General features: G+C 46.7%; 3 protein-coding genes and 1 long non-coding RNA gene across 8 annotated transcripts in view; 2 read left to right on the forward strand and 2 right to left on the reverse strand.

Annotated features, from left to right (window-relative positions):
• The first annotated feature begins 16,602 nt into the window (after window positions 1–16,602).
• LOC117900481 lies at window positions 16,603–17,742 on the forward strand. The gene has a single exon (XM_034810866.1). The coding sequence runs from the start codon at window positions 16,656–16,658 to the stop codon at window positions 17,238–17,240; it is 585 nt and encodes a 194-aa protein (XP_034666757.1). The 5' UTR covers window positions 16,603–16,655; the 3' UTR covers window positions 17,241–17,742.
• Window positions 17,743–38,879: 21,137 nt separating this feature from the next.
• On the reverse strand, window positions 38,880–41,123 carry LOC117901769 (protein escargot). The gene has a single exon (XM_034812666.1). The coding sequence runs from the start codon at window positions 40,565–40,567 to the stop codon at window positions 39,083–39,085; it is 1,485 nt and encodes a 494-aa protein (XP_034668557.1). The 5' UTR covers window positions 40,568–41,123; the 3' UTR covers window positions 38,880–39,082.
• An 8,745-nt stretch (window positions 41,124–49,868) lies between these two features.
• LOC117900749 lies at window positions 49,869–51,607 on the reverse strand. The gene is made up of 3 exons (XR_004649294.1): window positions 51,045–51,607; window positions 50,872–50,983; window positions 49,869–50,800 (listed from the first exon to the last, which is right to left on the reverse strand). It is a non-coding gene; the product is annotated as an uncharacterized LOC117900749 (long non-coding RNA).
• Window positions 51,608–51,848: 241 nt separating this feature from the next.
• The window catches only part of LOC117900467, a 1,857-nt gene continuing 842 nt past the window's right edge, over window positions 51,849–52,863 (forward strand). For 2 of the 5 annotated variants that reach the window (XM_034810844.1, XM_034810847.1), the window contains exons 1-2: window positions 51,858–52,053; window positions 52,830–52,863. The exon at window positions 52,830–52,863 is cut by the window's right edge and continues 2 nt beyond it. Coding sequence is in view for 1 of the 5 variants with exons in the window: in XM_034810843.1 (XP_034666734.1) it covers window positions 51,997–52,022; window positions 52,830–52,863 (60 nt within the window). In the remaining 4 variants the exon portion in view is untranslated. Of the gene's footprint in view, window positions 52,054–52,814 lie in introns of all 5 variants that reach the window. The other 3 variants (XM_034810843.1, XM_034810845.1, XM_034810846.1) reach the window with 3 other exon arrangements.

Below are 52,863 nucleotides of genomic sequence, written 5' to 3' on the forward strand. Positions count from 1 at the left end.
TTTTTTGCATACTGGAAAGACAATAGATCTGCGCTGGGGCCAACACCCGCGCACATTTACATGCAAATGAGCTGGGAGATGGGGAGTCTGGAGTACCACTGGGTCCAGGCCCAGGCCCTGGCCAGAGCCACAGCAGGACCAGGCCTCTGAGAGTGGGTGACGCTAAGCACCATTTGACGCCATTCGCTTCTCTTTGCCGTTGCCGTTGCCGTTGCCGTTGCACATGCCGCCCCGGGGCAAGGCGCTGGCGACTCGTCGACTAGGCGACACTTTTCAGGCCGGCTCGCCAACTGCTCGTAGTTGGAGTCTGAGTCTGAGTTGGAGTCTGAGTCGTCGCTGGCTGCGACAAGATGTCCATCAACGCCTGCGTGTCTAACGAAGGCCCCGAGCCGCGTCACATCAAAGCCTTTGGCGCCACCTCGGTCCAGGCCTGGCAGGATTCGGATAGACGCAAGGCGAACTTTATGGCTGACACCAATCAACTTTGGCTCGCCAGAGCCCCAACGATGTCTAATGCCTTTGTTTATGCCCTGGGCCGCTCTCCGGTCTGGTACATAACTCTAAGCAGAAAATGGACTTGGCACTTCAGAGGGCCACCTTCCACTCCACGCACCTACATGCGATCTATGTTCATCCATGAGCGTAGAGACTGCGTTCTGAGGAGGGGTTCACAGACTGCAGTTTGACACCCACAAACCCGTAATGCTCATTAATTCGGCTCATCATCAGCTGCCTTCTGACAGGCCCGGTGCCCTGCTGCACATTCTGTTGCCAGTAAGTGGCCCATTTAATTGGCCTTTTATCTGTCTGCACCCTGCGTGTATTTTGTGCTTTTTGTGTCTCTGCCACGCTGATCGAAATCCTTGACAAATCTGCACTTTTATTGGTTGGAAATTATTCGATGCGGCAGGCGAACGTGCACCGGGGACTGGGGCGATGACGACGACGACACGTGTCTCGAAGACGTTACGGAAATGAGCACCATTTGTTTTTGGCAACGATTGGCAATGGGACAGAGGACTTGTGAGGGCGGTAAAGGATTTGCCAAGGAAATGCACCAAGAGAAATGGATGGGCAAATAAGTCAAGCAATTTTATTTCTGTTTTTTCTTTGACTTTTAAGTTGCTTTTTTTATTTTGCATTGCTTTGCTGTTCTTTTCCGCTAACATTTTGCTTAAGAATGTATCCCCCAGATCGTCTTTCACTGCTCTCAGTGTAGCAGGCAGAAGCAAGAAGCAAACCCGCGTCCAACTTTTGGCAATCTCATCAGCAAATCCCAAATCTGGTAAACAGACAAACCTCAGATAAAGTCCGAGCTGCGAAATAAGGGTGGCAAATCAGTGGAACCAGCGAAGAGAATTATTAATTTATTTTATTTGCAATGCTGCAGCATGCCGCAAAGTGTGATTGTGACAGGTACAGGCGAGCCGGGAGACTGGCGACAAAGAGCGCCGTGGATGCGGCACGTGGCACGACGCACTGCAAATATGCATAAAAACTGGAGAGATGCCAGTGGCCGCTCAAGTTGATAGTGTGCGCACACGGCCATTAAAAGCAAAACGAACCCCGGAGAGGGTACAAGTTGGGAAAGCATATGCTGGGCTTCACAGGAGTAGGCAATGGAAATGGTTCCCACACCACCCCGGGCGCTGGAGCTTGGACCAAGACCAGCCACCAGCTATTGACAACGCACAGAACTCGATTGTAAACTCAAGTGGCCTGCGGCCAAGGATGCGAATGATAAGTACCAGGAAGGACTGGCCCAGACCTTCGGGCACTGAGAAATGAAAGCCTTGCACGCACCCATCGCACCCTCCCCGATACTCCCCTCCATCCATCCGCATTACGCCAAAATTGATGGCCAGCAGACGCTCGCTGTCTGCCGCAGATACAAATGTATCTCTTCTCGCACGTCAAACCGCCGAGTGCGTACCGCGTTCGGGGTTGCCCCTTCGAGGAGTTTCCCACGACCCACGGCCAAGTGTTGCTTATGTCCTGGCTGCTGTAACAACAGCAACTGTTTTGGGTGGGTTCTACACCCGGAGTTCTCTCCCCGTTTTAATTGCCGTCCCCCTTCAGGCAGACATCAGACAGGCTTAGCAGCCGGATCATCCCCTGGATTCTGGCTATTTTCTGTTTACCAGAGACGAAGCTGGTGCCGCTGTCAGCTTCATTATTTGCTATTTTAGCAATTTGATGGTAAACTTTGACCACGGCTCAACGAGTGCCTGTCAGTCCACAAACCGACTGCCGTGTCATGGCTGGGCTCTGCCCTGCCCAGCCCTGCTGCCGCTTTTCCACGGGTGCGCCAAGAACTCACTCAGGGCCCACACAATGGTTGCCACTTTTATGCCGATTGTTGGGCCATGCCGTGGGTACATTATTAATTGCTTATGGACCTTTGCGCTTCTATCAATTATAAACATGAGAACCTTGACCTCCCACTCAGCAAGGGGCCAGGGCCAGGGCCAGATGACGTCGATTTGAGGGGGTAAATATTACACATATTCATCCTGCATCCTGCATCCTTCATCCTTGCGGAGGATGATTTTATGTTCTGGGGAAACTATTTCCATTTGGGGGTAAAATTACTTCTAATCATTTTGTGTTTTCTTGCTGTGGCTCTCATCTGTCGATGTTCGATTTATCTGTTATCTTTATCGGTTTGATATGCAAAAGAAAAGGAATCTGCAGCTTGGAAACAATTTTGGCAACTTGAAGTTTGACGCAGTGGAACACCTGAGGCTAATTTGGTGTGTCGGCATTGTCGCATGTCGTTAAGGACTGCGAGTAGATGGCCAACAACTGAGTCTACGGCTAATGGGCAGCCCCTTTCCACTTGTCAGCCCACACACCCTCTCGATGGGGCCTTGGCCCGCACTTCTCTGTCCAGTTTGTCTCTAATTTAATTTGCATTTTAACAACTTTTTGCGTGTGGTTTCGGGGCCTGGATATTCTCTGGATATGCGAGTGGACCGGACCGGACCGGACCGCTGTCTGGCTGTCGGGCTGCCGGGCTGGGCAGTCGGCAACAAAAGGCGTGACTGCAACATGCGCCAAGTGCGTGAAACGCCGAAATAACACAGCAACCTGCCAAGACAGCATCTTACCTGCGGGCGCGCACCCAAGCCGCGCACAAATTAAATTAGTTTGAATAAACAGCGAGCCGCAAAAACGAAACTAAAATAAAATAAAACCAAAATGCATAATAAATGAACCGAGCGAAACGAGCCGAACTGGGCGCAGCCTGAAAATGGCCGGCAACGAGAAAGAGAGAGGAAGCGGGAGCGGGGGCGGGAGGGGAGACACACTCGTAATAAGAGGAAACCGGGCAAAAATCAAGGCAAAGTCGGACGACCATGAAGACCCAGACCCAGACCCATCCCCAGTTAACCCGAAGCTGTGGCTGCGACTGCGACTGCGACTGTGGCTGCGTGGGCGCAAAAGCCTGCGCAGGTGATTTTAATCGCATGCCAGGAATCTGGCATAAACAGGTGAACCTCCGAAGACTCCAACTCCGCCGACTCCGACTCCGACTGCGGCTGCGACTCCGACTGCGACTCAAACTACAACTCCGAAATGGACCGCAAGGCAAAAGGCAAAAAATTAAATCAGACACAGAAGGAAGAACTCCAGCAAGGGATGAACGCGTGACACGAGGGAAAGAGGTGCAAAATGCATCATTAGAGAATGAAACCAATCAAGACTTCATTCGATTCTAAATAATTAAAGACTATGAGACTAGAGATTTCCTTAAGTTGATATTTGATTATATTTCATGCTAAAATGTAGCTCTATAGTCATTCCCCGCGGCCATCGTGACGCGTCGTGTTGCGGCGTGTCACGCGGCCAACGCTGATTCTCAGCATTGGAGCACCGCAAATGAGCCCAAAAGGATGAGGCTTTGTGGGACTGGAGTGCAGGAAAACGAAACGAAAATTGTAAATCACGAATTTTGCTGGAAGATATGCAAAAGCGGCGCACATTTTGTAGCAAATTGAATTTTCAGCAGAAAATCCCCAAGAAAGGAGAGGGAGAGAAGTTTTGTAGGCCTTGTTAAAGGCGAAAAAATAAGAATCAGCCGCGCGCGCTTGCGCATAAATTTCCAGAGAGGGCACGGGCACGGGCCGGCCCGGGCCGGGCATGGGTTTTGGGCTTTGGGTTTGCAAAGAGTCAGCAACAAAAAAAATATAAATAAAAACAAGAGCTGCAACAGGTTGCAACAGCAACGGCAGCCAGGTTCGTATGCCCCAATCTGCATATACAAGCCATAAAGCAATTTCCATTTGGAAGCAGGCTGTGACTGCGGCTGCGGCTGCTCGACTACCCAAAAAGGCGACAAAGGCGAGGCAGTAATGGCAAGAGGCAACCTTGATCCTTGTCAACTGCAGCACCCAGCACCCAGCAGAGGGCAGGAGGAGGAAGGCACCCGCAAGGCAAAGGCAAAGCAGAGGAGTCTTCAGCCGATGCCGATGCCGATCCCGATCCCGATCCCTGTGCAGCCGCCAACAACTTTAATAAGTTCGCAGCTCGGAGAATTTCTCGTTCTGGGTTCTGGCTTTGCTCTGTTCGATGCGTTCTGATTTCTAGTCACTCGCCTCTCTCTCCCTCTCTCTCTCTCTACGCATTTGGTGTTTTATTTACTCGATTTTTATGCAAATTTGTATTTTTATTTTTATTTGCCCAAGGAGGAGGAAATCAAGCAACGGCAATGCGCAGGAGAGTTGCCTTTTGCCTGAGATGACGACGACAACGACGACGACGACGACGACTACGACGACGAATTCATTTCGTTTTGTTTATCGTATGCAAAAATTGTTATGGCCGGGTCGGGACTAGACTCTCTGCTGTCTCGTCGCTGCTGTTACCATTTATAGCCGCTGGTGGTTTTCCGTTGCCAAATTAGTGAATTTACATGTTGAACAATGATCAATGTTTTGTTAGCACATGTTTGCCCCGTTGCCTGTGATGTTGCTGATGTTGCTACATGCGATCCGGCAGATATACTCGTACAAAGCAGCGGCAGAAGGAATCCCCAATCCGCTGAATATGCAAAAACAATGAGAAAATTTTCCAGAGAGCCAACAGAAAGGTTTCTCGCCAGATGACTGAGGTAATGGCAAGTGCAAGAGTGAGTGAAAATAGGAATTTATAGGAACTGGAACTCAATTAAACTAGCAAGTCAATTCCTTAATTAAATTGTGTTATCCTTATCCTCTAAATCCTCTTGAATAAAGGCAAGAGATGAACCAGTAACAGAGGCTTTGAATATTGTTACAAAATGTGTCCGCAAATATTTTCCTCTTGCCGTTTTGGTACCTAATATGTGACCCCATCGCATCCACTTCCATTCACATTTCTCCCCCAGGTTTGCTGTTCCATTTTGAAACTATTAACGGTGTTTAGTGGATGATGCAACACCTCGGAACCGTAATGGCATCCTCTTGTCCCCAGCAGAACTAGGAGAAACAAAGTAGAAACGCCGCTCCAAGCGACTCTTGCACAATGCCAGGCCGTGCCAGCAAAAGTATAAACAAAGATGCAACCCAAAAATGGAAAGAAAAAAGAGTCTGTTAACTGTGCTTTGCTGCTTGCTGCTTGCTGTTTTGTGTTTTTTCTCACCTCGAAGGAGTGGAGGCAATCAGTGCACCCACCACCGGCAAACGTTAACACTTGTTTGGCCAGCTAATCGCCTCGGCTTCAATTTGAAAGGCAGCCACCAGCCAGCAGCAGGCTCTACAAGCGGAGAAGGAAGAGCCGCGGCAGACACAGTTTTAAGTAGAATTAAGCATCCACATTCATGAGTCAACTTGCCGCACGAGAAGGCTTCCTTCCTTTGGCAGAATACCTTTGCTTTGCTTTGTTTTTTTGCTTTTAGCTTTGGTTTTTGGTTTTTTGATTTGTGTGGCTTAATAAAATACCAAGAAGTCGTCGCCATCGCTGGGGATTGGGCTTGGAGGATTGGAAGATTGGGAAACAATGAATGCTTCCGCCGCGCTGTCAATGATTCTACCCCGAAAGAGCCGAACAAAAAATAAATAAAGATTCGTGTGTGCCGGTGATTTATGTGGCTCGTTTTTGGCCAATTTTCGTTTTTAGTCCAGAGTTAAATAATGCTCTTCCGAGAATATAGCCCAACAACAACACACACTCTTATACAACAAATCGAAAAAGCAAACGGAAACAAACAAAAAGCTCCTCCTCGCTGCACATTCTCCAGCCATTGGAGGGGGCCTTGAATATGCATAAACTATTTATAAAGCATTTATTATTATTTCTACATATCCTATTCATAATTCGTTAATTGTCATTGTGGTTGAAACTCTTGATTTCTGATTCGGTGGGAGCTAACATGTTGATTTTCTGGCAATTAACTTGATTAACTGCCAAAATTGTTGCGGGCTGCGGTTAGTTTGATCCGATCGGAGCATGGAGGTTCTTTTGATCTCTAGCCTGATCAAATGAGCGGGGAATGAGCTATAAATCTGTCGAGCATACATCACGACGATGAAGTGTTATTAATTCCAATTTCTTAACTAATAATTGTGCCAGAGCTGTGATACTTATAAGCGAGTCAAGGCAACGGAAATGCCTGGCAGATGGTAGGCAACTTTCGTTCTGTTCTCCACCCAAGAAACTGCAATTAAATTTCTCTATAATATTTACCTCCATTTGAGTTACAAAATGTTTGCCTACTGTGATCTCTGTCGATATTCGAATGTGTAACGGACACGGGAAGTGTCGTCTCGTCAGCACTCTCTGTCTACTAAAGGTTGGCCGGCTAGGCTCAGGGAAAATGGGGTGGGTGTTGTGCTGCGAAAACGAACTCCGTCACCTAACAAAATCGTAGACAGATTTACGGGAACTGGGATCGGAATTACAAACCCGGACGGAACTTAAGGTCCACTACCTACTGTGAAGAGCAAGGTGGTTGTGCTCTTCCCTCTTGACCCACCCTCCATGTAGAATAACATAAGAATATGCCATTATGGTTCTACCCAAAACCTTCTGCTGCTGCGCTATGTGCCTTAGGAACCCCTCCCAAAAATCAGATTAGAAATTCATGTTAATCGTTATAATTTTACTTTGACTTGTATAACTTCATGTTGTTTGTAACCCCCATTATTTCTACCCTAACCCTTAAAACTATTTTTACTGCATGTGTATATATATGTGGGGCTAATTTTAAGACATAGGAATTCAAGAGAATGATCAAATATGAATAAAAATAATATAATCAAAATATAAAGTAAGAATGAATTAATTAAAGGAATTAAGTGGCATAATTGTAGTGATTGTAGTTAATAATAATTCATTTTATATATGGTTAAGCATGCATGTCTCACTGTGTAGACGCTATTCTCCTGACCCGGAGTGTATGTGTATATATGTGTGTCTACTTACAGACTTTTAAACAGCTGCTGGTGTCGTTGGGCCCAATTTCACGTTTGCACTAAAAACTGTTAAAGAAATGTAGAAATATGCAAAATAACAAGAAGCGTTATGAAGAGGTATTTTACCAATACCCTTCCATGGACACAATGAGACCGATGATGCACCTTTTAAAATCTATTCTTAACTAGGCATAAATTTCATTTTTTTTCTTCTTCTATTTCTAAGTTAACGTCTAGGAATATTTAATATTATTAAACAATTTTCTTTTCTATTTTTTTCTTCGATCCATAATTTTTCATTAAATTTTCTTTTCTAGATTTTGTGATTTATTTTTCTTCCCTTAAGTGGCTTTTAGAATGTCGGCATCGAACAATTTTAATAACCTGAGAGAAGGAGAGAATAGGTGACATACGGTCAGGTGGGTCTAGTTAAATGCGCATAGGTGTATGGTCAGCCGCAAGGGCAATGACCGCTGAGCTAATTTTTCCACACCCTACATGTGCAAGCACCAACATTTTCTTTACACAAGGCGCGGTGATATAATATTTTAGATGGTTTTATATTGTCGTTGTTGTTGAGCGGCTTAATTGCGCGTGAGATATATGTATATAAACGGCTCGGTCCCGATCGCCAAGTCCATCCGTTTCTATGCCTGCAGGCAAGGTCCGGTGGCACCAAGAAGAAGGACTGATGATCGTCATGAAGCGGACCCCCCCTCCTTGAGGGGTGGTCAGGCCAGGTCAGCAATTTTCTGCCACACGTGGATCATAACCTATGTATGTACAGTACATACGTGAAATTATGTAATAAGGTCACTTTTTTTTCTTTGCGTACCTTATCCAGGGTTTGGTTTTTTGTTTTTGTTCTTTGCAGCCACAACACTTTTCAAATGGTTTTTATTGGGTTTATGTTCCCTTTTATGGTTTTGCAGAATTTTCACCACGTTTTTCTTTTTATATGTTCTGTACGCACATTAATTAAGTCTTCCAACTTTGAATGCACTTTTTGTTCTGTGCAGCATGCACTTAGCCTAACTATTTTACCCCTCCAAAAGCTGGGTATGAGAGAGCTAAGAAGGTTCTCGAAGGGCTAACATGGTATGGTCTGAAATGTGGAGGGATTGGTATGTCTGAGGATGATTTGGATATGTCTGGTTTAAGTTCACGTCCGGTAATAAGATGTATATGTTGAGCATCCGAGACTAACGTCGGATGTCGCGTCTTGTTAACCGACGGACATCCTGGGATACGTTTTCCGTAGTCGATTTACACTTTGCACAGTTGAGCTTGTACGTATCAGGTACACCACAACCATAACAGAAAATACGACGAGGTTTTAGGCATTCCTGGTATTTGTGGCCCTGTTCTTCGCAATTCCAGCATTTACTAAAATCGGAAGATCGGAGTGCATAAACTTCGTCAAGGGAGTCCCCTTCTTTTTCGGAATTATCTTCAGCTTCTTCGTCATGACTTATGGAGTTCACAAACCTCTTGCTATTCACTACTTCGTGTCGCGAAAAAGGCTTTGACTTCAGATTTCGAAAGAATTCCTCGTGCTTGTGACACTCTTTGCGTAAGGTTGCCAAATCTGGAGTTTCGATATGAAGCAAGTCGAGCTTCAGTTCCGACTTTAAATTCTCGCGAACCTCTATGGTGACGTCACCATCCTGCATAGGCTCTCGTAAAGAGTCTGCGATAGATAGCATCGCATCTAGAAAATCGTCAAAGCTTTCATTACTACCCTGTTTACGCCTACGCATGGCTGCTTTGATCTCTCGATCCGAACGTTGGTCCTGGTATCTCTCTTGCAACCGGCTGCATAACTCATACCAGTCAAGGTTATTCGTGGTCCTATGAACACGCCAGTAAAATGACAAGGCTGAATCAGTAAATAAGAGACTGAAAACTGCGCCAGTAAGGTAAAGTTTCCATTTAAACAATTATTGGTAAGACAATTCACTCTATAAATAAAATCTTCGATGGGAATATCTTTGGAAGATCCACTGAATTTTATACGCCACTTGGAAATGATATTTGAGATCTTATCAGGATGTTCACTAGGAATGTCTGTGACATTCGCACGAGCACTAGATGGGCGTGGCCTGTAACTATTGTTACGAAGATTACTAGCGCTGCTCATTCGAGGGAAGGATGGAGCAATATCACTCTCCCATTCCAGCTGGGGCTCATCCCTGAAGTTCCTAGAAACATTTGTCAGGTTCAGATTCCTCAACTCCGTTGTTATTTTCTCTGAAATAACTGCGGTCATATTTTCCTGAAATTTAGTCATGGACTCTGAAATAAGTCGTTGGATATTTCCTTCGGAAAGAACATTTGATTCCGGCACACGTCTAGTCTGGCCAGGTCCTGGTCGAGGGTTAGGTCGTGCACTTGAGGCTTTTGGGGGGTATTTCGTACCTGTGACCTTGTTTTAGGACGATTTTTCGGAATTGCTCCGGTGTACGACAAATTCGCCGCGGCATTTTCCCCACTCTGTAAATTCGATTGAGATTGTGAACGCAACGGTAGCGAACACAGCTGCCTACAAATCGGGCATGTCTCATTGGATGTCAACCAATCCGATAAACACGACCTGTGGTATTTGTGTTTGCAATGGGTTTCTACAATGTCGGTGTCCTGGCTGGTATCATTGCATATAGTGCAGTGTACGACTACCTCGCCGAGATTAACATTTATATTGTCAATACTTCGCCTTACCGCCATTGTAACAAATTATGATTAAGGAAAAACGATATAGTCTTTAAGACTATGAAATTTTTTTTTTTTTTTTTTGATTCTAAATTCGAAAATATGGGCAATGATTGTGCGGGTCTCCTATCAGGCACCAGCACAGCAGAAGGAATGTCTTCGGTTGTTATAACCTTAAGTCCGTAAGCAGAAAAGGAAAACAAAATTTTGTTGTTGATCCTTTCGAGAAAAAAGAGGAACAGGACCGAATTTTCCAGTCTGAACAAGTCTCAATTAATCCCGAGAGAATAAAGGTCATTCATCTTCGCTACTAGGTATAGAACCAATTTACTCAGAACTATCGTTCCTAGTATCCTGATGAAATGATATAATGAAGTCTACTGTGATCTTCTTCTATGCAATATATCCACTGGTCTGGGTCCGACAATGATCAGATTCCCAGCTGTTCCGAGCTGGATATATAACACAAAAACTGAACTACTTTAAAATTTGGATCAATATTGGGTTGCGGAAGGGATTGGGAAGGTTATTGGGGAAAACGTGAGGGAACCTATAACCATAGAATATATAGTTGGTAGGTACGGCCATTCGGGCCCCACGTTGGGCGCCATTTATTATGTAACGGACACGGGAAGTGTCGTCTCGTCAGCACTCTCTGTCTACTAAAGGTTGGCCGGCTAGGCTCAGGGAAAATGGGGTGGGTGTTGTGCTGCGAAAACGAACTCCGTCACCTAACAAAATCGTAGACAGATTTACGGGAACTGGGATCGGAATTACAAACCCGGACGGAACTTAAGGTCCACTACCTACTGTGAAGAGCAAGGTGGTTGTGCTCTTCCCTCTTGACCCACCCTCCATGTAGAATAACATAAGAATATGCCATTATGGTTCTACCCAAAACCTTCTGCTGCTGCGCTATGTGCCTTAGGAACCCCTCCCAAAAATCAGATTAGAAATTCATGTTAATCGTTATAATTTTACTTTGACTTGTATAACTTCATGTTGTTTGTAACCCCATTATTTCTACCCTAACCCTTAAAACTATTTTTACTGCATGTGTATATATATGTGGGGCTAATTTAAGACATAGGAATTCAAGAGAATGATCAAATATGAATAAAAATAATATAATCAAAATATAAAGTAAGAATGAATTAATTAAAGGAATTAAATGGCATAATTGTAGTGATGGTAGTTAATAATAATTCATTTTATATATGGTTAAGCATGCATGTCTCACTGTGTAGACGCTATTCTCCTGACCCGGAGTGTATGTGTATATATGTGTGTCTACTTACAGACTTTTAAACAGCTGCTGGTGTCGTTGGGCCCAATTTCACGTTTGCAATAAAACTGTTAAAGAAATGTAGAAATATGCAAAATAACAAGAAGCGTTATGAAGAGGTATTTTACCAATACCCTTCCATGGACACAATGAGACCGATGATGCACCTTTTAAAATCTATTCTTAACTAGGCATAAATTTCATTTTTTTTTTCTTCTTCTATTTCTAAGTTAACGTCTAGGAATATTTAATATTATTAAACAATTTTCTTTTCTTTTTTTCTTCGATCCATAATTTTTCATTAAATTTTCTTTTCTAGATTTTGTGATTTATTTTTCTTCCCTTAAGTGGCTTTTAGAATGTCGGCATCGAACAATTTTAATAACCTGAGAGAAGGAGAGAATAGGTGACATACGGTCAGGTGGGTCTAGTTAAATGCGCATAGGTGTATGGTCAGCCGCAAGGGCAATGACCGCTGAGCTAATTTTTCCACACCCTACATGTGCAAGCACCAACATTTTCTTTACACAAGGCGCGGTGATATAATATTTTAGATGGTTTTATATTGTCGTTGTTGTTGAGCGGCTTAATTGCGCGTGAGATATATGTATATAAACGGCTCGGTCCCGATCGCCAAGTCCATCCGTTTCTATGCCTGCAGGCAAGGTCCGGTGGCACCAAGAAGAAGGACTAATGATCGTCATGAAGCGGACCCCCCCTCCTTGAGGGTGGTCAGGCCAGGTCAGCAATTTTCTGCCACACGTGGATCATAACCTATGTATGTACAGTACATACGTGAAATTATGTAATAAGGTCACTTTTTCATTTTTTCTTTGCGTACCTTATCCAGGGTTTGGTTTTTGTTTTGTTCTTTGCAGCCACAACACTTTTCAAATGGTTTTTATTGGGTTTATGTTCCCTTTTATGGTTTTGCAGAATTTTCACCACGTTTTTCTTTTCATATGTTCTGTACGCACATTAATTAAGTCTTCCAACCTTGAATGCACTTTTTGTTCTGTGCAGCATGCACTTAGCCTAACTATTTTACCCCTCCAAAAGCTGGGTATGAGAGAGCTAAGAAGGTTCTCGAAGGGCTAGCCGTAAGCTATGCTTGCGGAGAGAAAAGCTCACATGTGAACGGCGCTCGCACGTGCAATTTCGAAAGAGAGAGCTTTTCAAGATAAAAGCTTCTGATCTTGCATTTGGGCTCTCTATGGAATGCATGTACAGTGGGGAAGGTTCAATATTTTTGCGATAAAATAAGAAGACTGTTCCCAAAAAAAATTCTTAATACAATTTTTGTCCAGACATTCTAAATTTTGTATTTTTGGTCTGCAACCTTCACAAATGCCTTTCAAAAATCCAAAGCCAGCGCCAATCCACCAAGTTCGCTGTTGAAGTCTTTTGATTGCAATTGTGAGAGACAAAAAGGTTGCTCCGATTCGGAGCTCGATTTTCGTGGATTGTGTAGTCAGTTTTTTGGACAATAAACACATTGCAACGATGTTATCAACTAGCCAACAACATGGCCACCTGCCAGCCACACCCCTTTCGGGCCGAAGCTGGGGCTGTAGCTGGAGCCCAAGTTGTTGGGATTATTATGGGGCGTATGCCCCACTGATTAGCTGTTGCCAATTTTTGCCGGCAATAAAAATTAGTCGCAAGGCACGAATGTGGATGTGGATTTGCTCTCCGTTGTTTTGTTCGCTTTTGGTTCTCCTTTTCAAATTTGAATTCGAGCAATTCGAATGCAAAATTGTGTCTTTTCGCCGATTTTTAGTTGCTGGCTGCCAATCGAATGTTAATTAATTACGATTTATTGACTAAATTTTGTTGATTAGACAATTGACGTCTGTCCAAGTTGGCTATTGCCTCTATTACCTGTTGCTGCTGGAGCCTTGATCGTTGCCACACATTTTGCTCGCTTGCCACAATTGTCGTCAATTAATTTTGTTTTGATTTTGCTGATTCGATATGCCGACGCGACGCCGCCTCGCAGGTGGCATTGGGCTGCAGATTTCAATGTTTTCTATTCACTTGGAAATTGCTTCCAAATCGAAGCAAAATCAATCATTAATTACATGAATAAATCGCTCAAATGTCTTGCCCAATGGACGACTGTTATTTTGGGGGAAAGAAAGAAAAAGTTCAAGCAATTTTGAGATAATTTTTGTGCAAGGGAATTGTTGCTATAGGAACTGCATTATGTACCCACACAGTCCTGGCAGTTAGAGATCTAGAGATCATTGCTTAAAGTTCAATGCAGGAAGCGGAGTCTTCTTTCTCGGTAACCAATTTGAATTTGAAATTTGGGTAACCATTCGAAATTCCAATTCGCTGCGGCAGTGCCAAGATATGAAATTTCCTTGGGTCTTCGGTGGAGGGCCGCTGCTGGTGTGAAATTCTCGGCTGGCCGCACTTGTGGCCACATCTTTGCCGCATCAATCAACGGCGGCAGCTTAAATGCTGCATCATGACAAAACCATTACACTTGACCAGGCTCAAAGTGCACGGTGAGGAGGGAGGAAGGGGAGACAGAGACAGAGACCCTGAAGAGAGTCGGCAGATGCTCAGATGACTGGGCTCTTGGCCGTGATTGATTGATTGGCAGCGTGAGGTGAGCCTGGGCAACCCGACTGATGCTTTTGTCTAAAAGCCGTTTAGAATAACACCAAAAACGAGCAGAGCTAGAGTCTGTGCCGGCCGGACTCCGGCCAGCAGCGCAGAATCATTCATTGTACTGGGAGATAGACCAAAAAGAAAAAAAGGAACACAAAAATAATTCTTTAACCTGCGCAAATGCACCCTCACCTGGCCCCAACCGAGAACATTCTACTACACTCAGGGAAAACTTTTGTACAGGGTACTCTTCCTGCTGGCAATCCCTGGCAACACCGTGTGAGGGTGGGGAGTCTCTCGTACTGAAGGATCACCAGCGCCGCCAGCCGTCGAGTTGATTGCGCCTTCATTATTATGCCAAACTGTGCGCTGGCATTCGTTGAATTTGGCTTTTGCAATTTGCTCTCAATGCCGACCGCCGACCGCCGACCTGCCTCCTTTCGGCCATTACCAGACAGACTCCTTCTCCTGCACCGTTTTGGGGCATTAAAAATGAGCTCAACGTAACAGGTGGATGCCAATGCTGGAGTCGGTGCCGGGTGCCAGTGCCGGGTGCCGATGCCGACGATGCTCGACGTGATTTTCGCCAAATCGTTTAGATTATTTCGAGATTGCTTGCGCCAGTCTCTCCTCGAGTCTCGGCAGGCACTCCTTCACTTCACTCCACTCCACTCCACTCCACGCCAAAGTCCGCACCTTGCATTTGAACTTGAAACATTTCATTTTTTTGTTGCTCTCTCTGTTGTATCTGGGGGCGCATCCAGCAACCAATTCTTTGGCTCAAGCCCGATCGATTAGTGGCATTCTATTGCGTTCAATTTTCCATGTGCAACATTGAAGCGAACGTCGCAGTCGCAGTCGCTGCCGCTGCCATCTCCATCGCCGTTGCCGCTGGCACAATAAACACGCGATTTATTTCATGCCAAGCATTCAAGTGCCGCCTCAGTCGGTCAAAGCCGAGGAGGAGCTCGGTCTCAGTCTCAGTCTCAGTCCCAGGTTCAGGTTCAGGCTGCCTGGACTGGACTGCACTGGACTGCCTTCCCTTGCCTTTGCCTTGGCTTGTGGTATGTGATAATGGGATGATGGTATGATGATGCATGGCCAGCATACACAACAACAGCAAGCAGCCTGAATCAGTGGACTACAAGGGGAGCAGCCAGGACACACACACTGAACATTGAATGCTCTTTGGCAGAGGGACGTACTTCGCCTTCAGCAACCTGCAGTCCATAGCGGGTAAGATCTCCTGTGCCAAAGAGTATTCACAACAGTAATAATAGCTGCCCACTATTCGATTTTTTGCTGGCTCTTTAACTAGCGATCCAAGGTTAGTCGGAGTCGCTTGCTGGCAAGTTGCAACAACTATTGGCCGTGCGAGGCTTACTCTGCCGCATTTTAGTCGGTAATTGCTTGTGATGTATGATTTTGAGTTCTAGTTTTCCAGCCCGACTCCACTTGAATCGACGCTTGCTCGGCCTGGGAATATTTCTGAGCTGGACGGAGCTTTTGTTGTTCGGCTGATTGCTGACGATGCCTATATATGCGGGTGATGTATGTTATATATGTAGCTGCCCAGCTACAGGTATAAGCTATAGCCATAGATATTGATTTGACAGGGTCTCTGGATGTGGATGTGGCTGTGGATGCCCATGACGCTGATGATGGCTGCGCAGAGTCTTGTCACACTTTCTAAGCCAAAGACAGATCTAGATCCAGATCCAGCGAGCACTTTCACCCAATTAGAGTATGAAATGACCATGGCCATAATGCATACATAAATATCCGCATTGAATTTATGCAAAATATGCAAAATACCTGAGACTGTGCCCCTGCTCCCGCCCGATGACAATCTTTTGTTTTCACTTCTGCAGAAACAAAAGCCATAAAGGATAAATTGTGGGGCTCTGGCTCTCCTGTTTGGTAGCCGCGCATTGAACTCTTGGCTTCGACAAGTGCACAGCGGGGCGTCCCGGCCGCAGATTGCCGATATCCTACGCCCAAATGAAAACAAAAAAAAGAGAACGAAAACAACAGCGGATACCCCTGTCAAACGGCTGGCAATTTTGTTTTCATTGTGAACTAAATGGAATTGAGCAAAGTGATCGTATCGCTGTATTGTTTGCCTTTAACAATTGGGCCAAGTCGCCGAGCTTCTAGCCATGCACATGATTGATTGAGAGCTGCGGGAGCAGAGAACCCAAGAGCCAGGGATCGTCAGAGTTCTTTACATGAAAGCAATTTCTCCCCCGCCACTGCAGAGGCGACGTTGAGCTATGCGATGTTGTTGTTGTTGCTTTTCGTTGTGCTTTCCATGCCATTTCGATACGGGCCTCATTTTTCTTGCCACAATTAAGAAGAAAGTTGGCAGCAATTAGAAAACGCACATCGATCAAAACTGCCTCCAGCCCGACCGACAACAGACGTCATGCCCCATGTCTACCCACCCGCACACCTCTCCAAGCTGCAGGTGACGAGGGGCTGGAGGCTGCAGATCAGTAGAAGTTGGGCAGACACTGTACCTGTCCCCCCACGGGAAACTCACTGGAACTGTGCGTAGAGTTTAGTTTCATTTGAAATAAAAAAGTCTCTCCAAACCTTACTGGACACATTCCAAATTCCAGCAGCAAACTCAGCTCGAAACAAATAAAATGTCCGAGTCCAGCTCAAGGAAGGACCAGCCCCATGAGATGGCGTTGCAGGGGGAGCTTAGCCGCGACTCGCAGCAGCCAAGTCTCAACTTTTGGCAGGAATTCGAGCGGATTCGCGCCATCCAGCTGCAGCGCCTGCTGCAGGAGCGGCAGGAGAGGAAGCGCATCAACACGCTGGTGAGTGCCGCCGATGCGGAGACACGTCAGCTGACGGAGGCACTGAGTCGATCCATACTGGCTCAGGGCAAGAGCCTGGAAGCGATGCCCTTGCCGGACACCACAACGGACACCAGCATTCCCACTCCAGAGGCCAAGCCCAGTGCGCACAAGCTGCTGCCCTTAGGCGCAAGAAAGGTGGTTCCAAGTGGTCCGCTGCCCATCAAAAATCGGGCACAAAATCAGCGCCTTCAAATGGCCAACAAGTGCAAGGCTCCAGCTGTAACCAATTCTAAGCCGGCCACAAAGAACTCCACGAATCCATCAAAGGGCGCAAAGCCCCTCTCCAGCTCGAAAACTGCTCCAGATATTTCGAAGCTTCGACAGAGGAAAATCTCAAAGAACACAAAGAGAAATTCGACTGCATAACGCCCAACACCCCGACCTAACTTATATATTTTCTTGCTGGTTTAATGTTAAGATTAATCGCGTTGGTTAAGTACTTCTTTGTGGGATTTGTGTCCCGCATAAAGCTCGTTCGTAGCCCACTGACGAATGCCACCCTGTGAGCACTTTGCCGTACAAATTCCGACTAAAACATACACAAACAACGCCACCAAAAAATCAACTTGGACACGGAAAAACTTGCAAATTAATTAACGGTACACGGGCCCCCATGCTCCGCCGAGGAGATCCCAAATCCAAAGCCAGACACGCACTCCAGACACCTGAGTAATCAACATTATGTGGGCATGGCTTGGCGATGGCGATGGCGATGGTGATTGTGATGTTGTTGTTGTTGCTTTTCGATAAATCACGGATAAAAAACAATCAACGAAAATGTAGCGTTATTCATCACAGGTGGTAAATATTTCAAGCCGAGGCTGACAACAAACGCGCGCCGAGCACAAAAGTAAATTCATGGCAGGCCCAGGCCCAGGCCCAGGCCCAGGTCTGAGTCTTAGTGTGGCTGCTGCTCTCCGATTTCCGATACTTAACAGAGTACGGATTTGGATGATTTCTGGGTCAGAATAATTAATAAGCGCGGGGCATGACTGTGCCCAAAACAAAGCTTCAGCAGGGATCGATGGCATCGCTGGCATCGCTGGCGTCTCAGCTTTGTCGTCGCTCTGCCACATGCACACCAATAATCAATCAAAACGTCTTGAACAAATCACTCGAATCGCATGTGCAACTACCAAGAAAACACCAGCAAAGACCAACAAATTACACAGCCGACGACTGACTGACTGACGAACTGACTGACTGGCAAGTTTGGCAACTCGGCACAAAACTGTGATGGACAACAGTCACGATTTGCATGTGCGACAACTGTTGCCAGAGCAACGGAGCAAGCCTCCAACAGCAGCAGCAGCGGTGGCAACAAATCGCGGGGCACATTGAACTGTCATTGACACGGGCCAGACTCCAAGAGAACGTCAGAGCGAGAGACCGGAGACCGGAGACCGGAGACCAGAGTCCGGGCAGACACCTGTAGCAACAGCAAAAGTTGAAAGGCAAAAGGCGAACTCCGCGCGCACAGTGGGCAGTGGCTTTCAAATAAGTGTGAAAAAACACAATCTGTTAATTTTTAATTCAACAAAATATTATTTATTTCTTTGCAAACTATTTATGAATATTCGGCTGTAAAATAGAATTATTTATTAGCTTCTGCCTCAGCTGTGTTAGTGGTAATTTAATTGCAGTAATTCCCATATTCTTTATTCCCCTTATTCGTCACTTTTCGCACCACTGTGCACGCTCGTTCTGGGTTTGTTTTGGTGGTGGGTGCGGCGGTGGGTTTCAGTAGCCAGCCAGCAACAGCTGGATCCCAGCCCACAGCCGACAGCACCGCGCCTCCCCGCCCGGACTCTGTGGCCAATTACTGCAAACAAATTCGAATGCGAATGCGCATTGAAATTGTGGCAAGGTTGGTAATTTAAGACTCACGCCGCGACAGCGCAGAGAGCAGAGCGCAGAGAGCGGGATGCCCGCAAAAGAGAGAGAGGCGAAGAGCGCGAGAGAGCGGAGTGGGCAGAACCGTTTCTCTGTCGCAAATCCTCCACCCGCCTGCCCGTTCGGCCGTCCCTCCGTCAGGTGATTGAATTGCTGATTTAACGGTTTCTGTTGTCAAATTAATGACATTCATTCATTCCATGTGGCCAAGCTTGGCCCAAACGGTAGTTTTTATTGCCGCTCTGGCAAATTGCAGCGCGTGTTATTACGAGTATTGTTGTTACAACATTACTGTGCCACCGCCACTGACGTTGTCATTGCTGTTATTAATGCAGTTATTAAGTATTTACAACTGCCGCCGCCAAGAACGGGGTGCGGGGTGAAGGCACAGCCCAGCCCGGGTTCACAGTTGGGTGTCAGAGTGCAAAAGTTGAGCGCAAAGTTCTTGTCATTATTTGTTTGCGGCTTGTAGAACCCGGCTTTGGGTCTGCCTGCCTCGGAGTTCCTTGTAAAGTGAAAGGAAACGCAAATCCATTCTGGGCCGCCTTGAGTTTAAGGCTTAATTAATGGCTCTTTTATATAATTTAATTAGTTGTTAATGATTTGCTGATTGGACTGGCGCGGGTGGTGGGCCCCCCATGAATCAAATGCTAACCAGACCGCAGTTGAGGGGCTTGGCAGATGTCAGGGTTGCCACGGGAAGTGGCACTCTAATGGCTCCGTCATGCCGGCAGCCAGTGATAGCAGCTAATGGCGGTAGTCCAGCAACTGGGTCAAGCAACTGAAGAATTGTCAACAGCAAGATACGGATTTTGTTCTAAAAAGTTCTCAGATTTTGGGGCATTTAATCTCGGTGTTAATTTGAATAATTTTTTATATTTTATTGCCTTTTTAGTAGCCAAAAAAGCAGCAGAAACAAAACTTTTCGGAGTGTGAAAAAGTTAATAGAGAATGTCTACTAAAACATTTAAATTCTTGCTTAAAATCGATGAATTAAGCAGTTTTTCGATTGAGTTTTGTTTTATAAAAACCCCTAAAAAGAGTGCGTTAAGCCACCAGCGAAAAAGACACATCAATGCATTAGAAATCATATTTGATAGTACGCCCACCCAACCTGCCATTGACCCAAACTCCATTCCGATTCCGTGGCGCCCCAGCTCCTCTTCCTGCTGCGCGGTTGCCCCAGAAAAAAAACCGAGTTGAGGCCAAATCAAACATGGCAGGCTAGACAAAATGCTTGTTGTCGATTTCGCGTTCGTTTTGGACAAATCCCCCGAACTAAACAGACCGAAAAGCAGCAGCAGCAGCCAGTGCCAGTTGTCTGCGTGAATTGTGCATGGAGCATGCGTAGCGTGGCGTGGAGACCACTCGATAAATAATATTGGAAAATGTTTCTGAATTTGTCACAACTTCAACGATTGCGTGGCGAAAAAACAGCGAAAAAATATAAATACTTGACGGCTTTTAATGTTATTTATCGGAAAAGCGATTTCCTCGCCAATTAGTCAAGGCTTATGGCGGCGTTAGGCGAGTGCTTAGCACGGGCATGGAAATTGCCGCCAGATGGGCCACAGATAGGCGACACATGGGCACGCCGATAAGGTGGATCGACGGCTTAAGCGGGAGGGAGCGACCTGTCAGTGTTCCACTTTGATTGATTTCGCCTCAATACGCCGCGTTTCCATTCCCCGTTTTCGAAAGCCAAAGAGAACCATGCCTCAAATGCAATCGTAATTCAAGTGCCCCACATTAGGAATCGAATCCGTGTCTGGCTATCGTTTTCTGCGCATTTTATTGCAAAGCCGCGGCAATAATCTAAATGCTCATATCAAAAACGCATGTCGGGAGCTACCCAAACCCAAACCCAAATGCGAACGCCAAAGACAAGACCAAACCCAAACCCAAAACCATGACGATGACGATGACGATGGCAGTGGCACACGCAACAGGCGGAAAAGGAAAGGCATGGCAGGGAATCGTTGCAAGGAGGTTTGCTCTTGATTTTGTATTTCGCTCAGTTTTGTGTCGCTGCAGTAACTCAATATGAACCACTTACACGTTAATTTAGGCACAAATTGAATTAATAAACCATGTTCGACATTGTGTGCGGTCCGGCCAGGGACCAGGGATGCCAGGAACCAACTCCTTTTCATATTTCATTAATTTATGCACGGCGCACAGCTCAATGAACCACGAAAACAAGCGGCTTGGAGAGCGGAGAGCGGAGAGCGGAGAACGCACCTCTGCCCAACGTTCGAGCTGGCCGAAACGGCAACCAAAATTTGAATTTACAAGCACGTAACCTGTGCGACCCCACCTCTCCCCTGCTGGCTGGCTTCCTTCTCTTGGGCGAATGTTGACGTGATTGGCTTTGAATTTGGTGGTTCCTTTCGGTTCCACTCGCTTGTAAATTAGAACACGATCGAAAATGTTGCCTCCACAATTTGCATGTCGCTGCTGCCCATAAAAATGAGACCCCATGACGATGCTCCCGCTCTCTCGCTCTCGCTGAAGGAACCATGGAACCCCACAACGCCAGCTGCTGACCCGCGGCAAGTGTCCACCACTCGTACAAGGTGCTGCAGTTTCCGAGGTTTGCGGTGCAAGTTGCGTAAATCTGACTTTCATTTACACCTTGGCATGTGCAGGGGGTGGGGGGAGGGGAGAAGTGCTGCAACAAGTGCTGCAAGGGTTACTTTTGATGTAGCCGGCTGGAGGGTGGGCAAGGGAGGAATTTCACACTAAAATGGGGGAATTTTGCACATATTTTTGATACAATTTTGTGGGCAAAACTTGCCCGAATATATTCAAATAAAGTCAGGCAAAACTTTGCCTTTGCAGCATCCAAATTCCTTTGAGGCCACACAATGCACTGACTCGTGCCGCGCTGTTGCAAGTGTCCCCAAAGAAATGCTCCGCCTGTGACTTATATAAGAAAGCTCTCCTTCCGCATGGCAAAAGAGAAACAAATAAAAAAGCGAAAAACGAAAACCAAATCCCAAATTTCGTATGATTTATTGTCATTTTGAGTTCAAGAATTTGCACAAACGAAAAACAAAAACAAAACAAAAGGGGGGCAGAGGTAATAAATTGTATTATTGTTGTTGATATACAAATCCAGGCCCCCCCCCTTGGCAGAGCTCCCTCCACCTGACCGACTGTTTTATTTTCGTTTCAATTTTCAGGCCGCGCAGAGAGAGCAGCCACAACCCTGCTCCCCTACACTCTCTCTCCATCTCTCTCTTTCTCCGTTGTGGCTTGAACTGCGGGGCCCCGAAAAAAAGCCAACTTCATTCGCTCGTGGCCGGGGTTAAGGGTTAAAATGTGGGAGTCACGATTCCTGGCTAAACGATTTTTTTCTCTCATTTTTTTGTCTTTCCACTACGCGCTCTCTTCACGGAGCTCTGTCGCTGCCTGGGTCGCCCCGCTGGTCACCGCCTCAAATGAAGTTACCAAACAAAACAGAAATCAAATCAAGTACCGTTGTCCACACACACACACACACACACACACACACCAGACACACACACACACAAGTATCTGGGGGGATACATGGATAGAATTAAGGTGACCTGCCCACCATTTCGAACGGGGACTCCAACTCTCTTGGGGTTTATCAATAAATTATTGAGCCATTATTGTTATTACAATTTCTTTATAATGTTAGCAGCGTGCGGCCGGCAAGCTTGTTGCAGTTAGCATACTTGTTGAGGGGTATCGAAGGGCATGTACAGTCGGGAAAGGGCTGCAGGAAACAGCATGGAGCAACATTGCTGGGTACATCGAGCTGTCGTACTCTTGTTGGTTTGCCGTGGCAGTTGTTGGCCATTAGCGTGTACTTGCTGCAACGGCCGCCAACGGGCTCCCAGCCCCATCATGTGCACAATGGAGAGCAGGTCGAATAATCTTCGTTGCCCGTTGCCTGTTGCCTGCTCGTCGGTCGATTTGTGTTTGAAGCTGCCTGCCCTGTCCGGTGCGGTTCGGGTCGGGTCGGGTCGGGCAGGTTCATGACAAATGCATTAGAGGGAAAATGTTTCCACAGCCATCATGGAGCTGGGCGGCACTTTTTGCGCCTTATTGTTATTTTATGAATATGGTAAATGGTTTAATGAGTTTTAATTGAGTTGGCTGCCCCATCAGGGGGAAAATAATATGCATCTGCAGCCCCGGCAATGCATTTAATTGATAGGGAAAAGCCTCTGCCTCTGGCTCTGGCTCTGGCGGCCCTTTGAATAGATCCAAATGAGTTTGAGGTGAAAGCGAATTGCTGCCTCGCTGCCCTGGAATGCCTTCTGTTGGGCAATCTCCACCCGAAATGCGTTTACGAAGAAATCCATTGGCATTTCTTTTCCCTTTTTTCCGGGAGCTGTCAGTAACCGTTGAACGGCATGACTCTGCTCCGACTCCGACTCCGACCCCGACGCTGGCCTGCCACTGATAACAGGCACGCGCCCGCTCAGGCTCGAAAATCACAGGCAAATGCCACAGAATTGGCACAGCCTCGTAACTCAGGCCAATGAATCATGCAACAGGTTGGGTGGCAGTCCCAGTCGCAGTCGCAGTCGCAGAGGGGTGCTCGGACGACAGACGCAATCACAACACTGCCAGCTTGACCATTGACCATTTCGCACAAGAGGCAGCAGGCAACAGGCACAGTAGGGACTGCGAATACCCTTTCCACACACACCTCACATGGGGAGTTACAAACCTCCCGCACAGGTTATGCTACCCTTCGGAGAGCGTATGAAAATCGAACTTGTTGGCTTTTGACATTATTTCGATGTTGGTTTCTTTTTAGCGCGAATATTTTGCATTTTAACATTTTATTAGTCACAGCGAGCTGCAAGGCGACAACTGGGAACTGGAGAACCCAAACCTGCCGCAGGCTGGACTGATTTACTGATTCTCGTTGGCATTTACACTGTCCAGCTGGGTAAGACAATGGCAAGGATAAAGGAATTGTGACAAAGCCACGAGTCCCAGCTCCATGCAGCTGACTCTTCCATCACTTGTTGAAATCTTACCTCAAATCCATACGCGGATCACCTAACGGACCCTCATTTATGCAAGACACCGCCAGATCAAATCCCGAAGCTCCGCAGCCATTTGATGTTGAGCCGCAATAAATAAATCTCCCGCGCTAGATACTTCCTCATACACACAAATGAACACGAAAAAAGCTACAAACACATGTCGCCGCCAATTAACAGAGATCCAAAACAACATTTCAAACAAATATTTACCCGCAGAGCGGACCAAAAAAGGATTAAAATCAAAAATTGAGAAAATGCTTTTAGGCTAATCCCAGCAACAAGCCGAACCGAACGTGTGCGTCTCACATTGCCCAGCATCCTACCCATAGATATTGGCATCCAATACCAAGATGATGATGATGATGATGTTGTTGTTGTTGTTGTTGTTTTGCTGCTGCTGCTGGACACACTTGTCGGGCTGACTCAAAGCGACATTTCCCACTCAAAAAGATTTCGTCACGCTTAATTTTGTGTCTGTTTTTTTGTTGCTGTTCGTTTGAAAATTAGTTTCAGAAGAATCGAAATTATTAAGTCATGCAGAAGACAATTGGATCATTTGTTTACGGAGGTGTGTTCCGAGACCCAGAGAGGGCACACATGCAACAGGTTACATTTTTGAGTGACGTAGAGCCATGCCCCTGGGGCATTTGTCAACATTTCTTATTATTTTTTCGTTTCGTTTCGTTTCGTTGCTGTGTTGCCCGAAATCAGCTTAAATATAATTAATGGCGGCATTGAGCAGTGACAAGTCCATTAAAATGAATTTCTGGATTAAAGATTTGTGCTTCGGGAAGTCAAGGGGAGAGCGGAGGGGGACTTCTGAGACTTCCATTTGAAACATTTCCCATAAGTTGCAAAACATTTGCCGCCCGAGCATATTAACCCGAGTTCAAACCTATTCCAATCAAAGCCCAATTTGAACCTGTTCCCGTCCTTCAATAAAATTAAAGAGCCATAAAGCGAATTTACTGCAACGTGCAACAAATTAAAACATCATAAAAATCAAAGACAGACCCAAAAGAGATCTCAGTGCGATGGTAAAGGAAAATGCCGCCATCCGTCCGTGGCAAAACGCGAACAGAAGTTGAGCGGCGGCGGCCCCAAATTAGACGCCGCCTCCTCCACCACGAGGAGGAGGAGCAGGCCCACAGGAAGGCTTGGGCCTGGAGCACAGCTGAGATCCCCAAAAGGCCCGCTGCCATGGCACGGCTAATGATGACCTTTTCACTGCGGCACGACAACTTAAGGTCATAAACAATCAAAAGCTGCCCCAACTGGTGGCAATTGGCGCAAGGGCGAAGGCGAAGGCGCTTCACCGCATCTCAGTTTCGTCTTTATTTTGGGGCCTCCTTCGGACGGTCTTTGCTGCTACCAAGCAACGCTAATAGTTAATAATAATTATTATTTCATTTCTGGCAAGCGCAACTCCCACTGGCTGACACCAACTGAAAGCCCACAGAGCCACAAAACAATAAAGCATCCAAGACCAGGCAGGACTGTGTACCATGGGACGGAAAGGAGTCGTTGGGCAGCGACCAAAGCTGTGAAAAATGTGTATCAAATTATGGAGTGAGCAAACTTATATTTTATGAATATTTCTGCATAAATTTCGAGTGATTTCTATCAGCTATTTGCAATCACTTGCGCCTGTTTGGTGCCTTTAAAAGATTTGATCATAGGATCATTGTAAATCCATTGAAAGCTCTCACCCATCATCCCTTGTGTACCCTTGATTTTTGCACACTCTCTTCGCTTTGCGCCCCACTGTTCCTGCAGTCGAGGCGGACAGACAACGGTAACATGGCGTGTTTGTTTATTGCGCATGCGCGCCGGCAATCGCACTGGCAGAGATCAGGCGGCGTAGTACTTATGGCCCCCGCTCCGGTACGGTCTCCCCCCATTACTTTAGCCCACTTAGCTGCGCATCGGCGAGTCAGGATCTCGGCCCAGCTCTGCCGGCTGCTGCTCCAGTCTCCTCTTTGGCCCTGCCGCCTCACGTCCCACTCCGCTCTCTCACGCGATAGTTATCCTAATGGGTTGACTTTCGTTCGAAATTCTGCTGCTGCCCGGGCCACATCTATCAGGGGAGCACTCCTCCGGACGGTTTGTGGGTCTCAGTTTTTGTGTTTAAGTGAGATGTTGGCAATAAAGCAGCAATTTGTTAACTTTCCAGGCAGCAGCAGCGGCAACTGCGGTCGCGCTCATTTAGCTACCTCATTGGCGGCTCTTGTTCGCTCGTTTGCCCGCTCGTGATGGGTACTGAGGGATGTCCGTACTGCTGCTGGAGATTCCAGTTCGCTGTCAGCTCATTATGCAAGTCCTGGTGGGAAGGAGGAAGGAGTGGCCTGGCCTGGCCTGGCCATGGTGGAAATTGAACATGCAAACTATCCCATTGTTCTAGCCGGAGCAGAAGGCAACAAGTGCCTCCATGGCGAACAGCCCAAACAGTAGCCAAGCCAGAACAAATGTCCATAAATATGGCCAATGGCCGAGCCAACAAGCTGGCAAAATGTGGGAAAATCCATGCTGCTGCGACTCGTTCTTCGCTTGCACATTAACACCCAGCAGCAGCGGACCATCTCCTCTCTATTCTCTGTCCTTTTGTTCTTTTTCTTTTTTAGATTATGACATAAGCTGCACGTTCTGCCTTTGATATATCTGTGGGGATTCGCGCATCTGCGAAATTGACACTTTACAACGTACAACCCATATAAACGTGACCCAGACAAGGGACCATTATTTGCATAAGCAAGCAGCAGGAATGCCAGCCCATCCAGATAACACGAAGATTGCATACCCTTGAGCGGATCCATCTAAAGGGGAAGCTGATGCTGCTGCCAAAGGGTTCCCTTATTCGCCATACCCTACCCGATTCATATTCGTTTGGAGATGCGTTTTGGCAGCAACCGCAACTGCAAATAAAACCTGAGAAATGGGAGGGAGAGGCACTGAGTTTAAGGACGCAGACACGATCCCGAAATGCAAACATTCTTTATGCGCAATGCGCAAACAACAATAAAAATATGAAGCTACCAATGCCAGATCGCCCCAAAGTCGTGTAAAGTCAATGTTAATGTTAATGCCGATGCCGATGCCGATGTTGGGGACTTGTGGTGTGGCACTGGGGACCATGGACCGTGGACCATGGACCATGCAGCGTGGACCATGGACTGGTTACTGGTTACTGCCAATGTGCCCATTGTTCCAGAGAGCTGCGGCGTCTCGTCTTGCATTCATGGCCACTGCCAAAGGAGTCGCTGTGTCTGAGTATCGGAGAGTAGAGCAGGCCCCGGCTAGAGGTTCAGAAATTATTGGCTCTGCGTGCGGAGAAAGTGCACGTTTTGCTTGTTAAAAAGCACGAATTGTAATGAAAACAACCTGTTAATCTAAATATCTCACTCGATTGCAGCAGCAGGCACTAGCAGCCACAACAACAGCAGCAACAACTACTATTATTATATATAGTCTAGTCGTGGCAGTAACTGTACTACTTGCTGCTGCCTAAACTGCCAATAACACACAAATGGCATTATGTCCGATCTTATTAAAATATCATAAACGGGCCACGAACCTGGGTCGCGAACTGCAGCCCTGAAGCCCCATTTGTAGCTGTCAATTTGTTGCACACAAAACCTACACTTGGCAGCGCTGGACTTAAAACTAATTGAAAAGATAATGGAGACGGAAGGAGAGGCACTGTAATTACAGATTGCTGGAAGGGCTTAGGATTTGTTGAGCATTATTTGAGGATCGATACATCAGAATACTTTTAAAGCTGTAATTATTCGAGAGTGAATTGGTGGAAGAGAGAATATTCTGCATTAAAATTCAGCCGCTGGTCTGCTGCAAGCAGGTTGACCAGAGAGCAAAATGACAACTTGGAAAATGTATTTTAAATATTTATTAATAAATATTTCTACTTCCCGTACTGCCATTTGCTGCTATGGAGTTTTCATCAAGTAAAATGGAGAGTAATAATGACAAGCTTCCATTTCAAATAATTGTAACAAATGCAAAGGGAATGGCACCACGAATCTCTTCGCTTCGAACCCAATTCTTTCGTTGAAACACGCACAAAGAAACCAAAGAAATTAGCACATTGAAAGTGTAGCCGTACACAATGCAAATTGAGTGATAACAAAGCTGCAGCTAATTGCAGAATGTGGATCAGGCAACTGGAGCACACACTCGAAGTGACTCACAGCTCCACATTCAGATTTCTGAGGCTGCTGATTAAAATGCTACCGTAAGTCGGCCAACAGTGAGTCGTCTGCTCTGCTCTGCTCTGCTCTGCTCTGGAGTACAGAGTACAGCGCACATTTACGAGTACGAGTATCCCCATCCAATACACCGAGTATTATTATTGCCGTGTCATAGTGGGAAAGTGAAGTGGCAGGCCGGTCGGTGCCCACTTCGGTTGTCCAATTATGCCGCTCTTTGCGGTGGCATTCAAACAATATCGAAATCTCTCTAATGAAGTTGAAGATCGCCCGGGCTACTGTCGGGCGTAATTTACAGTGGGACTGCCGGTCCGACTGTGGGGCTGTGGGGCTGTGGGGTGGGTGATCTTTCAATTTCAATATCCACAAACGAGCAACCTGTTCGCAGTCCCAAACAAATTAAAATAAATCACAGAATTCAGTTGAACTTCTGCGTAGATTATATTCGAAATTTACTTCCATTCAGTCACAAATTTAAATGCTAGAATGTAGAACAGCGGCCGTTTATCATTCCGGACAGAGTCTCAGGGCAATTGGCGGAGTTTTACTTTCAAAATATGTCAAAAGGAAATCAAATTGCGGCAGGCTGAATGGCCAAATTTATGGCTTGATTATTTGCTTATGATTATGATTGAGCCGAAAACCTCCCATTTTTCTGGCAACTTTAGTTGGACTTATCAAGGAGATTGGAACTGAGGCTGAGGCTGAGGCTGAGGCTGAGGCAGAGGCTGAGTTTTTCCCTCCAATTTCCCTCGCTCTTGCCTGCCCAATTGCCTCGGCCGTCAAGCACTTCGAAGCTTTCTTTTATGGCCGCCTGGAATAATGATTCGAAGGCCCCGGCTGTTTGAATTTATCACCCACTCGAAAAGCGTTTTTCCATACGTACATCCAAGTGGAGTGGACTGGAGTGGAGTGCAGTCTGCAGTCCATGTACCTGCCATGGCCGCAGCAATAATTCAATAAATCTATTGCATTGCGTTATTGGCAATATGATGATGAGGCTTGCCGTTGATCTTGACTTGACTTGCATTATGCACAAGAAGAACGACTGCGGATGCGGCCTCGTCTTCGTCTTGGACTTGGACTTGGGCCAGAACTTGAACTTCAACTTGACTCTGACTTAAAGTCCATCAATTGGAGGCCCGGCTGACTGTCTGAGGTTTGTTTTTATTATATTTAGCGAAGAGCATAATAATTCTTTCGGCTCCGAACGTTGATAACGTTCGCCCAATGATACGGCAGAGTGGGAGGAGCAGATGCGATGCGGATGGAGGCGGCTGCCGCGTCTGCTGCTGCTGGGGAATGCAAATTTGTTGCATTTGTATTTGTATTGGTTTTGGTATTGGCATTGGCATTGGCGTCGCTGAGTTGCCTTCAAGTGCAGCGAGCAAAACGTTGCCCACTCGACTGCACTACCCTTTTGGCCCAGGCGTAGGCCTAGACAGGATCTGCCTCTGCCTCTGCCACTGCCTCAGTCTCTGCCGCTGCTGTTGATGAAATATTATTCATGGCTCTGGCTGGCAACTTGTTCCTAGTACTCTTCTGTAGCAGCACAAATCTGCATATGAAAAATTATTATTGTAATCCATTTGAGAGGAAAGGCTGGACCGGACTGGCTTGGCCTGGCCTGGGCTGCCACAAAATTATGCAGCATTTTGTTTTTACTGCCAAACTGCCCACCCTGTGCCGCCCCCTAGCCGAAAGAAAGGCGTCAAGAGATTTATGCTTCAAGTTTTTGAAGATTTCCGTGCCAGTCTGCCAGTTGGCCAGTCGCTGTTCTGATTCCTTCTGGGGGTCTTAGAAATTTGTAGAACATTTCGCTTGGTGTTTGCCATAACTCACCATTGTGCGGCGTTCTTCCTGCGGCGGCCACTCGGTGTTGAAATCATTTGTAGTGCAAATTTCGTACCTTGATATATGTGGCAAGTGTGAAAATGTATTTGATCAAATAGCTCACAGAGAAAGACCCAGATTTATGGGCTAACCGATCGGAAAGGAACTGCGCCTGGATGGGTGTGCATTTGGGTGGGTGGACTACTCCAGCACGTGGAGCGGAGTCCATGGACATTGGCATGGCGACCGTAATTGAAATCTAAGTGAGCCGCGTTGAGAGGCCACTTTCGACAGCATCGTTCGCCCACTTTCATCCGCAAAGCAAACACACTTAGCCCCGAAAATGCAAGCTTTTGAAGCCACTGTCATAACTCAATAAATCACGGAGCCATCATCAGGCCAACACCTACCCAACCCAAAAGCCGAAAAGAGTTACATAACAGCAGATCTCAGGTGAAATTTTCAAACGCCAAACGCCAAACGCCAAATCGAACCCGCATCCTCCTCGAGCTAATCCGGCGCCACAAACCGCAACTCGCACTCGAAGTCGTTGGGTGAAAGAGGGATAGTTTCAAGATACACTTGAGGGTCTTCATCAGAGACACAACTTCGAGTCGAGTTTGTAGCTAATGATGCGACACATTTGCTAATTTCTATTGAAGCCCACTTGCTGGCTCTGGGCCAGGTCACCCGTGAAAACAGGTCTCAAGTACAAAGAGAGTTGCTCTGGCTCTGCGAAGAGGAGATCATCAGCAAGAGGCAATCGGCAATCGGCAATAGGCAATAGGCAACCGCCACCCGTGGCTTTCTATTGTGCAAAATGAAATTAAACCGTGTTGGCATTAGATCTCTACGCATTGTTAATTATTTCTGGACTTCTCGACTCGGGAAAGTGTGCAAAATTCAGGCCCGATCTGTACGCCAGTCAGTCATCCCGCCAGTCAGTCAATCAGTCAAATGCTCCGTCATTCCATCCCAATCAATTTGTGGTTCATGTCCGCAGCATTTCCATTGCTTGAGCTGGAAAGGTCCCACTTTCTGGTGTCTCCATCATGGTGGATGCTGGATTTATGATTTGCATAAAAAATCGTTGGCCAATTCTTTTTCTTTCTTCGCTCGGTATCTACTTTTACCCATTGCTTGAGATTATTTGTTTTCGTCATTTCCTTCTCGCTTCTTTTATTTGTATTTCTTTGCGCCTGTCCGACCTTTGCACTTTTCACTTACAATTCTCCGTTTGCCGTTTGCCGTTTGGCAAATCTTTTAAGGAAATAGCGCTGCGAATAAATACCAAAATGGACATTTTGCAGACATTTCCATTTCCTTAAACGCTCAAAAGAGTGAAAACCGAATCACGCGTGCCCTCGCCTCGGTTTTACTTCGAACGCAGCGAACGAGCAGTGAAATCGGTGGCCAAAGAAGTAGTTTCTACCGTAAAGAAAACTAAGAAAACTACATCCCAATTGGACAATCTTTTCAATGATTAATTTCATGATGCATTCAACTGCAATCAAGAGCAATATTTGATTTTATTTCTTTGCAGATTGGCAGCTCCGATCAGGATCTCCACAAACGGGTAACTCTCCATAAATGTACGCTGATAAAAGGGCCATGCAATGGCCTAGGCTTCCTCCCAGGTAATCCGATATCAAAACCCCATTAGCGAAGCCACCGCGCAACTCCAGGTAATCGGATAGGCGAAAGTCTCCCTTTCCACCGCCCCTTCCCATTTCACTATTAGTTTGTTATTGTTATAATTTCTTTATTATCACTATTGTGGGGAAGCCAATGGCAATACCAATACCAAGACCAATACCAACACCGATCAACGATCACTGCAACAGTGCGGGCCACATTTGTAATTACCTTCAAACTCGTACGTGTTGATATGGCCAAAGGTAACCGCAAATCCACTTGGAGCCGGTCCACTTGGTGGCGGAGAAGAGGCCCCAAACCACTTGAAATTTATGCGGCTGTTAGCTACCAGATAACGCTTTTGATTATGACAACTGGCATGGAAATTATGGCCGCTGCCTCCCAAGCGGCCTCTGCCGAGCGGAGCTGCACTCCTCCAGCTTTCGAAACCCGCAGCAGCTGTCGGCCTAGCGGGGGTGCTGCTCTCCACTCCACTCCGGAGCCGAAGCCGAAGCCAAAGCCAAAGCCATCTCCCATCAGCTGCTGCTGCTGCATCATTCGAAATCAGTTTCTGTTTTCGTTGTGGATGTGCCACTGTGCCCCACTCAGCGGAATATCTTGAATTTGGCTCGAGCTCACTTTTCATGCTGATGGAGTGGAAGGCTTTTGGCTGTGGCTGTGGCTTTGGCTTTGGCTACGGCTTCACAGTTTGTTCTTTCTCTGCCTCATGGAGGGGGGAGAGCTACGAAATGCATAAACAATCGAAAACAAATTTCGAGAGCCAGAGCTTTGAGGAAATACGAGAATATACACACAGTATGTACAGAGTATGTACATACATACATAGTATGTACGATTGTATGTACGAGTATGAATTGTTTGAAATCTCTTCCCCCGCTTTATGTTTATTGTTCTGGACTCAAATAAAGTCAGTCAATGTAAATATGGAAGCTATATTTGTGGAGGCAACAGTGGGCTTATGACTAACGAAGTTCGCCAATGTTTCCGCAAATGTTGAAAAATTTGACAAAATCTTGGAAAAGATCTTGAAAATATGCAAAGTATATGCAAATAAACACATTTTTTTAATAGATATTTTCATTGAACATGCCCAACTATTTCCCCATTACTTCCACCCCACTGTGGCCCGAACATACCAAACATATTTTCATAGCATTTGAATAACTGTGGGGCAAAAGCAGCGCAACCCCGGCCTCCGATGGTAAATGAGTAAAAAATTGAGGAGAAGACAAAAAGCTGAGACAATTAAGCTTAAGGAGCATTTCATTTCATTTGATTTCGATTCGAAGAAAGTTCAACGAGCCGCCGCCAAAGAGAAACCCGGGTTGCCTCTAGCCCAGGGCTGATCTACAACGATTGGAAGACGGCGAGGCCTCAACTGGGACTGGGACTGGAGCTGGGATGTGGATGTGGATTTGGTTGCAGAGCGATGGTGCTGGTGCTGGTGGGTGGAGGAAGCAGTCTTGGTCTTGTGGTTTTTGTGGGCACTTAGACCAATGGACCTTGAAGACCACAAATGTACTGCCAGCGACAACAAGTGTGTGTGTGAGTGGCTTGGCTTGGCTTTCGTCTGTGGAATCATGAATCATAGGAAAGCATTTGAATTGCAAAAGACATAAGAGATATACATACGAAAATAGTCCGCAATTGTACGAGTACTTTGGCCCATTCCCTCCATCTCTTTGACATTTACGGATCATAACAATTTGAATTTAACATACGCAAAATGAGACCATTTTTGGTAGCTCTGGAAGCCCGGCAATGCCCCAGGGCATCAATTTGGACATGTGCCGAGATGATTGTTGGAAAATATTTTAAGTGGCCGCCACAAAAACGATCAGAATGTGTCAAGAGGGATATCTGATATATGGGAGTTCTCTCCACAAGCGAAATTCACACACAAAATACTCTCCCCCTGCGCTGGCCCAGGTCCAGGTGTGTTCTATTAATCAACACAAAATGTCCTGTTATATTTGTTGAAATGGAAATGAAAATGAAAATTAACATAAATTATAAGCAAACATGACAGGACAGAGATTTCATATCCTGCTGTCCCCGCCGAACGGTTTCCACATCCGATTCGAGCCCCGAATTTCCCATAACCCCAGGAGACGAGCGCTCTCGATTCTGCCGATGATGCCCGCTTGTCAGCATTCATTCCATTCCCACCATTCAGATCCCCATAATATGTAATCTCGATCCCGAATCCTCTCATCTTTATGCATGCGCACGTCCAGAGCCACCGAGGATGGGGGAGAGCAGAAGGAACAGGTTCTTTTTCCTGCTTGGATTCTGATTCTTCTTCGTTTTCTATTCTCTTTTTGTATTTTTTGGTAATTTGATCCGATCTGCCTGCGCGGCGAGGAAGTAGAGCAATGGGATCTTGAACATGTGAATACCATTTCTGTGTGGATATTATGGGTTCAGTGCACCTTGTGGAGGACTGGGGATGAATGCATGTACATTTTTGTGTGTAAGTGTGGGAGCAGGGAGTTATTTTTTTCTTGATGAGACACTGACAGCGAGGGTCAATTGCCAGAAGAAGGTGTGGGCCACCAGGTGGGGATTTTGGGCAAACGGAAATGGATCGGAGACTCGAAGATGGAGCTTCCCACAGGACTAAAATGGGGATCGAAACACAGATACAGAAAGTAGATGGATATTTTTAGTATCCTTGGATGAGAGCTCTGTAAGGGATGTCAAGCGCAACTACAAGTATGAAGAAACATATTAAATTTGGGTCAAACGTGAAATACTTAATAAGGGTCTACACACGGGAAATAGATACAAATGTAAAAATGTATATACAAATGTTTGTATGCATTCTTCCATATCTCTTGGAAAGTTACAACAATTGCCGTGTGCCTCAGTTTCATTTTAATTGCCAGCTGCAAAAATTTAACGAAGATTCATTTATTCTAAGCCAGGAACAAAGCCCACTAGTAGCGTAACCCCGGGCCCAATCTTTTCATGTCGATCGAGTAAACGCACTCAGCCTGGGCCGAATTGCACCCGGACCCGCAATGGAAGCGGACAAAGTGCATTTCACACAAAACGTGCAAATAATAACACCATCTACGCTAATGATCAACGCCATGATGGCTGGTGGTGCTCGTGCCCACTGTGCCCACTGTACCCATGAAACAACTCACGCACACACAGACACACACAAATAGATAGGAAGGAGAAAGAGAGAAAGAAGAGATGGCTGGTGGCCGCTTGCAAACAGACAATAAAGCGCGTTAACTGCTGTTATGCCTGCTGCCACAATTGTTGCTGAGCTTTGTCTACGAGTTGGTGCAGTACAGCACCTTTCGGCCCCCCCTCCATCGCATGGAGTTCGCTACGCAGCGGCCGAGCCACTAACTAATTGGCCAAACAGCAGCAACAACAACTTTGAACCTTAGTCGGTGGCTAGTCTTTGGAGTAGCGGGCGGCAGCAGGTTGCCTCGCTCTCTGTCTCTCTCTCTCTCTCGCTCTCTATGCCTGAAGATGATATCGTTGCCTTTCCACTCACGCACTCACTAATACACATTCAAACACAGACGCACACTCAATCGTTGTAGTTTCTCTCTCACTCTGTCGCTCTTGGTAAACGAGAGTTGGCGTCGAGCAGAAGCAACAAGCAATGTGCAAAAGCTAAAACCCGTGCGCCGAAAGCTGTATACCCTCGCCGTTCAACGAGCAGTAACATGGCTGATGTCGCACGAAATTCTTCAAATTTTGATTGACTGGATTTGTTGCGATTTGTATTCAATTTAACCTTAACTGGCTAGTAACAAAACTCAATGATGAGCTTATCAACAAACGTATAGCCTTAACATCGTCATAAAGTGTATTGTAGTAGTTACTGTGGCTGATTGCAGTTGTTCACTCTCACAAATTAGCTGAAATAGTCAAAGAAATGCCGGACACCGAAAGAAAAGAGAGACGGACAACGAGAGAGAGAAAAAAAGATCAAGTACGGTTGTTGAATTTTTGCATTTCGTGCCTTCTGCGTTATCTCTGGAACAATGAGATTTTCATTATGACAGTATTTCTCTAGATTTTTAGCTGGAACAATTGTGAAATTACACTAGTTTATGGAACATGGTACATATAAAATCCGAAAACGTTGCTTAGTTTTATCTGTTTTATCAATTTTACAATTTATAATTACTTCTCAGTTAAGTACATATGTATGTATGTTTGTATACATTTGTGTAGTCCAGTTATGTACTTTTAATTCCATTGCTTTAGGAATACCAATACCTGACTTCGAATGGAACTCCTATTCCGAATCCAAATCCGAATCCCAATACAAGTACGCGTCAGACGGTCGCGCAAAAAAGCACACTTCGTCGTGACAAACAAAATGCTCACGTTTATCGCGGACAAAAGATCTCCATTTTTACGCTAAATTTCATTTCAGTTTGCGCTTTTTGTCGCTCGGCCTCCCCCAGCACCTCCCGGCACCCACTAGCCCCGGTGCACACCCGCAGCTTACTGTGTGGCTCCCGTCGGGCCCCCCGGTCACCCCTTTGAGTTTGCTTCTGCTCTGGATCAATCGGTTTTTCGGGGAGCCTTCTGTGTGTGTGCCATTTGCCTTTTGTTTGGAAAGTTTTTCATTTTGGCTCGTTAAAAAATTTGAAATTCAAAAAAATACTTTTTTTCTTTGACAAAAGGGTGACGGTGGTGGAGGGTGTGAGAGAGGGGACTGCCAACTGCCTTTTATCTTTGCATATTCATAAAGCTTCGATCTGTTTACCATTTTGCGTTGTCGTTTGACTTTTAGCTGCTTTATTATGGTGCAGCATTTCTGGCCAAAATCGTAAGGTTTTATCAGTGGCAGTGGGCAAAGCGAGGGGCAGGGGAATGAACCTAGGAAACCCAGAGGTGGAAGACCAGACAGACAGCTGCAGTTGCGAAAAACGTCATGAAAGTGATATTTGTTTATTGTTAACGAATTGAAATGGAAGTTGAAGCAGAGAGCTGGGTGTGCAGATAGAAATTTAGGTACCTTAGCTATTGGAGGAAGTTCGAGACGATCCAGGATCGAGGATGTTTATATAATACCCAAATACCATCCCTTATTAAGAGTACAATTTATCAAAGTTTTAAAAGAATTGCCTTAGTTGGGAAGCCTGTCTCTGTGGCCTTACCCAAGCGATCTTCATCGCGGCAATGTAACCCCAGATGGACTCACTCCTCACAATAAAATGGTTGAAAAAATGTACCGATCAAGCGCGAAATTTGGCACAAATAAAATAAAATAATCCGAAATAAAAACCCAAGAGGGTCAAGCCAGGCAGTTACCCTCCCGTTTTGCCGTTGTCCATGTTTTTGGCTATTTTTTATTTTTCTTCTTTTTCCTATTTTTTATTCCCTCGATCTTTGTTATCGCGCTGAAGCTAGAGTCTGAAGCTGGAGCCCCAGTCAGGCTAAGGCAAAGGCAAAGGCGAAGGCACACAAAAGGCCCTAAATGCGAGTCTATTTTGTTACAATTTAAGACGCTTATTAGAAATCGTTTGCAAATTGTTTAGCAAGAAAGCAGGCACGAACGTTGATCGTTCGTTTTGGGAGCTGCGATCAAGCAGCCGTGTCTCGGGTTTTGTGAACTGGAGTCTGGAGATCTGGCAGCCTGTGCTGGTAACCCGAGACCGGAGGAGGAGACTGCCATGGAGGCAGTCGAGCCACGAAATGCGTGCATATTAATTTTCGCTGGTTCGGGGCTTGTGCTCGTACTGGGATCGGATCTCTGCACACGTGAAACTTGACTGAAACTTGTTGCTGCCGCTCCGTAGCTGGGCTGCCTGATGATCTAATTTGGCAACAATTGTCGTGGTCGTCGATCGCTGATCGCTGCTCTGCCGGATCCCCACACACATGTGCGATCGCTGGCTGGGACTCTGGGACTCTGGGCCTCCAGACCCCGCTTGGCGATCGATTGATCTCGATAATGAGTTTCGTTACGTTCGGCTACGAGTTCGACTTCGGCTGGGGAGGACGCACCCATAATTTCATATGCTCTGTCACCCAAACGTTACCTTTCGATGATGGCGTCTCCTCCGCCTCCTCCTCCTCCTTTCCGCTTGGATGCATTGATCACACTTGGGATCTTGCCTAGTCGGTGGGGAGACGAGACTCTATTTCTTCTCTCTCCTTCATTAAAAGCTGCCTCATGTCTAATAAGACTTTGGCGAGGCGCGGATCTACTCAGGCTTGAAGTTTGGGTTTTGATTTAGTGACTGCCATTTTGTAGTCCCCCTCCCCCTACCGGACCCCTGCCCCACCCGATCACATTGTACGTGTGCGGAAATTTAAATATAATTTATGATCGGCAAAGCATATAAAAAGCTTTTTTCGAGTATGTTTGTTTTTCTGGGCAGGCCATAAAATGTCGCGATTGGCTGGTTGACTCTCCGGCGAGCCGCATTTCTCGATCGATCGACTCGCTTCGATTTGTTTATTCGCCCCGAAAAAAAAGAGCATGACCCAAAAAAGGGAAGAGCTCCCCCCACCCCAAGTGCTATGCCTTCCAGCCGTTCACGACTATTTCAGATTTGGATGAAATTGGGAGAGTTGGCCACAAATTGCTAGTTTGAATAAGTCTCACAACGCGAATATCCAATTGGATTTTAAACATGCAAGAAGAGGTTTTTATAGTGGGATTCTGCTAAGAGTAATTAAACACGTAAATAATATTATTTGGTTACACTTTTGACTTCAAAGTTAACATCGTACAAAAATAATTAAATTGTTTTGTTCTTCCTAAAAATCAGTAATTGATATTCCATCGCTTTCTTATAAAGTCTCTCAAGCGCAGTTCTAGATCTTTCTGCTGAAAAGGCAAAGAGAAAAACAGAAGTGCCCCCTTCCACCCAATAATAGTTGTTGTTGTTTTCTTGTATATGTAAATAAAATGTATTTCATTCTTTCATATTTCCTCGGATGTAATAAATTACTTAAAAATATAAAACATTTCCGTATCAAAATATTCCATTAGCTTATCCTCGCTTATCCTACTGCGTAATGTAGAACATTTTCAATGTATAAGTAAAAGTTGTGGTCATATCAAAAATAGTTTACGATCTAGAGCTAGGCTAAAAATACTCGTACTATAGGGATAGAAACTGATGTGTCTTCGTTCAACTGGGATATCATACACCTAAAGTTACTTAAGATTGTCTGGTCTTCAGCTTAGGATCTACAGTTAGACGCTGTGGCGTAATACACCTTATATGGTACATTAATGTATACAGGATATCTGAAGAATACTTTACAAAGTTCGGCTTAGGAGTTTGTTCGTGAAATAGTAATGAAATAAATGAAAAATCAAATAAACTTCCGTTTTAATTTTCTCTTGCAAAGAAAATGCTGACTAGAAAATAAAAAATAATCAAATAAAAAGTATTGAATTTGCGTGTGTACGTAGTTTTTTTTGTGGCACTGTGCACTGGGAGTGTCGGGGGGTTAGGTAAGAGTTCGGGTTTTCATTTGGGAACTTGGAGCTGCCGGTCTCTTAAACGAGCTAGGAACTAATTTTTGGTGGAACATGGCTTGAATACAATGTGTGGATCTCCTCTGGCTGATCCTAGGGCTCGGCGTAGCCGGCGTACGACAGTTCGGTGCTGGAGCCGGAGTTGGAGCTGGGACTGCTGCCGCCCGGACATCCGCCCTCGGAGTGCTTCGTCAGCAGGGACATGCGCGAGAAGGTCTTGGAGCAGCTGCTGCAGGAGTACTTCTTGATGTCCGAGTGCGTCTGTAGGTGGGCCCGCAGGTTGGAGCGGTCGGCGAAGGCGCGGTGGCAGTGCTGGCAGCTGAAGGGCTTCTCCCCGGTGTGGGTGCGGATGTGGCCCTGCAGCAGCCAGGGGCGCGAGAAGGCCTTGCCGCACATGTTGCACTTGCAGGGCAGCGTGTGTGTGCGGATGTGCATCTTGAGGGCGCCCAGCGAGACGTACGTCTTGTCGCAGTCCTTGCAGCTGAAGGACTTCTTCACCTGGTTGCCCTCAGCCGCGGGGCAGTGGAACTGCTGGTGCTTCGTCAGCCCGGAGAAGGTTGAGTAGGACTTCTGGCAGTCGGGGCACTGATAGCGTGGCGGCGACTTGTCCTTCTTGACGGGGCTGGACGAGGCGGAGCTGCTGGTGGATCCACTGGTGGAGGGGCCTGGTCCCGCCTTGCTGCTGCTGGCGGTCTCCTGGCCGATCGGCTTGTGCTTGAGGGAGAGGTCCTCGGGCACCGAGGAGCAGCTGGACTCGGGCGTCATGGAGCGCATGGAGTAGTAGGAGCTCTCCGAGTAGGCCGGCGAGATGGGGGCGTGGTGGTGGTAGCCCAGGGCGGGGTAGGGCGACTGCTGGTGATAGGCGGCGGCAGGCATCGGCGGATATGGCAGGAACCGGTGCTGCTGGCGCACTCCGATGGGTCTGTGGATGATCTCGGAACGCATCGGCGGCGACACCGAGCTGGCTCGGCCGTGCAGGTAGTGGTGCGGCGGTGGCGACATCGAGCCCAAGGAGTCCGAGGGGGAGCTGGGCGCCAGGAGGTCGCCTCGCAGCGGGGAGATCTGCTGCTGGGCGGCGGTGGCGGCAACTGCGGCCAGGTGCGGCTGGTTGATGGTGCGGTAAAACTCTGCCGTGTACGGGGACATGTGGAAGTTCCATGGCTGTAGGCCATACTTGGGATACGTGGGGGTGGGCACGACCACGGCTGCAGCAGCAGCGGCAGATGCAGCGGCCACGGCGGCGGCTGCGGCCAGGGCGGCGGCCTGTGTCTGGTTGGGATCAGTGTCTACGTCCACACAGTCCACGGTCACGTCGTCCTCCTCCTCCAAGTCCATGTGCTCGTCGTCGGTGTGGTCCACGTCCACGCCCTCATCCTCGCAGCTGTCGCTGACGTTGATCACCTCCTCCGAGGCTGAGGCTGTCACCTCCACCTCCACCTCCTCCTTCTTCAGGCACAGATCCTGGGGCTCATTGACGGGGGTCTGCGCGGACGCCTCGAACTGGTAGTTCACGGGCCGCTTCTTCAAAGGACACTTGCTGTAGTTTTTTTCCACCAACATGTCTTCCACGGTGTGCATTTTGTTGCTTTATTTGTCGATTGTCTTCTCGATTGTTGTTTTCAAATTAAAAGTTCTCAAAACTGTTTCTCTGTTATTTCAACCACATTGCTCGCGCACACTAAAACACAGAACGAACGGTTATATTCTCAGTAAAGAAGCGCGGTCGCCGTTATTTATTTGTTGCTTTTTTGGGTTTTGCTTTTGCTTTCTGCTTTGCTTTGGATGCTTGCAGCGAGGCGGGTGTCAGCGGAGTCAGAGCGAGTCTGCTGCTGTGCGGGCCTTATATACGCGAGCAGGAGTCGAAGCCAGCAGCGCAGGCAGCGAAAGAGAGGCCGCTCTCTGCGGCGTGCGTTTTCGTGCAGGTAGTCGTGCACATGCATGGGCAATGTGTGTTGCGTGTGTGTGTGTGTCCGTTCGGCCAATCGTAGCGTTGTGTGGCAAACCTGTTTCGGCTTGCTTATGTACGAAGCAAACGCGAGCAAGCGTGGACACTTGCACCAATCGCCACCGACGCCGTCGCAACAACAACGATTCACAACAGCTAAATATAAACACCGTTATAATTGCACTGGTGTTTACCGGCACACGGAACACACGTACTCTATGCTGGTATTGGTGAGAGAGAAGCTGCTGGAGAGACTCGACTCTCTTTTTCTAAACTCAATGCGCAATTAGTTGGAGAGGAGCGAATGATGCGGCGTCGATTAACAGTTGTTTTGCTGTGGATAGAGAAAATCTGGAATATCCCTGGAAAAGGGGGGATTAACTACAAGGGCTACTTGCCTCATTATCAGGTGCATCTGGGTCATTAGTTGACCTGCCCCGTACGCGCACAAAAAAGTATTTGTGCATATCAGGTAGTCGCCGAACACGTGCGTGCGCCCGAAGGGGCACGAACCTTTTGACTCGATCAAATGTCAAAGATTGAACGGCCCAGGTACCAATTTGCATTAATGAATGTTTTTTTTGTTGTTTTGACACTGCCAAAGGATTCCGAGAGTCCATGCAAAAACAGAAAATAAATTATGCGTTGAGTGAAGTGGAGAAGTTCTGATGAAATTTGGCTTGTTGTAACCTGCTGCAGTTAATACATTTTTCTGTATTATTTGTACTTCATCCTTTCACCATTTTAATGTTATTGCTATGTTTTTAATGTTTAGAATTGTTTAAAAGCAGAAACAATATCACCGATGTGTATTTTTAAATAATAAATAACTGTACAAATGCTACAAATCAAATCGGGTTTCGTCGGATGTTTCCTAAATAACAAACGCGATCACAACCATTGAAGTGTGTGTCAGAAAGTTTGAAAATATACTTACTACATATGTAGGTACTGGGAAGGAATCGTTTAAAAAATATTTAAATCAGGTGCATGATCTTCTGAACTGAAGACAAACCCATAGGGCACAAGCCAAATTGGCGGAATCGGAAATGGCGCGTCTTGACAAAAATCTGTGTTGCGACAAACCAACCACTCAGGAACACAAGAGCAAGAGCAAACGCTATCACATCAAAAGAGCACTTAAAGCGCGCTCTCTTCGTTGCAGCTCTCTTAAACGTGTTCCATTTCCGAGCCGTTTCACTGCGCTCTTATTTAATCATATTTCTCTCTCGCGACGCAGACCCGAATCAGAGCCGAAGCAGCACGAGAAAGAATTATGTATTATTTTAAACTGTCCGCTTAACTGTTGAGCAGATGAGCATCTCAATATAAATGTTACCATTATGTATTAACCTTTTTTTGCTGCTAGTTCTCATTCCTTGAAAATTGTACAAAAAAATTCTCAAGTGGCACCCGCACTACTTACGGTAAGTGGCAGCTGTATGTTGCAGCAAAACAAACAAACATGACCAAAGGAAGGGAAAGTGTTCCCTTGTCAGATAAGAGGTGTTACACGTACATGCACACATACAAACATACATGTATAAGTCATAGGAATCCAGTCAAGTTGGGGGGAATCTGTGCCAATTTTCAGGAATGGCCCACACAGAGCGAACATTTAACTTAATTAGCGTCCTATCAAATGCTTGTCCCTGTGGCAGGGCCCACTGCTGTGCATGCGGATCCAGATACAGATTGCGATTGAGAGATTCCAAGGAATATGGCCAGCAGCCATACGGGCGCACAAGTGCGATCTCCACTCCAGGCGATGCGATTCCCAAACGAAGAAGGAACCGAAAAACCGCCAGCATAAATTAATAGATAAAAATGTGCAGACCAAAGTCTGGACTCGGGCCTCGTTTCGGGCTCTGCCTTCTGCCACGTACTGCGATTTACATGCCCATGGCCAGGTAGTACTTTTCCTCCAGTTCCAGTCTGAGTTCCAGTCCCATTTCCAGCTCTCTTTCACTCTAGTTCCCTTATCTTATCGCACGTCGCTGGGCCATGGCGCTGCGAGCTGTAGCTGTAGCTGAAGCTGAAGCTGGAGTGTGGTCTCCTCTAATGCACCTCGACTCGGACTGCCCGACGTTGCTGTCGTTGCTCGATTGGCTGTTAACAAAGATTTAATGATCTTGTTAACTAATTTTTTCCTGACTATGTTCTAGGAGAGGCCCGGGACCCGGACCGAGACTGCAGACTGCAGACTGCAGACGGCAGACCACCCACTGACCAAGCTCTGAGCCGCTTCGACCGCTGTGCAAGTTAATTAGTTTGGGGTTTGGGCTCGAGCTTAGACTCGGAGTTGGCCTTAAATCACACTCGAGCAAGTTTATTGGGAGCAATCCTTCTGCAAGTTGACAAATCGCATCACCAGTGGGATGGAAATTCTTGAAGAAATATCTGGATTATTCATTGATTGCTGCATGGAAAAATAAGTGAAGAATTTCTCTAGCAAACTGTTGTCATCGCTTAATAAATATATTCTCTTATTCTTTGTAAATGATTCACCCAAAAATCAATCATAAAAACCTCCAATTAGGTGACCCAAATAAACAAACCACAAGACCAATTTCAGTTGCTTGGAACCCAACCGATCCATCGATCCATATCCCAACCCATCCCTGGCTGCCATAACATTTTGAAAGCGTGTAAAATGATGATGTTGAAGCGATTTTTGGGATGTTGCAACATGGCAACATGGCAAACACTAGCAACGAAACGAAGAGAAACAACATCGCAAAAAGAGGCCAAGCCGCAACAGGCTAATCCTATTTTGGAGGCAATGAAACAAAAATAATAAAACTCTTTTACGACAAGCTCTAAAAAACAGAAATCCGGCGCGAGCAGAAGAGGTTCAGGGACTTTTGGTTGGGAATCAGCGCGCTCGGTTCCCTTTTGGTTTCTGCTAGGGTCTGATGGTTTGGTCTGGTGTGGTCTGGTCCGGTCCGGTCTGGTCTGGAGCGAGCAACAAATTATTAACGACATTTTAAATGCAACGCCTCTTGGCTTGGGCCATATGAAAAGGGGTCACAGCACCACAAGGGTACAGAGACTGAGGGACGACGACTGGCCACGATTTGTGTAGACTGGAACTCGGGCTGGATATCTGCTCCTTGCGGGCGCAACACGAAGACGCGACGCCTTTTAATGAGATTTGAGTCTGCCGTTGTCGGAGCTTCGAACATGAAAAACTTTTGTAATTCCCTCATTTTCAGGACACGCAGCAAAAAAGCGAGCGACAGACAAGACACTTGCCCCGGCGAATGTGTGGCATCAACAAGTGTGTGCTGCAAGTTGTGCTTTATATTTTATGCTCTGGCTGTTAAAATTGAAAATTACTTTTGGCCCAGTCTGTGGGATCTGAGGATCTCGGTCTCTACTCGTTGGGGCCCACCGCATTTGAAAGCTGAGACAATAATTGCACTGTGAAAATTACAATCGAGCGTTTTTATTATTGCCACAGACTCTGTCACGGACCAGTGGGGATCTTCCCCAATTGCCAGACACGAATCCATACCGAACCCGATGAAAGTGCGTGTGGGTTACCGTTCCCCTGCTTCGTCTCCTGCCCCTTGGGGCTTTTATTTTTGCAAGCGAAAGTTTTCTCTTTGCCACTGCAGGATATTATGTTTGATTAACGAAACGCAGGAACGACTTCACCCAATTCGAGTCCCAGACAGACCCCAATAACTGCTGTAAAATACAATTTTACAACCTTAAATGCCACCGGGAGGGACGATGCAAAAACAAGAAGCAATTGAAATGTCTGAATTATGTTTTGGCTGGATTATATCATTGAATTATAGGTGGTCGCAGAGTCAGACAAATCGAAAGATGGTACATTTATGAGCCAGAATTAATAACCAATTGGAGTTCGGTTGTGGAGTGTACAGGCGAGCTTTTATGCTGGAGATTTCATAAAATTTAAAGAGCATTTGCATTCCAGCAACCCTAACATTTCATACCATTTGAAGTGCGGTAAGTAGCCACACATTACAACCACATAAACATCCACAAAAAAGCGCAGCCTTAAGTATAATGCATGCCACGAGCATAATGATGCACTCGCGATGACGGAGCAGACACGCTGACTGCGAAAATTATTACATACGGAGGGAATTCTGCATGAACATGACGCGCGATGCCACTATAAACCGGGCGATAACCCGCTCGATCCATGACCCAGTCGAGGCGGAGTAGACGGAGGCCGAAATATCATATGCAAAAATGGGGCGGCTGTTGGCGCGGGGTGGCTGCTTAATGGCTGTTTGCCTCGCGGCGTGCATGGCATGGCCCGTGGATCCATACTGGGCGAAGGCAGGGGGCGACAGCCCATCCTACTGGCATCAACCTGCAAAATGTATAACGACAGCATTAAGCTCGTGCCACCAGCCGAAAAATGTTTTTGCGAATCGGCGATTGGCGATCGGGTAGGAGTGGATGGAACGGGCGAATGTGGCACAACGGTACACTTCGCGCAGGTTCAGTTGGGTTCAGCAAACGGAATACGCTCGATCTGATTTGTGTCATCGTTCCGCCTGCCTTCTCTTGCTCACAGAATCAAAAGGGGAGGCTCAGACACAGAGACTTGCTACCCTAGAAATATGTACTTGGGATGGGTGGTTCGGATTGAGTTTCGGGTAGGTAAGACTTGCTAATACGATCTTCGAATAAGTTTCGTTCTCTTCTTTATTTTATGAATATTCAATGGATTTTTCATTGATGTTCTCTTTTACTTCCTAGACAGCCCCCCGGTCGATCACACTTCAACGTTGCATTCTGCACATTTTACCGTGTAATACAATTTGAATATGGAACTGGCATGTTCCCTCTGCTGTTCTCCAGCTGACAACCTGTTCCACTTCTGAGTAGCCCTGCTGCTGCGCTTTGTTTTACTTTGCTTTGAAAATCACAGCCAGGTGCGGCTCAGTCGGGAAGAAAGGATCTCTGGTTGCATTCAAGCGAATGCCGCAGACAGGCGGCACGGTTCTTGGCAGATGCCGAGGCGCAATTCCAATTAGGGCTCAACACTCGGCATGCATTATCCTGCGGCACGTTGATTTATAGGCCACCAAAACGAACAAGCGGCGCACGTTTCATTCTTTTCAATTACTCAGCGCTCCAGCGTCGGCTACAGGGGAGCTCATCCAACTCCACCTCCACCTCTGGATCTCTGCTGCAGCTCCCGTTTCGCCTGTCATGTTTCCTTTCCTTTCTCTATTCTATTTATTTATTCAAATGCAGCGTGCATCGAGTGGCTGCACTAATGTACAAATCCTGCAGCACGGCAAACAGATCCTGAATGGTTTCTCCCTCGAAACATCTGCGTGGTGCGATTGAAGAGGGATTTTAGGTTTGACGTACTCGTCCTCGTAGGTGGATAAGTGTGCCGATGTCAGTGCGTTGGTCCTTGAAAGCGATCTATGAGAGAGCAGGGATCGAGGCACTTCCCTTATTGCAGGAAATATAATTGAATAAATTCTACATTTTATTGTACATATCCACGTGCCAGAAACTTCCACCTTCGCATATGGAAACAACTCTTATTTTTCCTTCACTTCGCCCAATCTCTTTAACCCAATTGCAAGCTGAAATCTCTCTTTGGACCTCCCACGTGACTCTATAAAATAAAACTTTATTCCGTCTGCATTCCAGCCGCCTACCAACAGCCAAGAGCCAACAGCGACAAGTCGCATTTTCACCTACAACCCATCAAATTGATGGACATGATTAGAGTCTTCGCCAGAGAGAGAAAATGAAAGAGGAAAGTGCGACCTTTGGCGCCCCAGACTCTGACTGGCTGGCTGACAGACCGATCCCCGAAATGAGCAGATGCACGCGGCCAGGGCTTGAGGGATAATTGATGAGCTTTTAGCATTTAAGTAACGAAAACATAAGAGGCTTCTCTCTCTCTCTCTGAACTAACGCACTTCAATGGAGAGATGGTGATGGAGGTGGCGGGTGCAAAGGTGCTAAAGGCGAGACGAGAGGCCAGGCAAAATGATTAATCATTTGGCAGGTGGCTTAGTCTCGGGGCAACATAAAAGCGAGAACGGTACTCGACAAAAGGGTTCACCACAGCCGAAAAATCAACGTTTCAGCCACGGCCTTTAACAAGAAACTATTTAACTTCGTTTCAACGGTATGCATTTTTGGTTAAACTGTCAAGTGGATGGAGTGGAGGAGAGAGCGAGCGACTGGCACAAAGGATCCAGCAAAGGATTACCGACTCTTATTTGGCCTGCCGGTGCCACACCTACGCACGGGTCTGTCCGCTCAAAAGGTGCGTTTAGGGCTGAGGTAGAGTATCTGTGAGTGTGGGCGTGGCGCAGCCTTACCTGGGCTGGCCGCTTTTGGCATCATTATATAATTTGACGAAAGCAGATCTCGGCCAACAGTTTACGGGGCGAAATCAAAGCCACAGGCACAGTGGGAATTTATCGCATCAAAGTGGACCAAATAGTAAATAGATTCAAAAATGATTTCAACACAATCCGCCCCACTGTGTCCGCTGCCAGCGGTAATGACAGGTTAAATATCTTTCTGGAACTTTGCAGCTTGGCGGCCCGTCCTTATTATTATGATTCCTATTATTGATCCAAGATTTATGGCAATTAATAATAGGTATAAGACGCAGTCAGAATGCTTGCCACTTCCGCTCCCAATTAATTTATAAAGGGAGAGAGCCGGGAGTTGAGAGAGTTTCTCCAACAAAAATTATGACAGACTATTTGTAAGCCAGATTTATGCTGACATTTTCTGGGACCACCTAGCGGCCCAGCGAGCCCATCGAGATGATGTAATCAAGACCTAGACCAAGAGCGAGCGAGAGCACCTTGCCAAAATCCTGATCCCCACTCGGGCAGCTGGCCCGTGTTTCACCGAGGAAGGGCCTCGCCTCATCTCATCTCATCTCTTCGGATTTGTCAGCTGTCTGTGAGCCCGCTTTTGTTTGGGTTCCGTTCCCTTTTCTTCTTTTTTTGCGAATAATAGACAGGATCGAATAGAGATAGGAATCGTTATCCTAGGCACAGGTTCGTTTTCGCCTGACTTCTGCTGCTGTTTTGTCTCTCCATTCGATGAACAATGAGAGGAAAACGAAGAAACATGTTCCTCACCTGTCCTTGTGGATTTTTTGCCAATGTCTTTTGTGTGAAGAGATCATGGCCTCAGGTATTGGCATGTGCTGGTTCGAGTAGACAGAATTTAAGGATGGAAATGTTTTATTTTATAGAACTAGAACTCGCTACAAAGGCATGCCAGAGGGAACAGCAATCAGCCGCCATCGTGCAGGAAGATTATGGGTTCATGTTAGTGAAAGGATAACCAAAATTATCAACCGCAAACTATCTTATCTGTGCCCATTTTCACAGCCACAGCCACAGCCAGACACTTGTGTTGCACTCTCTGGCAAATACTTACTTGCAGACTAAACAAATATTAACTCGAGCGCAGGGAAAACCAAGCGTTAGATAAATTGAGAGTCTCGTTTGGACACGCACACGTCTGGCACCTGAATTCCCATCGTGTTTGCTGAGATACCCGCAGCCAAAGTGTCCAAGGTGATCGTGATTTTCGATGACATGAGCATATTTACCACCAAAATGGGTTATTTGCTCGCACATATTTGATTGGGGTAAGGCTGTTGGGCAGGTGCTAAACGATAAGATGTGGCCAGACATGGTAGAGATTGTAGCCAGAGTCTTGCCTCATGTCTACTGTGTAGCCGCTTGACAACATCGTTAGAAAGCCATTCAATTTGGTTTAGCATTGTCTCGCACCCTCCCTTTGTCCCTTGCCACAAATGAAAACCCTGAGCATCTCGCTCCCGTGGATTTTGCGCAGTTTCTGCTTTCTAATGTAACTCCTCCGCCTTTGTGTTCCGGTAGCCGTAGGTGGTGTATTAGCGTCCGCCTCCTGATGCTGAGGATCAGGTGTGTCTGCTGCCACATCTGGCTGCAACAGCTGCTCGAGCTGCGAGTGAGTGCTCGAAGATAGTTCTGAGTTCTGCCTGGACAGCGGCAGAACATCTTCATTATAGCAGAGCATTCCGCTCGAGAATCATTTGCATCCATCCTCCTGCCACTCCTCTATTGTACGCAAATCTGCACCAAATTTATGCAAATTGAAATTCCATAGCAACACCTGGACACAGCTATACACACACACAGATGAGCAATTGTTTCAATGATGAATGTGCTGCTGTGGGATTGTGCCACAAACCCTGGTACAGTGCCAGACATCTTGGCGCGGCCAAAACTGTAGCAAGACACAGACACTCAGACACCACACACATGGAACATGGCCCATGACCATGCCCATGCCCAAGCCCCTTGCAAGACCAAGTGGCAAGGTGTCAGTTCTGGGAAATCTGCTCAGCGGGCAAACAATGCTCGCACAGCGGGAGCCCCCGTACCAGAGCCAGCCCCTGGCATTGGCAACGGCCAGAAGGCAGGAAAATTGTTATGGCCATTGCGGCTCCTTGGGTGACAATGACAATGGCTGTGGCCATGACCATGGCATCCAGGCAGCCCATAAAGAAGCGCTGTGCAGACAACATTATTGTCATCGCTCGAAAGTAGTCCAGTGGGCTGTGGGAGAATCCTCCTAGCAGCGCTCCAATTTACCATCTCGGCTCCACTCACCTATTCCTTTGCCTTCCCACAAGCAATTTGCATATGCAGGCGTTGGGCTTGGGCCCAAATCTCCTTCGAAATCACTCGCTGCCACTGCCGCTGCTGGTTTGCACTTTGCATGGACTCTTTGCCTTTATTTATTTAGTAAATTTTCATGATTTTGCATGTTCCTTTTTTTTTTTTTCTTGTTGCAGTGTTGGGTAACGTCGAAGTGCAACCTTTATCGATGTGCCTTAACCTGTTTTCGCACTTGTTATTCTTTCAGCTCGAGGAACAATGCCAATCCGAGTGGGAGAGTTCTGGGAACGGAAACGGAATGCTGTAAATATAAATTAAGAGTAAAAGAAAAACAACAATCATGATGTAGGTGTGTGTGTGGGTGTCCCATCTATTGTCCCATTTGGCAGAGTGTCAACCTACTTCCGTCAGTGCTGAGTACAATTTCGTTGTAAAATGATCCCCCTCTGCAGGTGTTCCCTTTAATTGCTGACTAAAAATACTAATAATTGAAACATTTCGCTTGCCTGTTGGCAGCATTTCCATAAGCCAAACAGATCGCTTCCTGCGGATCGGGCCAAACATTTTCTAACAAAAATGCCCACACGCCCACTTAAGTGAGGCTTCGGAGAAAAACCAGTAGCAAAAGCTGGCAAATGGCTGCGAGGCTGCTGCTGCTGCTGCAATCAAAGCCATCGCCGGCAAACAAAGTCCACGTCGTCATCATCATCATCGTCATCGTAAAACGTTTCCATGGCCAAGATTGATCATTGGGCCTGGCCTGGCCTGGCCCAGCGCAGACGGAGCGAGCCTCTTCTCATCCATTTTTTTTTGTTTTCGTTTCGTTTGGTTCGGCTTGCCCAATCAGCCACACCCACAGCCAAGATGTGCAACGCTCATATTAAAATGGCTTAAAAAGGCAGAGCCAGCGCCGAAAGTGGCAACACACAGCCAGCAGCCAGAGCCAGAGCCTCGCTGATCTCTAAGATGCCTCGCTTCCGTTCCAGCTGCAAGGTGTGTGGCAGCCCAAACAGTAGCCTGCCACTGCCATCGAAGCACAACAATTGGCAATTTCAGTTGCTGCTGCTCCCCGAAAAACGCAGCTCCAACAGGTACGCAGAGCAAAGAGCAGTAACAGTGGAGACTGCCTTGAACAAACACACCAACCGACGACAGGGGGGAGACACAGTAAAACTTTCTACGACTGCGACACGCTGTGATCTCTATGAATGGCTGAAAGGAGAGGCAGAGCCAGAGACTGAGAGACAGTGCATAAAGCTGGTGGTGCTACATCATCGTCAAACCCGTCGAGTTGCGACTTCGATTTCCTGTGCGCTGCATTTGACGTCTCGCAGGTCACTTGCCACAAGAAACGCTGGGGCCCTGACTGTGGCTGTGGCAGCATTCGTAATTGCTCTGAAAGGAAATTTCCATATGATAATATTTATTCGCTGGAATATGCCAGCCTCCAACTCACCGACTCCACGCAGCTCTCGTCCGTTGTTGCTGTTGCTGTTGCTTTTTCCTGTCTATTTGACACTGCGCAGGCGGCGAGGATGCTCTGGCTGTGTCTCTGGCCCAGATGTGTGGGTGGTCGCTTGAATGGCCTGGCCTGACTGCCTCGCTGCCAGCCCCGACTGTGGCTCTGGCCCCTGCGACTGTCTGTTTCGTGTTCGCAGTTTTATTTCCATTTTCCATCTTGCCACAAACTGCACACTCAGTCGATCACAAAGGCCAATGCTTCCACTTCTTCATCGATTTGAGAGTTTTATTATCTGGTTGGCATTTTAGTTGAATTGTTAGCTTAGTTTATGCGGCGGCCTGCTCTGCTCCTTGCAAATGGCAGGCGGGGGGACTCGCCTGACATGTGTGGATTATGCAAGTGCGGCTGGAATGGGCTGGAAATCTGCATTTTCAACTGACTATTGGGTGGCATATTACACGATGCGAGTGCCACCGGGGAAGCGCATCTCTGCAGCAATGGCGGAAGATCAAATTGTTGTGGGAGTGCAATTTCCTCAGAGATCTTCTTAGATGCGAAAATAAATAGCAGCGCAGAGCAGATGTTGCTAAGTGTTGCAAAGTGATCCTCATATCGATTACTTTTTATTGAAATAAATTATTTCCACCGCTGGGTATCCATTTCAGACATAAATTATATCATAATTTTTAAACATAGTTTTCAATTTATTTTTTTTGATAACTTCACAACAATTAATGTACACTCTTTGTGCTCATAACTGCGCTCACAATTGCGCTAGTCTATTTTAGTGTTGTGAAATCGCCACTTAATTGACGGCTGGCCGAATTTTGTTTATAATTTCTTTTGCGCGAATTAAATATAATTGAAATTGTTGTAAACAGCTTGCACCTTGCATTTGTGGCACCCAAGCGACACACCCGCAGCAGCAGCAGCAGCAGGCACCCCTATGGGCAGAAGGGCAGAAGGCGTAGGGTAGGAATTTACAAACTAAAAAAATAAACAGGTAATTAGGTCAACGCCTTCGCCACCGTCGACTGTCGCCGGCACGCGTAATGAACCTGTTCGGGAGCAAAGGCACGACATAAGCAGAGACAAAGACAAAGACAAAGCCGTCGCTGTCGCTGTCGCCGTCGCTAAGCACCTTGACTAGAATTTCTAATAAATTTCTAGCCAGGTTACAGACACGTCAAAACAACACGCGCCTGCCTGGCTTCTGCTCCTGGGCTGTGCGGCGTTTAAGTATGCGCACCACAGCACCCTCATACTCAGGCGACGCGACTGTCTTGGCCACGACATGCTAGGCTGGGCATGATCTTTCGGGCCAGAAGTTCAGTGGTGCACGGAAATGTGCGGGACAGACGACAGGCGACAGTCGCGCGTCGCTTTTTAATATCCGCTCACCCCCGGTCGTTGGTCGCTGGTCGTTGTCTGGGTGGATATCCTAGGTCTGGGCATTCCGTCAGACAGCCCTTCCCCATTTGAATAATTAGTTGCTCGTGCCAGGCTCACTTGTGCATTCCTGTGCACTTTGCATAACGTGTCCTTCTCCTGTTGCCGGGTGTGGCAGGTTCGGTTAGCTGGTCAGTGGAGAGGAACAAGTGCTAGGTCAGGGCGTTGGCCAGAGGGCCGTATGAAGATATGCGGCCGGCCAGGGGGTGGAAGCACTCGACCGCTAAGGATCATGCTGGCATATGTCTCGTGCCAAGAACTAGCACCTGGATGGGACCTCAGATAGATCTCAAGAACTCATTAATATAAATAAAGTTTTTGTCTTTGCAGATTCAAACCCAACGACGGGAAGTCTTCGTGCAAT

The sequence above is a fragment of the Drosophila subobscura genome, chromosome U (genome assembly GCF_008121235.1).
Source record: "Drosophila subobscura isolate 14011-0131.10 chromosome U, UCBerk_Dsub_1.0, whole genome shotgun sequence".
Classification (NCBI taxonomy): domain Eukaryota; kingdom Metazoa; phylum Arthropoda; class Insecta; order Diptera; family Drosophilidae; genus Drosophila; species Drosophila subobscura.

Excerpts from the sequence above, each read along its gene's own strand:
- LOC117900481 (XM_034810866.1), top strand. The coding sequence starts at position 16,656 with ATGTCCGAGTCCAGCTCAAGGAAGGACCAGCCCCATGAGATGGCGTTG.
- LOC117901769 (XM_034812666.1), bottom strand. The coding sequence starts at position 40,567 with ATGCACACCGTGGAAGACATGTTGGTGGAAAAAAACTACAGCAAGTGT.